Source organism: Eretmochelys imbricata, chromosome 3 (genome assembly GCF_965152235.1).
Source record: "Eretmochelys imbricata isolate rEreImb1 chromosome 3, rEreImb1.hap1, whole genome shotgun sequence".
NCBI classification, from domain to species: Eukaryota; Metazoa; Chordata; order Testudines; family Cheloniidae; genus Eretmochelys; species Eretmochelys imbricata.
Window position 1 is genome coordinate 10,720,080 of NC_135574.1, and position 70,062 is coordinate 10,790,141.

The following is a 70,062-nucleotide window of genomic DNA, read 5'->3' on the forward strand; positions in this document are numbered from 1 at the left end:
GAGCTGAGGGGGAGGAGCTGATTGGCGGGGCCCACTGAACAGCTGATCAGCGGGTGGCTAATGGGTGCTGAGCACCCTCTATTTTTTTCCCATGGCTGCTCCAGTCCTGGAGGCAACGTCACTGCTTCCATTGTGTCTGCATTAGGCTTCCTAGGGTAGCTGATCCAAGCTGAGGGACCTCTTCAGCTTTTAAAAGAGCTACCTGTCATGTTCTTCTTGCACACAGCAGGCTGCAGGTCTGCTTTTAGTAGGTCAGGCTTCTGTGTCAGATCTAGACTGACTACAGAGCTTACTTCTCAGAGAGATACACACCAGAGGTGCTCACTATAAAAGATCCTTTAGTGCTTTCCCAGGTATGGCTTGGGTTAGCATAAACACAAATTGAATCTATTTCCCCATGTTAAGTACCCTCACACCTTCTTGTCAACTGTCTGAAATGGGCCATCTTGATTATCACTACAAAAGTTTTTTTTTCTCCTGCTGATAATAGCTCATCTTAATTAATTAGCCTCTTAGAGTTGGTATGGGTACTTCCACCTTTTCATGTTCTCCGTATGTATATATATCTTCTTACTATATGTTCCATTATATGCATCCGATGAAGTGGGCTGTAGCCCACGAAAGCTTATGCTCAAATAAATTTTTGAGTCTCTAAGGTGCCACAAGTACTCCTGTTCATAAATAAGGTATGTTACATACACCACCACCTAGTGACAGGTTTCAGAGTAACAGCCGTGTTAGTCTGTATTCGCAAAAAGAAAAGGAGGACTTGTGGCACCTTAGAGACTAACCAATTTATTTGAGCATAAGCTTTTGTGAGCTACAGCTCACTTCATCGGATGCATACTGTGGAAAGTGTAGAAGATCTTAGAACAATGCTTCCTCAGCTCTCGTCCCCTAACGCCCCTACTCTACTTGTGCTATATTGATGACATCTTCATCATCTGGACCCATGGAAAAGAAGCCCTTGAGGAATTCCACCATGATTTCAACAATTTCCATCCCACCATCAACCTCAGCCTGGTCCAGTCCACACAAGAGATCCACTTCCTGGACACTACAGTGCTAATAAACGATGGTCACATAAACACCACCCTATACCGGAAACCTACTGACCGCTATTCCTACCTACATGCCTCCAGCTTTCACCCTGACCACACCACACGATCCATCATCTATAGCCAAGCTCTGCGATACAACCGCATTTGCTCCAACCCCTCAGACAGAGACAAACACCTACAAGATCTCTATCAAGCATTCTTACAACTACAATACCCACCTGCGGAAGTGAAGAAACAGATTGATAGAGCCAGAAGAGTTCCCAGAAGTCACCTACTACAGGACAGGCCTAATAAAGAAAATAACAGAACGCCACTAGCCGTCACCTTCAGCCCCCAACTAAAACCCCTCCAACGCATTATTAAGGATCTACAACCTATCCTGAAGGATGACCCAACACTCTCACAAATCCTGGGAGACAGGCCAGTCCTTGCCTACAGACAGCCCCCCAACCTGAAGCAAATACTCACCAGCAACCACATACCACACAACAGAACCACTAACCCAGGAACCTATCCTTGCAACAGAGCCCGTTACCAACTGTGCCCACATATCTATTCAGGGGACGCCATCACAGGGCCTAATAATATCAGCCACACTATCAGAGGCTCGTTCACCTGCACATCCACCAATGTGATATATGCCATCATGTGCCAGCAATGCCCCTCTGCCATGTACATTGGTCAAACTGGACAGTCTCTACGTAAAAGAATAAATGGACACAAATCAGATGTCAAGAATTATAACATTCATAAACCAGTCAGAGAACACTTCAATCTCTTTGGTCACGCGATTACAGACATGAAAGTTGCAGTTCTTCAACAAAAAAACTTCAAATCCAGACTCCAGCGAGAAACTGTTGAATTGGAATTCATTTGCAAATTGGATACAATTAACTTAGGCTTGAATAGAGACTGGGAGTGGCTAAGTCATTATGCAAGGTAACCTATTTCCCCTTGTTTTTTCCTAACCTCCCCCCGCCCCCAATGTTCTTGTTAAACCCTGGATTTGTGCTGGAAATGGCCCACCTTGATTATCATACATATTTTAAGGAGAGTGATCACTTTAGATAAGCTATTGCCAGCAGGAGAGTGGGGTGGGGGGAGGTATTTTTTCATGCTTTGTGTGTATAAAAGATCTTCTACACTTTCCACTGTATGCATCCGATGAAGTGAGCTGTAGCTCACGAAAGCTCATGCTCAAATAAATTGGTTAGTCTCTAAGGTGCCACAAGTACTCCTTTTCTTTTCACCACCTAGTGGCTGATCTGTACAATACAGTTTGGTATTCATTACACTACGTGACGGGTATGCACTGATGCTCATCATGGCTGTATTGACACTTTAGTTAGACTGGCAAAGAGAACAAGACTTCATGGGATGTGGGTCCCTGCTCTAATGTAGCTAGCTCATATCTCCCAGAGAGTCCTCCAGTTCCCTCATGTTAACTGCACGCCCTTCACTTTGAACCTCGCCTTTAGGCGCTGAGGGTTACTTCCCTTAAATTGTTCATCGTTTGCAAATGAATAAGTCCTCAAATGCTTCCTTTGACTTTTATTTTTAGGCTTCTGGAAAGAATTTATTCCTGGCATTTGGTGCCTCTCTGGAAGCATGGACCGTGGGTGGAAGCCCATCTCTAACCATCCGAGGAAAGGCTGACAACGGGGCATGCTCCCTTTCCCTTGCTCAGGAAGGACAGGAGGAGGATGTCTCTCAGCTAAGCCCCAAAGAACACAGTATGCAGAGGAAGCAGGAAACTGAACGCTCAGTGCCTGATGCCTCAGATGCAGCAGGGGACACTTGGAAATGGCTGCGCTTCCATTTTGGCTTGTTTGGCAGCATCCGGGCTAATGAGTTCTCGAGAGCTAATAAGGCAAACAAAAGAGGGGACTGGAAGGATCCTGTGCCCAGGTATTGACTGAATCCTTTGTCATGGCAAACGCCATTCTCTTTCTTCTCCCCTTGCCCGCCTCCCACCCCCAATGCCCAGTTTCTAAAGAGGCAAAAGAGGCTTCGTTATTGCTTGCTTGTTTAATGTTTCAAAATGACAGTCCTGGGCATTGCATGTGTTGGTTCCTGCAGAATGTTCCCATGAAACTGGCAGGTTTCTCAAGCTAAGAAACAATAAGACAAGCTATACTTAAATATGAATAGGATGTAATCTCCCCGGTAACCAACATCAGAAGATCTGCCCCAGGAGATGCTGACTAAATCCACATGACTGCAAATCAGGAAAGACAAGGCTCCTTTTCCCAGTCAACCCACCCCCGGTTCTCCTCCTCTGCAACATTCTAGGTATTTTTCTGGTCACTACAGTTTATTGTCCCATCTCGCTCTGAATGCAGTGTTGTGTCTGGAGTTGTAGATATGGGAAAACACAGCAGTGCTTACAAGGGGGTTCAATCCTGCCAAGTGCTGAATGCCCTCAACTCCCATTGATTTCAGAGGCTGGGGTACAAAGGCTGAGCAATTGACCCTGCTAGCAAATATATAGTGCTTTCCCCTTCTCTTCCACCATTTCTCCACCTGGTTCCTACTGTTTTCCTTGATCCCCTTCCTCCCATCTCTACACGCCCATTCGGCTAGATTGGAACATGATTGTTCTTGTAATGTTTCTGGATTGACACTGCAAAGCCAGGATTTTCTCACTCTAATTTCCATCCTGTTTATTGTAGGTTGGTTCTGCACTTCAACAGCGGTGGCTTCCTCGTCTTTTACAACTGCCAGATCCACTGGTGCACCTCTCCCGCTGTGGAACCTGCTTCTGACATCCTGTCTCCCGAGTTCCACCGGGGGCAGGCCTTGGCAGCCCTTCGCCAGCCGATGCCCATCTGCTACACCCTTCTGGACCAGAGATATTTCTCCGGTCTGGGTATGTTCCACCAGAGAGGGGAATACCCTCCAGGAATAGTGATATTTTGGCCCAGTTAGAGATGGGTCTCAGATTTATTAGCTGCAAACCCCGCATGTTAAATGTTAGCTTTAGACATGGCTTCTTATTCTTGATATTTTCTGATATCTCAGCTCTTTATGAAAACAAACCTGTTAGGACTTAATTTTCATGAGTGCCAACTTTAATGGGAGCTGTAATTGCTCAGCGCCTCTGGAAATCAGGCTCTTAAATTTCATAATCCCCCAGAGAGGTAGATGAGTATTAGTATTATCCTCTGTACAGACAGAGAATCAGAGGCAAAGCGAGGTTACCTGACTTCCCCAAAGCCACAGGGGGAGTTGGTATCATAGGCACAAAGAGAGGACAACAACTTCTTCCTCCTAGACAAGCACTCAGACCACTAAACTGTGCCTTCTATTCATGTGATCGGTTCTCACTGTTGCACCTGTGTTTACGAACTTCTCTTCTTGCCCCATGTTCCAGGGAACATCATTAAGAATGAGATCTTGTATTTGGCAAGGATCCACCCATTATCGCAAGGCTCACTCTTGACTCTCTCAGATCTTGAATCCTTGCTGGATCATGCCGTTCAGTTCAGCACAGACTGGTTGCATAAGAAGCTGGCTGGAAAAGGATTACACTACCAGATCTACCTGAAAGAAAAATGTCCTCTTGGGCATGAGGTGATGCAGGGAACTTTTGGGCCCCAAGATGGGTTTAAGAGGCTTAGCTGGTGGTGTGCTCAGTGCCAGCCTCGAGTACCTCCTGAAGGGAATGACCCCAAATCGCTTAAACACTGAGTGAACAAATATGCCAGCCTTAATGTGGATTATGAACACACTCTCCTGTTTTGCAGCACGTTGCCTTCTGGTCTTTTTGTGACATGCCGTCCGTTGTACTGAGCAGAAATCACTTATCCCGAAAGGCAAAATGTGGAGAGAAAATAGAGCTTCGTTAAAAAGAGAGGGGATGTTTTTGTGACGCTCCCAAGTCCATATTGCATTATGAAGAGAAATGAAGCAAACGGTAGTAGGTGTAAATCTCCCCCAGAAGTTAGGAGTTGTAGCCACTGAAATATTTGGCAACTTCAGATTTGCTGATGTAAAAAGTTTAATATGTTCAATTTTTCTTCTGCCAGTGAAGCTGTATAAATAACGTCAGGGTGATTGTCTTGTTTGTTTGACTATTTTACAAACCTCTGGCCAAACCAATTGGCTGGGAAGAGTAAGTCAGGGGCGGGCAAACTTTTTGGCCTGAGGACCGCATTGGGTTTCGCAAATTGTATGGGGGGCCGGTTAGGGGAGGCTGTGCCTCCCCGAACAGCCAGGCGTGACCCGGCCCCTGCTTCTCACCCCGATGCCCTCCCCCCAGGACTCCTGTCCCATCCAACCCCTCCAGAACCTCCACCCCTGACTGCCCCCCGTCGCCCCATCCAACCCCTTCTCTCATTCCTGACTGCCCCCCCAGGACCCCTGCCCCATCCAAACCCCCCTTCTCCCTGTCCCCTGACTGCCCCTGGAACCTCTGCCCTGACTGCCTCCCCCCATCCTCTGACCGCCCCAACCCCTATTCACACCCCTGCCTCCTGACCACCACCCCTGAACTCCCCTGCCCTCTATCCAACACCCCCCCACACTCCCTGCCCCCTTACCGCACTGCCTGGAGCACTGGTGGCTGGCGGCGTTGGAGCCGAGCCGCCCAGCTGGAGCCAGCCATGCACCGCACACCACAGAGCACCAGGTCAGGCCGGACCCTGCAGCTGCGCTGCCCCCAGGAGCTCGCAGCCCCGCCGCCCAGAGCATGGCGCTGGCAGCGCAGTGAGTTGAGGCTGTGGGGGAGGGGCCGGGGGCGAGCCTCCTGGGCCAGGAGCTCAGGGGCCAGGCAGGAGGGTGCCGCGGGCCGGATGTGGCCCACGGGCCGTAGTTTGCCCACCTCTGGAGTAAGTAATGGGAAGGGGAACTTTTCTCCCCTAAGCCAGGGATTCACATGCAGCCGGCTTGATGGTGCTTAAGCATTCTTATTGACCCTAACAGCTTGGCATCCGGTGTGAAATAAGGTGCTCTTGGTTCAGTTCCATGTGGACACGTGTTCACATCCCAAAACCACTGGCACTTTTATTGGCACTCTCAGCCAAGAGCCCACGGATAGAAGTGGTCCTTCCAGCACAGGGCAGAGAGGGGAAAGTTTTACTACAACTGCCTGTGCCAACTTCTGACACAGGGCTGTGGAGCTCTCGCAATTCAATGAGAAACACTTTCCTTCCAACACCAGCCTGTGCTTTTGGGAGAAAGAAATCACGATTTTGATCAGCTTTAAGATGTTACAATCCCCTCATTTGCATCGCGGCTTAGATCTGACCTACGTATGTGCTCACCAGGTGCTGACGCTGCTGCGTCAATTATTTTTAAGAGGCTGTGTCCATTCCCGAAGACTTTGACTCGGTTTATAAGAAATAATCCCGATTTCCTAACAGGTAGGCAAGACACTCCCTAAACTTGCAAACTGCATCACCTGCTAGCCTGCCTCAGGCAAAAGTTTGAATGAACAGAAGAGGCTACATTCCACCCTGGTGTAACTTGACTTCAATGGGGTAACACCAGGGCTGATCTTGGCCCACGGTCTTTACACTTTGCAACTAGACATTAATAAACTTGGCCTGGGTCAGACCAATAGGGTGGAGAGAGTGTCAGAGTCAAAGGCCTCCACTGGGAACAGGCCTCCAGCCATTCCATATTTGCTGAATGGGACTGCTGTGGCAGCACACAGGGAAAAAGGCTCTCTTTTGCTTAAACCCTGATCCAAAGCCCAGTGAATCCAACGGGTTTTGGATCAGGCCTTAGCTAGACCCTAAACGTGTACAGCTGTATGAACCAAAAGCAACAACCCAAATTGCACTGGGAAGTGACGGGGAAGCCAGTGCGGTCTGTGGAGCACTTAATGGGCCTCCTCCATCTGCCCTACCAAGTAGGCTCATTGAATTCTGCACCTGCTACAGCTTCTGAGTGTTCTTCAGAGATAGCTCCTTGTAGGACACGTCGCAGGAATGCAACCTGGAGGTCAAAATAACCTGAATAGCTGGGGCTCGATCTGCATCTGAGAAGCATGGTCCCAGTGGTCACGCTGTCCCACAGATGGAGAAAAGCACAACAGGCCACTGAAGCCACCCGGGACTCCTGGAACAAAGAAGGCTCCAAAAGTGACACTCTCTTCTATTAATAATTCATATTTAGTACAGAGCAGAAACACTGGTAAGAGGAAATGATACATGAGCAATGCAAATCTTCATGACTTAAAGTATCAGAGGGGTAGCTGTGTTAGTCTGGATCCATAAAAGCTGCTTTTTCATGACTTAAAAGTGCAACTGAACCTGAACCAGCCTGACATTGTGACCAGCAGCCGGTCACTTGTCCCTTTAGGCTTTCGCAGTGAATGCCAAATCAAAAGGGTGTTTGAAATGCCAGGCTTAGAAAGAAGCAATGGAGAAATACCTCTGGGACGAGGGTGTCAGATGATCTAATCATAGAATATCAGGGTTGGAAGGGACATCAGGAGGTCATCTAGTCTAACCTGCTGCTCAAAGCAGAACCAATCCCCAATTTTTGGCCTAGCTCCCTAAATGGCCCCCTCGAGGATTGAACTCACAACCCTGAGTTTAGCAGGCCAATGCTCAAACCACTGAGCTATCCCTCCCCCCCTTGCTATTGCAGGCAGTTGCATGGGCCCCCAACCATTGCCCTTGCGTGGCCACTAGCCATCCTCCGGGGACAGTGGGGTTGACCCCTGGGGCTGCTGCTCCGAGGAGGGGAAGAGGGCGGCGGGATCGGGACCCACGCGGGGTCGACGCAGAGCAAGGAGGGGGCTCTCCAGGGCACGCACCCGGCGATGGGTGACACAGCGGCGGTGCCAGGCCCAGGGACCGTCACAGCTGGCAGCAGCTGGGCTGGTGGTGAGTAATCCAAGCAGCTGGTCCATAGGGGCTGGATCTGGGGGGGGGAGGGGAGTGTCTGGCAGGGGACGGGCGTGGGCCTATGTCGGGCTGGGCGGGGGCAGGACGCGCTGCCGCTGGGGTGGGTTTCGCTGGGGCTGTCGGACGACCCCGGTAAGGCCGCCACCCCGCAGCCTCCCGGTCTCCGGGATGAGCCGCGGCCCCTTTAAGAAACCCGGCGCCTGCTCCTCGCCTGCTCCCCTCGCGAGGGCTGGGTGGGCGGTACCCTCCCCTCTCAGCCAATCAGAACAATTCGACATCCGTCACACCAGCCCCGGAGCCGGCCTGTTGGCCAGCGTCCTTCTGGTGCGAGAAAGGGGCGACCAATGAGCGCCCCGTCCAGCCGCGGAGCCACGAGCGCCGCACGCGGATTGGCCGGCGTCAGCGGGCGGGGGCGGGGCCGCCTCTCTCCGCGCGGCGCAAGGGAAGATGCTGCGGCCGGGCAGCTGCGGAGGGGCCGGTTGCTGGGCAGAGCGGGCGGCGGGAGCTTTCCAGTGCGCGAGGACGCCCAGCCCCGGTGAGCTCTGCAGCCATGGAGCGGGTGGGCAAGTGGCTGGGCCGCCCCCGGGAGCTCTACAACCTGCTGCGCTTTAAGATGGGCGGCGGCGCGGCGGTGATGCCCCCGCTGGACCAGGTGAGCAGGGGGCGGGGCGGGGGTGCCAGTCCCGGGTGCGGGGGGGGGGGTCTCGTCTCTCTGCTGGCCCGCGTCCCGCCCAGCCAGCGCCTCTCCCCAGCCTCTCTCTGTGTCGTACGGGCTCCGTGGGACGTGGCCCACTCACTTCCCAGCCCCCTGCCGGGCCACCTAATAACCCACCTAGGCCTCGATCCTATAATCCCCCCCTGCAAGCGGAGCGCCCTGCCCCGCTGAAATCAAGGGGGGGGGGCCTCTGTGGGTACAGGGTGCTGCCCACAGGGCTCATGGTACGCCTGGGGCTGTAACCCCAACGTTTAAAACCCAATCCTGCGCGTGATTATCTGACCTCTGGTTAACCCCAAATCGGGATTAATTGAAAGATCAGTCGTGTCCCCTGGAAAGCAGCCTGTTCTGTGCATTTGTCTCCAGCACTGATCTTCTGCAGCGCATTTTGGAAAAATCAGAATTGTGCCGCCTCTGGCGCGCACAAACGCGCCCATGTGCAGAGCCTCATTGATGTCAGTAGCCACCTACTCTTTTTGCGGGGGGGGCGGCTTAGGATGTCAGTCAAATAGCGAGAATCAGGCACTGTTTCATAATTAACTCCCTTTCTGGCCAAAACCCTGTGGGTTTTTATACTATGCCCCCTTCCTTATTCTGAAAGCTTGGTCCTGTTTCCTTTTTGATTTCCCTGGTTGCTTGATGATGTGTCTTGGCCAGTAAAAGTCTATAGAATATTATCAACTAAATGGAATGGATCTTGACACCCGACTGTGGGCCAAGACCAGGCTCTGAACTGAAGCCTGTGGCACAAAGTCTTCATTAAGGTCAGAGTGTAGGACTCAGGATCAATGAAAGAAAATGGGTGGATGGACATGAAGTTCATCAATTCCTCTTTCAGTTAGTACTTTCACATAGGCCATGAATAACTGGTAGAGGGTAACAGCCACTGAAGTCCAATCCTGCGCCTATAAAATTCAGTGGCAAAACTCCATTGACTTCAGTAGGAACAGGATTAGGTCCTTGGTCACTACTGACCAGAACTGAACCCTGGTCCTAAAGAATACAGAATTCAATGCTGTATTAATCTCATAGTTATTCTTGAAACTAGTTTTACTTAAGATCCTGATACGGCCTGTCGCCCTGTATGGATGCAGGCATCTGCCTAGGCAGAGTGACTTGCAGAACCAGTTAAGCTTAAGACATTGATTGTGGAAATGTCAAACTCACTGGTGTGGGTGTGATCAGTGTGGGTCAATGGGGCTGGCTGCAGGTAGATCTCTGTGCCTGTGGCCAGCTGTGCTGACTTAAGTGGGGTTCCACCTATGCTGATCAGCTAGCAGGATCTAGACCTTATTTGGTGTTCCCAAACTGGTGACTGGTAGCAGTTACTCTTCAGAAGGGTGGTAAGACCATAAGTGCTAATTTTAATTAAGCAATTATCTTCACATGTTTACCACTTCCTATGAGAAATTAATTTGAGGTGAGTCCTTCACCTTGGGAAAAATATCTTTAAAAATGTTCCCGCTCTTTCCAAACAAGCCTCAAGTCTTCATCCAGTTAAATCTAGGGGAGATAATGCTGAGATGAGACAGTGAATGGCCTGTCTAAATTATGTGGGGACACAGAGAATTCAGTATATAAAGGCCTACATTTGCTCAGAAAGATTCTGTATTGTAAAATTAATTACTGGTTAAGTAAAATATATTAAACTGGCACCATTATCCTAAAACATCATGAATCGGTCTGAAAATATTTCACTATTAACTATTTGTATTGCCATAGCAGCTAGGATTCCCCAGTCATGAACCAGGGCCCCATTGTGCTAGGCAGTGTACAGACAAAAGACAAAACACTGGTCCCTGCTTGCAATCTCAGTAATTTTACCCACTTTTGTTATAAATGATAAAGATTACAGTAACAGATTAAAGAGGAAAACGATTATTCTGTTTTTTGTTCCCTCCTCTTAGTTTTACTCTTTGCCTAGGACAACATTTATGTGTAGTCAGTTTCAGCATTTCCCCTTAGTGGGTGGCTTTCCACATAAGATTAGGCTACTGGAAAATGTGGGGAAAGGAATGAAAATGTGATTGTGAAACTAAAAATGAGCAGACCCCAGGGAAGTCTAGTACTTGAAATTAACTTTAACTTAAAAAAAAAATCAGCTAGATTTCAAGGTGACTGCATTCCTTTGTTAGCTATTTATGCTTCTATTTCATGAAGCCTTTACTTGCAGTAGAGCACAGAGCAGGTGCTATTGCATTTAACAGCGGTGTTGAGGTTGCAGGAGACTATGAAGGGACATGGGAGGAGCTAGTCTATAGGATTAACAGAGGAGCCGCTGGAAACCGGTTTTTCTTTAAATGCTAAGGGTGGTGGGGGTGTCGGCGAGTACCTAGAGCAGCTGTAGCTCAGGAAAGCTTATGCTCTTAATAAATTGGTTAGTCTCTAAGGTGCCACACGTCCTCCTGTTCTTTTTAGGGTACAGACTAACACGGCTGCTACTCTGAAACCTGCCACAGAGCAGCTTGGTGGTTCGTGCCTGAGCCCTTGTCTCTTAGGGGGAGTTCTCCCCAGTGTCGGGGGGGCCCGGGGCTCTCCAGGGCACGCAGGGTTAACAGAAGGAGGGCGGCTCCCAGCTGAGGCGAGGAAGGGGCAGAGGGCGGCTCTCTCCCGGTGAATACGGAAGAGGTGCGCTCGGGCGGGCTGGAGGGGCTCTCCGAGGCCCGGAGCACGGGGGTGGCTGGGTCTCAGCAGGGCGCTCGGGGCGGGGGGGTCTCGGTCTCTCCGGGCCGCGCGGGGTTAACGGGGGGCGGGGGTCTCGGTCTCTCCGGGCCGCGCGGGGTTAACAGCGGGGGGTGGGAGGAGGGGGGGTCTCGGTCTCTCCGGGCCGCGGGGGGTTAACGGGGGGAGGGGGGGTCTCGGTCTCTCCGGGCCGCGGGGGGTTAACGGGGGGAGGGGGGGTCTCGGTCTCTCCGGGCCGCGCGGGGTTAACGGGGGGTGGGGGGAGGGGGAGGGTCTCGGTCTCTCCGGGCCGCGCGGGGTTAACGGGGGGTGGGGGGAGGGGGAGGGTCTCGGTCTCTCCGGGCCGCGCGGGGTTAACGGGGGGTGGGGGGAGGGGGAGGGTCTCGGTCTCTCGGGGCCGCGCGGGGTTAACAGCGGGGGGGAGGGGGAGGGTCTCGGTCTCTCCGGGCCGCGCGGGGTTAACGGGGGGTGGGGGGAGGGGGAGGGTCTCGGTCTCTCCGGGCCGCGCGGGGTTGGTGGGGGGGTCTCGGTCTCTCCGGGCCGCGCGGGGTTAACAGTGGGGGGGGGAGGGGGAGGGTCTCGGTCTCTCCGGGCCGCGCGGGGTTAACGGGGCGGTTCCCCCCCCCCACCCGGGCGGTGCCGGGGGGGCGGGGCGGGGCTCCCGGGCCGGCCGTGGGTGTGTCGGCCGCCGCCTGCGTGGCCTAGCGAGTCCCGCGCTCCTGGTTCTGCTTGGCCCCGTCGCGGCCGCGGGCTCCGGCTGGGCAGCGGCCCGGCCCCATGGCCGCCAGCACCAAGGCCGTGGCCCTCTTCAAGCGGACCCTGGCGCTGTCTCCCCCGCGCTGCCCCGGCGGCGGCGGCGGCCAGCGCTGCTCGTCCTCGCCGCTGTCCCGGCCGGGGGGCCGGCGCCGCGGGGGCAGCCGGCTCCTGCACCAGGGCTCCCCGCCGGGGGCCTGCCCGGCCTCGCCCCGCTTCCAGCAGCCCGTGTCCCCTCTGCTCTGCCCGCAGGACGTGCTCAGCGACGGCCTCAAGACCTGCTACCGGTACCTGAACCAGACCAGCCGGAGCTTCGCCGCCGTCATCCAGGCCCTGGACGGGGAGCTGCGGTGAGTGCCCGCCGGGGGGGCTGTGGGCTCGCAGGGGCTAATTAGCCCCTGTCCCTGCAGCGGGAGCCCGCCACAGACTGGCCGGGCTAGGAGAGGGTCAGCGGGGCGACCTCGTGCCGGAGCCAGCCTTGCACAGGGGAGCAGATCCCTGGTGCGATGTGCTGGCCGGGCCCGAACTCGTGTCCATGCAGCCCTACTGCATGAGCCGCTAGCTCCCTGGCCGGCAGAGGGTTATCCACGGAGCAGGAGCCCAGCACGATCCCCTGGCTGCTGTGGCCCGGAGAGGGTTAAACATCAGCCCGTAGACCGCCCATGTGTTACTGGCTATAGGCAAGGTACGTGCTTGTTCTCACAGTCTGCTGGTAGCAGGGGGTTGTCTGAGATCTATACCTCAGCGCTTGTTACCCATCGTGATTCAGGCTCTGGATTTTGATATGATCATTGGGGATGAGGCCTGGCTGTGGAGTCCGATTCTTATCGGAACTTCTTCAGAGTGCGAGGTGGGTTGGGGTCTGCCTCTCAGTCATGCATTCGTATTCAGCACCTTCCGTGCAAATAGCTCACCAGAGCTGTTTGAAAACATACTAATTAAGTGTAAAAATCCCCTGCATTTCTCTAGTGCCTTTCACCTAATCATTGTGGAGCACTTTACAAATATCAATAGAACATCCTATGTAAGAAATACTGCAGGTGTTGTTGGTGACACAAGATATGTTTATGTTAACAGGCCTTGTCTATGATCTTGAGTGCAGATTAGTTATTATTTGTATTACCATATCACCCAGGAACCCTAGTCATGGACCATGACCCCATGTTCTAGGTGCTGTACAAACATGGAAGAAAAAGATTGTCCCTGCCCCAAAGAGTTTACAGTCTAAGTGTAGGACAAGAAGCAACAGATGGATACAGACAGGGCTTATGTTTACACAGGCGTCCATGTATTTTAATATGTAGCATTTATTTAATTGGATCCCCAAAACAGTGTACAAAGTACACCAGTAAAATGTATCCATTGTGTTCAGTAATTTTCATCCCAGGTTCTGCCTTGGTATGTCTGTGTTGTCCCTCATCCCTGTAATCACTAACTAAGCACGCTACAGTGCCCCTGTGAGGCAAGGATGTATTGCTCCTGTTTTACAGAGGTGGCATAGATTCATGGGTTCTGTGACTTTCTGGGACCTCCGTGACTTCTGCAGTGGCCAGTGTGGCTGGCCCAGCAGCTTCCTGAGCAGCTCGGGCAGCCCCTGGGCCAGACCGCAGTGACTGCTGCTGGGGCAGCCTTGAGCCACAGCGCTCCTCCCACCCCAGCAGCAGCACGAGTTTGGGTGTGGGAGGAGGCGAGGGCTCTGGGCGGTGCTTACTTTGGGGAGGGGGGCTCTCTGGAAGCAGTGACATGTCCCTTCCTAGGCAGAAGCGTGGCTAGGGGGCTCTGTGCGCTCCCTCCACCTATAGGCATCGCCCCCACAGCTCCCATTGGCCATGGTTCCCCGCCAATGGGAGCTGTGGAGTGGGGGCTTGGGGTGGGGGCAGCGCATGGAGCCCATCTGGTCACACCTCCACCTAGGGGCCTCAGGGACATGCTGGCTGCTTCTGGGAACCACACAGAGCCGGGTAGGGAGCCTGCCAGCTCCCCCAGCACCAGTGGTGTCTCAGGCCACGTGCTGCCCCCTTTCCCCCTCCCCTGTCAGAGCACTTGTGGCACCCCCTACTGCCCCCTGAGCACCTGCAGCACCCCGGGCTGCCTCAGAGCACCCAAGTTTTAGTCAGGGGTATATAGTAAAAGTTATGGACAGGTCATGGGCCATGAATTGTTGTTTACTGCCCGTGACCTGCCCATGACTTTTACTAAAAATACCCATGACTAAAACGTAGCCTTAATTATAATTTATTTACAAAAAAAAAATAATTCTCCTTTAATAAAACAAACCCAAGGTTAAGTGTAGTAGTGAACAGCTAAATGATCCACTCACTTTCCCATTACCATATAATCTTTCATTGCTCATTGTTGTCCTAGCTCATCTATGCTGTTTTGTATTTATTAGCATTTAAACATTGCCAAAGTGTTAGACGCACACTACCTAATTTGCCTTTGCAATAACTCTTTTGAAGTAGTTATTATCCTAACTTTACAGATATGGATTTTTTATAATCCTAGGGCTGGAACCTGCATTCCTCGCTCCCAAAACTTCCTCTGAAGGCACAAAGATTTATGAGTTTTGAGCATAGCAGAGAGATGATTTCTTGAGCAAAACTACACAGCAAGCCAGAGCAGAGACAGGATTCAAATTCAGGAGCTGTATTGAATCATCCATTTTTCGCAGAACTCTCATAGATTCCAGTGCTTAAAAACACACTGGGAATATGGCCCCTTGAATGCATAGATCCTGGCTCCAGGATCAGTCTACTATTCCAGTCTTTTCAGACTTTTTCTGCTTGAGCCCCCCAGATCATCCATGATTTCTTGCTTTGATCCTAATACTTGGTTACTACGCAGTGGGAGGAAAGAGAAGCTGCTGCAGCAGAGGGACAGCTGAAAGAGAAGGGAACAGAGAAAAGAGTTTATCCTTCCCCTCACAAAGTCTTATTTCCCCTGGGTCCTAGTGGCTGCTGGGTTTTAGTAACTTTTACCACTATTCTGGCAAGCCCTCCCAAGACTTGTTGCAAATTTGGATCTCTCAGTACAGCAATGGATTGTGCTGCTCTTGGCACTTTGGATCAGTATTACATTAGTCTGTTACTGTATCATTAACATGCATAGTTTCATGACAGCTCTGCTTTTCATTTCCACCACCCCAGCAAAAAGAAAAAGGCCCTCTCCCCACCCCCAAAACAACAACAACTTGGTTTGAAAGAGGAACTACTCTGGTGTCTGAAGAAACGGTTGCACATTGCAAGTCACTTAGTTGTCTGCCTGATGGCGCTAAGATTCCACTTGTAAGCACGTAAAACCCGCAGTGTAAAGATTCAAGGCACTTTCCTTTGTGATTCGTGCTGAGGCGAACGATAGATTTGCAGTGGAATGATCAGCCTCAGTCACATGAAAATACTCACATGATGTGTGGGTATCAAAGATACTTACATGGCCTCCCTTACTGTTGTATCTGAGCGGCTCACGACCTTCAGCGTAGTTATCCTTAAAACACCTGTGTGAGGTAGGACAGTGCTGTCATCCCCATTTAGTAGTCTCTCTGTGCTTCAGCTCCCTAAGTAACTGGCCCAAGGTCACACAGGAAGCCTGTGGCAGATCAGAGAATTGAACCCAGGTCTCCCATGGTCCAGGCTGGCACTCTAGATACTGGACTGTCGTTCATTTCTAGCATCTGAATGCCTAGCTCAGGCATATCGGGGGGCCAAGGAATTTCCAGCATCTGTAGCGGGTCCTTTCTTGATTCTCCGTCTAGGCACATGTAGTATCTAAGTATGTTTGAGTTATATCTTCAGTGGTTGCCACTAAATTGATTAAAAAGGTATCCACTTTTTAATGATGACCACTGGTACTAGGATAGCTACTACAAAGACAGATTATGGTATGAAATTACATTTTGCCTCATGGTTTTTTTTTAGTTGTAAATGTCCTTCTGGTAGATTTGGGCCTGAATCAGAGCTCTGGTTCTGACATGCCCAAATGCTGGGGGTATTTGAAATATTGACGTGAATTTTATGGTTTGAGCCTATCTCTGATTTGTATGCAGAACTAGAAATACTTTCCAGGGTGCAGAATTGGAAAGACCTTTGTTTAATTTTCAAATGTCTCTCACAAAAGCCACATGATTATTTTTAACTACTCGCCTGTGTCATAAGGAGTCCTGCTTGATAGGAAATCCTTCCTTCCTTCCCTCCATAGTCATGCTGTGTGCATATTCTATCTGGTTCTCCGAGCTCTGGACACAGTAGAAGATGATATGACCATCAGCTTAGAAACCAAGGTCCCAATGTTGCATGACTTCCACTCCTATCTGTATCAGCCGGACTGGAGATACATGGAGAGCAAGGAGAAGGACAAGCAGGTGCTTGAGGACTTCACAACGGTGAGCCATTAGATTTCTTGTTTCAATCTATGAAATATAATGTGCTGATAATATAGGTATCCACTTTAAACCTCTTTGCATCTTGATACATAGAATTGTTAGACTGGATCAGACCCAAAGTCCACCTGGTAACCTGACTTCAACAGTGGCCAGTACCAGATGCTGTATTTGGCACTGGTGCGACCACTCCTGATATACTGTGTCCAGTTCTGGTGCCTACAATTCAAGAAGGATGTTGCTAAATTGGAGAGGGTGCAGAGAAGAGCCATGATAATGATTAAAGGACTAGAAAACATACCTTATAGTAATAGACTCAAGAAGCTCAATCTATATCCATCTTAACAGAGAGAAAGCAAAAGAGTAATTTGATTACAGCCTATAAGTACCTGCTTGGGGAATAAAACTTTGTTAATGGGCTTGTCAACCTAACAGGCAGCGGTATAACAAGATCCAATGGCTGGAAGTCAACGCTAGACAAAGTCAGACTAGAAATAAGGTGTACATTTTTAATAGTGAGGTTAATTGGAACCAATTTAACCAAAGGTAGTGGTGGATTCTCCATCACTGGCAGTTCTTAAATCTAGGTTTGATGTTTTTCTAAAAGATCTGCTCTGGTTCAAACAGGAAGCTGTTCAGGGAAGTCCAATGGCCAGTGTTATGCAGGCCAGACTAGATGATCACAGTGGTCCCTTTTGGCATTATAATCTATGAATCTGTTTCAGAGGAATGTGCGGGAACGTTGCATTAAGCAGATGTGGGATAATCTGTGCCCAGGAGGCAACCCAACATGATCTTTAACAGCTAGAGATTGATTCAAGTCTCAAAGCAAAAGGTTTACTATCCCAGTCTCAAATTTTTTATCATTAGCAGTAACAGCGGATGTGGAACTCAATAGAATTTCCATTACTGGTCTTACTGGCAGAGCTCAAAACATGGAAAACTGTCTCTATAAAGTAGGATATTTCATGAACAGTATTAGCATTGTGTATGATACACTGTGATGCTCTCCTGATCAGTACTGATATAAATGGCTTTTGCCATCTATGCCAAAACACCTGGTTTGATGGTTCTTAACTCTGGTTGTACATTGGCTGTTGACGTATCACTGGGTTTGCTGTTATTCTGTATTGCTCAATAGATGAGAAAGGGATGTGGAAAACCAACTCATTTGTAATCTAAACTGTCCCAGAATTTCAGGCACTTCTCAGTTTTGACATTGAGGGCTGCATTTTAAAGAACAGAGGCCTAAGATCTTACGCATTCACTCACCTGCATTTGTGTATGTTTCACTGCAGTTCTGTGCCCTACTAGGTGTTCAGAGGGCTACTCACTTGCGTATGAGACTGCATGCACAATTGGGAACACTGAATGTTGATAAACTTTGCATGTATGCAAATGAGGCACCACTCTCGGAAAACTTGGCTCTAAATATTATATGTTCCCTCGGGTTTTGAAAAAGCAGATCAGCTTCACAGAGCGGAATGGCAGACTTGCAAACTCTTGTTTTCCATGTCAGAAGAGTTCAGGTGTGTCCTGGGATTGATAGGTCCTGCCCACTGGAGGAAAGGGGGATGATGGCAGGAGGTCAGAGAGCAAGTTGCTCAGTTAATGGAGGGAGTAATGTGGGTGATGGCTTTGGAGGATCTGTTCCTTTCTTACAAGGGGCTTAAGCTAAATAGAATGACCTCGTTATCAAAGAGAAGGTTGGGAGGTGACTTGATCACAGTCAGTAAGTACCTGTAGAGAGAAGATACCTGATACTGTGGAGGGCAATCTAGCAAACAAAGGCATAACAAGAACCAACTACTAAAAGGGAAAGCTAGACAAATGTAGACCGGAAATAAGATGCACACTTCTAACAGTGGGGGGAATTAACCTTTGGAACAAATTAACCCGTGGACTCTGTTACTCTGTGGTGGACTCTGTTACTTGAAGTCTCTACATCGAGATAGGATGTCTTGTGATCTTGTTCAACCAAGAGTTACTGGGCTTGATGTGGAATTCCTGAGTGAAATCCTTGGGCCTGTGCTACACGGGAGGTCAGATGAGATGATCATAGTGGTCCCCCCACAAGCCTCAGAATTGATGAGGGCCCCAATCCTTGCTGAGCCAGCAGTTGAACCTACTAATCATTTCAGTCTAAAATGTGTAAGCACAGAGGGGAAAATGTTAGCCCCAGAATGTTTCACTATGTTACTATTTATGGCTGACAGCAAGAGGTCAGCTCTACTGTATTAACTAGTAAACACTTAGATCTTTTGCAGAAACAGTAGCTGAAATTTTTTTTGAGTGAGCATCATGCAGAATAAGTTAAAAGTAAAGGAACAGGGCAGCAGCTCTTACAAACTTTGTTTATATTCTCCATAGTTTAATATACCATTGTCAGCTTCTACTGCTTGCTTTTTCTTTTTAAGGACGAGTTTATAATTCTGATGATATGCCTGACCAGCGTCATAATAAAACCAAACCTAGGGAATGAAATGCAAAAAGCTGTGTTGTATTCAACACTAAGCCTCATAAAAACTGCAAAGTCAAGAAATGCAAAAACCAGACAAAGAGTAGATCATTTAGATGCCAAGTCACTTTGGTGCTTTTGAAATTTTCACCCAAGATCTCTTAATACGAAAGTAATCACAACTTTAAACTGATTTGCAAGAGCACACATTTACACTTCCATTGCACTGTATGCTGCTGAGGCATTCAGATGCCAGGTGGTGAAAGGGCTGTACAAATAGAGCTGTAGCTCTAGGTTCCTGAGCTATTTACCAGTAATTTAACAAAAAGCTTTGTGCATAACTGAAATGTAATTTAATAAACTAACTTTTATATTTTATTGGTGTCTATTAACTCCACCCTCCCTCTTCTTATTTCTGTTGGTGTAAAATTCTTCTTCTCCCTGCTCTGCCACCCAAACACCAGCTGGGAATGTGCATGGGAACAAGATGCATGCTTCACACTGGAGTAGTTGCCCTCTAGATGCAGCATTATTTCAGTGCTCCAGCTGAGAGCCCTGCTGGGATTTGGCGAGCAACCAGTGCTGGGGACCAGGCTGGGATTCACTCGCTGAATGGGGCTGTTCTCTAGTAGATTTTAGGTTAGCGTTCCAAGGAGTGCACTTAACCTGTGGCATAATAATTCTCACAAGAACAGGAGCAGTACAGTTTCTGAAAAAATTTAGGTAACTGATAGGATTTGTAAATATTTTGAATTTTAATTGAAGGTTGGATTCTACTTCCATTAAAATCAGAGTGTGAGGGAGGTGATGTTTTTAGGTGGGGTGAGTTGTTGCGGATTTTATGGTAACTTGATATTAAGGCTCAGATTTTCATATGAGCCTTTGAGTAGTTCAGTGCCCAAATCCCATTGAATTTCAGTGTGATTTGAGCACCTAACTCCCCTCTGATAATCCCAGCCCAAAAGAATATTTGGGAAGTCCAGTGATAGCATGGATGCCTTCTGGCCATTCACAGCAAACAGCTGCTTGTCGGAGAATTGCTCCAGTGTTCAGAAATGTTACTACAGTACGAAAGAGTTTAATATGTACACTTGGGATACAAGCAACTTGTTAATTTAGAAGATCTGTCCTCGTAAGTGGTATTTACGGGGGCTACATTGTTCCATGAAGTATCTTTGTTTGCTGCATTCATGTAACTGGCCTGCTCTTCTAACACATCCACTCCTGTTCAACCTATATTACAATACAACTTTGATATAGAAGGTCTCAGAAACGGCTGAATAACAGTCTCAGACAGTTACATGGCACTGTTCATCAGTATATCTCACAACACTTTACAAAGGAGATCGGAATCATCATCCCCATTTTACAGACTGGGAAACTGAGGCATGGAAGGAAGTGACTTGCTGAGGTCACCCAACAGGCCAGTGGCAGAGTTGGGAATAGAGTCCAGGTTTCCTCTGTCCCAGCCCAGTGTTCTTTCTGTCCACAGTTGAGTTCCTCTGAGCTCCTTTAATCTCTCAATTTATTTATCTTAAAGAGAATGCTACGAGGCTGCCTATAATTACCCACACAGGGAGGAGAGGTCTGATGCTGGAGTACTCTTTAATGTAGCAAAGGAAGAAATAAATGAAATGGCTGGAAGTGGATGTCACCAAAGTTCAAACTGGAAATAAGATGCACATTATTAACGGTGAGGATAGATTGCCCAGTGATAGAGTGATTCTCCGTCATTTGGAGCCTTTAAATCAAGACTGGGCTCTAAAACAGGTGTCCTAGTTCAACCAGTAATGGTTGCGCTGGCAGCAGGAAATGCTGGTTGGAATTGTCTGGCCTGTGTTGTACAGGACACTGGCCTAGAGGATCATAATGGTCCCTTCTGGCCTTTAAACTGTGAAATATTGCACATGCTGAAGTCTGGGAGAGCTGGGCCTTGGGGAGCCCATAGAGAACAGAGCTGCAATAAAACCCTGGAAATCATTCTAGCAGCTGTTCACTTGGTGGAACTCTTTCATAAAGTTACACTTGATGTACAGAGTTTGTTTTGTAACTCCTTCATGCCCCAGCTCACAAGTGATGCTGTCCAAGGCCGTATCGCCTTCAAGAAATTACATACTGCATTTGAGCTGTGGCCAGAGATCATAGGAATTTTTGTTTCTGCACATGCTGAATTTGTGTTTACTGCTGAGTGGCTTGAATCTGCTCCCATTGAAGCCAGTGGGAATTTTGCCAGCCCCTTCAGTGGGAGCAGGATTAGACCCCAGTAGCCTATAACCTTTCCCCCTCTTCTCTTCTTCCCCTCCCCCCCCCCCCCATTCCTAGTCTGTTGACAAATGCCACTTTCAGCACAATGTATATTTCTTTGTGGTTTCTGCTGTAGATCTCCTTGGAGTTCAGAAACCTGGCAGAGGTGTATCGAGATGTGATTGCAGATATTTGTCACAAGATGGGAGCCGGAATGGCAGAGTTCTTGGAAAAGAAGGTTGACACCCAGCATGAGTGGGATAAGGTAAGCGAGCATTGAGAGCGCATCCTCTCCAGTACGTAAAAGGTTGTTACAAGGAGAAGGGAGAAAAATTGTTGTTCTTAACCTCTGAGGTTAGGACAAGAAGCAATGGGCTTAAATTGCAGCAAGGGAGATTTAGATTGGACATTAGGAAATACTTCCTAACTGTCAGGGTGGTTAAGCACTGGCATAAGTTGCCAAGGGACGTTGTGGAATCTCCCATCATTGGAGATTTTTAAGAGCAGGTTAGACAAACACCTGTCAGGAATCGTCAAGATAATACTTAGTCCTGCCATGAGGGCAGGGGACTGGACTAGATGACCTCTCAAGGTCCCTTCCAGTCCTATGATTCTATGCTCAGGGCAATGCGCACAACCCCTGCTGGAGGTCTGGCATTCTTCATTTGCTGCTTCATCATGATGATGATGATTGATTACAATTTCTTATTGTAATGCTCATCCTGGCCATACATAGGTACCCAAGATGAGTAAAGGACAAAGTGTTAACTCTGAGTCTTGCTGTTTGGTGGGCAGCCTGCTTCCATGTGAATGTAAAGATTTATCTGAGCGGCGAGATCCCTGCGTACATTTCCCAAGGCATTGATTAGCTATTTTTGTCACTGACCTTGTGGATGACAGTGGCTGTGTGCATTATTGATAGGTAAAGCATAGTACAGCTGTAGTGCAGAAATTTAAGGTGGGCCATCTTACTCCCTGCCCACTTAACTCCTTGACTAAGAAGAACACAAAGTACTCTGTCCCCTGCTTTAGCTGCCAGGCTATTCATTGAAATGCAAGTACGCACGATAAAGCCTTGATGCTGGTTTTGGGTGGTTTTCTTAGAACGTGCACTGTATAAAATGGGCCACATGAGCATCTGCTCTCATTTGGGTCTTTCATCTGGGTGATGGAAGTCTGGTGCCAGTAACAGCTGTGAATGACACACTTGCCATTTTTCCTGGGTGAAGCAATGGTCCGGTGGTAGAATCCACACTGTAGAAGCATATTTTTGGTATGCGGATGTTGGCTGTTGAGCACTGGCATGAAGACACATGGCAGAGAGCCCTCGCTCAGTGTCGCTCTGTATTCAAAGCCCAAACCCAAATACCACTGACACATCCATCAAAATGGGTTTGATATGCAGCAAGTTGAACTGCATGGGAACTGTCTTGCGAAAGTCTCCCTAAAGACACAAACAGGCACGTTAAATAACCTACAGGAGTAATTTTGATGTAGCCACATGGACTAGGGGAGAGACGTTTCACAACTCATTTTGTTCTTTCCAAACCTTGCAGTATTGTCACTATGTTGCTGGGCTGGTGGGGATTGGCCTTTCCCGTCTGTTCTCTGCATCAGAGCTAGAAGACCCTGTCGTAGGACAGGACACAGAGCTTGCAAATTCCATGGGCCTCTTTCTTCAGAAAACCAACATCATTCGTGATTATCTGGAGGACCAGCTGGAGGGAAGAGAATTCTGGCCCAGAGAGGTAAAGGGAAACCAGCACTTTTCAGATGAGAACTTCAGCTAGATACGGTTTATTAGGAAGTGTTAGAGTGGTGATGCAGACTCCTATTCCTTTCTGATGAGCTCTGGAGCAACTGTTTCTGCTTTGATACTGAGTTAGTCAGGACTACTTGTTAGGAGACTCATTTCGCAGAATTTATCTTTTTTTTTTTTGGTTCTTTTTCAGATGTCGGTTTCTGGTGTGTGTGTGTCCGTCCCCAATGAAGTTGCACAAATCTGTCTGTAGAGAGTTAGGCAAAACTCTTCTGTCAGAGAGATCTTACAGTGGTATAGCTGAAAGGTCAATTGTCAGCATGCCTGTTCCATGGATAAAATCTGTTCAGCAGAGTGTCTGTGACAGCAGAGGTTTTTCCAGACAATCTTGGATGCAGTTGCTCTGCTCCATGCACCTGCCCTGTTCGCAGGATGGGACAGGGTTCCTGTAATCTAAGAAGAGTTGGCCCAACTCAGATTGAGAGACCATCTTTATAACATGGGGACTCTTCTGCACCAGCCCCAGTCCAGCAAAGCATTTACACACACACGTAACTGTAAGCACGTGAGTAGTCCCAATGAGGTCAGTGCAGTTACTCATGCTTTAAAGTGTGTGTAAGTGCTGTTCTGAATCAGAGGCAGGGACGCTTAACTTCAGAGCTACCAGCTGGGTCCAGTTCTTCTCAGGAGAATGGGATCCATGTCTGTCCAAAACTTCACCATTGAGTAAGACTTCCTTCTAGCAGTTGGTCTCTCTCTTTCCCAGTGTGCCTTATCAAAAGGGTTGCTGTAATGGGACTGAATGGAATAGTAGGTCAGAGTGAACTGTGTGTTAAGGGTCTTGCTTCTGACTGTAACAAAGTCTGATTACAAGAATTAGGTGCAGTAAAATAAGATCTTTGTATTTGACAGTTCGATATGGGCCCCCTTATGAACATGAATGTCTGAAAAGTGTTAACTGCTGAGTGGTGTTCCTATGTACTGTTGGCATTCCTAGGTTTGGAGCAGGTATGCCAAGAAGCTGTCGGATCTCACCAAGCCAGAGCACATTGACATGGCCGTCCAGTGTATGAATGAACTGATCACAAATGCATTGCACCATGTCCCCGATGTTCTCACCTACTTATCTAGACTGAAAAACCAAAGTGTCTTCAACTTCTGTGCTATTCCACAGGTAGGTTAATGTTTCCAAATGTTTGAACCAGATATTTTCATTGCCTTTCCCCCCCTCCCACATTAACCCCTTTGGGGCTGGATGTCTTCTCCGGTCCAGACACAGTATTTAATACTACCCCTATTTTTTTTCTCTCCGATATTAAATACATTCAACATGGAGATCGCCAAACATTTTGAGTTGTTGCCTCATCTTGAGAGATTGGGTCTTTCCCCAGAAGAATGACTACTTTCAGATATACATGTTATTCTCACTAACGTCAGTGGGGCCTGTGAGTACAGAATAAATGCTGCTTGTCATTTCTCCCCAGGTGATGGCCATCGCCACTCTGGCGGCCTGTTACAATAACAAACAGGTGTTTAGGGGGGTGGTGAAGATTCGGAAAGGACAAGCTGTCACTTTAATGATGGATGCCACAAACATACAAGCTGTCAAGGCTATAATGTACCAGTATGTGGAAGAGGTAGGTTTGGTGTCTTGCTTTGAAAGACTCATATTCAGATGTAGCTGTTCCCTTTTAATCCTCAGTGTTCTGCTGTTTAAGGCTAAGCTGGGGTTTCCACTCTATCCCCCGATTCAGCAGTTTAGCAACTGCCATTTTGCTTTAGCTAAAATTGTTGAAGATGTTCTAGGAACAAGGACATCAGCATGAAAAAGCTTGAAGTAGTAAAGTCTGGAACATGGCTTTTTTCTTCTTCTCTGATGCTGTAAATCCTTATAGTCCAAAGTGTATTCTCCAGACGTATAGCACTTCCCCAATTTATTATAAAAGCCACTCTTCTGTTTTCAGGGGATATAATTACAGCTGTTGCAGAAGTGAAAGCCACAGCTGAGATGACAGACTAACTGCCAGTATAAACCTCTGCCCTCACTTATAATTTTCAGATTTTATATGGGATCAATGAGTAGGCAGAAGATAGTGAAAGGAAAGGTAAGGGAGGGGTTACAAAAATAGGCTAGCTCCCCAATCTTGCCAAGCCATTGATGTGGCTGTGCAGCGCATGAATGAACCGATCACAATCGCTGTATGCCATGTCCCTGGTGTCCTCACATACTTATCTAGACTGAAAAACCACAGTGTCTGTTGTACAAGCCAAGCAGCCTTTTCCGGTGCCTGGAGTTACCTTTTGTTGTGCAGCTCAATAGAGAATAGGTTGGAATAAAGCTTTCTGTGGCTTTCCCCTGCTGGATGGAAATGGGGGTGTAGGAAGGGCTGGTACAAGCCTGACAAAATCAGCTGGGTTTTTTAATAGCCCCTTCTCTGCTGGGGAATCTCTTTAAACAATCCCTTTGTTAGTATTTACATTTGGGGACTTTGGGGTAGAATCCTGCCTCAGTTACAGTCCAGGGCAAAACTCCCTTCTAGGGCCCAGATTTCACCCTTTGTCGTCCTCCATACGAAGGCTGAAACTGAGAATTCTGTTTAAACGTGATTCTTGGAAGAAGCTGCTTAGGGTGGTGTCACATCCACCCCAGGCAGGGTCAGCTACGGTCGTGTCTATGGCTGCTGCTGACAGCTTTCGATCATGTTTTCCCTGCATTGTGTGGATAGGACTCTTGTTGAAGAACAGTATTGTCAGTCCATGCCAGGGAGTACCTTGGTGTTCTGTCAGTCAGTTACCTGTCTAATAGACCTTGCTAGCAAGGTGCAAATACTGTTCCAAATCCTTGAGTCAGACAGCTCTTAGTGGCTGTACACATTCCTCGTAGCCTAACCTGACCTAACCATGGGAATAACATGTCTTATGACAACATGTTTAGGTCCTGTCGTCTTTGGGATTTGGAGCAGCTAGCAAGGGTTTCAAAGCAAAAACCATTTTAATGTTTGTTTACTTAGATTCTATATAGGGCCTTACCAAATTCATGGTCCATTTTGGTCAGTTTCACAGCCAGAGGGTTTTAAAATTGGTCAATTTCATGATTTCAGATGTTTACATTTGAAATTTCAGTGTTGTAACTGCAGGGGTCCTGACCCAAAAAGGGATTGTGGGGGGTCCCAAAGCTGTTTTGGATGGGGGGAAAGGGGAGACAGAAGAGGGAGGTTGCAGGATTGCCACCCTCACTTCTGTGCTGCTTTCAGAGCTGGGCTCTGAAGTCAGCAGTCGCTGGGCTTCCTGCAGCTGGAGGAGGCTTGTGGAGGTGGGTCCGATCTCCCCAATGCTCCTGGGAGTGCCCCAGCCAGGGGCTCCTAGCCACTAATCATGGCCAGTGGTGGATTAACGCACAGGCCTACGGGCCCGTGCCCAGGGCCATTTGAAAAAAGGATGCCCCGAACCCTGTCAGGAGCCATGTGGGGGGAGGGGGGGTAGCTGAAGCCCCGAGCATCAGCAGGAATCGAGGGGACTGAAGCTCCATGCCTTGATGCCTGGGCAGGAGCTGCGAGGGCATGGAAGCCCTGAGCCCAGGTGCTTCAAGCCCCAGGTGGAGCTGTGATGACAGAACCCCGGAGCCTGGGCACACGCTGCGGGGGACAGAAGCCCTGAGCTCAGATGCCTGGAGCCCAAGCAAGAGTTGCAGGGGGTGGGAAGCACTGACCCTGAGCATCCTGGTCCCCGGCAGGAGCGGCAGGGGGTGGAAGTGTACCACCCTCACTTCTGTGCTGCCTGTGGAAGTGGGTCTGATCTCCCCCTGATAATGGCCATGCAAGGGAAGGACAAGTTCTGTCCCTCCCCAGCCTGGCTGGACTAGCAGATTTTGGGGAATCTGATTTTCATGGGGAGAGGTTTATTTCGCAGTCCATGACATGTTTTTCATGTGAAATTGGTAGGGCCCTATTTATGTAATAGACTCCTGTACAAGGCTGTAAGTGCCCTAACAATCACCATTACAACAAAATCACATCAGGATTAATAAACATTTAACTAAGTTCTGGCTAATGTGGCTTGAACTGACAGACTGACCCCTGGGGGCATATCCTCTAAACTCAGTTCAGTTAGCACAGTGCTCAGGTAAAATATTCCCTCTTAGCTCCCAGTTTCCCTGACTGGAGAGAAGTTAGTGCGGTTCTGATCCCCCGTTGGTTTAAAAGATGGGTGAATTGCTGGTAATGAGTGTTGTTCTGTTTTGGAATATGCCTAGCACCTCCTCCACAGAAGCCATATATTGTCATAGGAATTGTGTGTGTGGTTTTCAGGGTTACTCCCTAACCTTGTGTGGGTTTCTCTCTCTGCAGATCTATCAGAAGGTCCCAAGCACAGACCCTTCTTCTAACAAGACCCAGCAGATCATCATCTCAATCCGGACAATGAGTTTGCCCAATGGCGTCGAGGTATCCCGTAACCATTACTCCCCCATATACCTCTCGTGCGCCATGCTTCTGGCAGCGCTGAGCTGGCAGTATCTGAGAGCGATGTCGAAGGCATCAGAGGAGTATGTACAAGCCAGCGAGAACTGAGGGTTGGTGGGGAGAGCGAAGGTCAGTGGATGGATAAGGTTGGGAACAGGTTCTTGTCTCTTCCCTGTTGGATCTGCTGCCCTGCGGGATGCCAGACTGGTGTGGACCCTTAAAGCTGTGAATGGAATGGCAAATCTGAAGGTGTTGGTTGGCCTGCAGTATTGTGTGTTGCAGCCACTAGCTAGCAGCTGGATTTGGCTGTTTTCACTGTTTGGATGAACAGGTTACAAGTAAGACTGGTTGAGTCTCACTTTTCCTCTTTGTGGGAGACTGTTTTACCTGAATTCTGGCCAGGATATTTTTTAATTGCCTCTGTCACTTGTGATTTTGACACCTCCCTCCAGTAAAAAGTTGCATGACGTGAGCCTTTGCGTTCTCCCTCGTCTGCCCTGGGTGTGTTCTTACCTCAGTACCTTCATTGCTCAGCAACTGAATGTTTCCAGCAAGTCAGCTATCTTGGAAGCCACCATTCCCTCACATGGATGAAATCTTCAACTCACTGGGGCAACGTCTGACTGTTTTCTGACCGTTTCTCTAAATAGCTGAGGATCTTACAGGACAGAGATGAGTGCGTAAGTTCTGGGCCTCCCCATCCTTGTACTAAAGAATTGTGAAGAGATACTAGCCTTAAATATTAGAGCTATTGCAATAACTTGGATGTAGCTTTCTGGTGAGATTGTTTTGTACAGTTTAAAGAGCTCAGAGGCTGAAAGCAGCTCTGTCTTCCGAAAGCTGAGTAGATGGCAGTACATGCAAAGCTTATTTCTCTGCAAAAGTTAAGGTGCAGGACGTGTGGGGGCAGGCTGAAGGGCTCAGAGGTGGGTAATGACTGCTAAGTCTGGTAGGATACAGCTGTACTGCTTGTGAGTAACACGCCATCCAGTGGGTGTCTTGGGATATAAAAGGTAGCTCCTGATCCATCCCGTGAGGATGGTTTTCATCAAACCATGCAGTGAGGATCCCCTTCCTGGGCAAAGGAGGTGCACTGCAGTAAGGGAATAGTAAGGGAACAGCTGTAGCAGTGAGCGTGGGAGACGGAAAAGCTGCCAGCTGAGCTGTAGGGGAGCCAAGGAGGCAGGTCTTGAGTCAGCAAACCTTCCTGACCTGGCGAGAAGAAGGGGAATGTTGGAGTCTTTCTCCCCTGGTGTCTCTCCTGTCTTTGTGCCCCACCCAGGCTGACAGTATGGCCTAGAGAAGCACAGGTACCTCTTTGGACTGGTCACTAATTGGCTCTGGAAGGAAGGTGGTTGCATAGCTGCTGCTCATGCATTCAAACTCCCTTTGGAAACAGGACTCTCTAATCACATACCATTATTTTCTGTGGCTGGAGCAGTGTTCCTTTCACCCATGGCCTCTTGGGGGTGCAGGGGTACAGCCTGCTCTGCCTTCCCTGTGGGACTGTCAGCAACAATGCTGGTTTGACACCTTCTGGCTGTGCCCTTTGGGACGCTGGCTGTTCAGATGAAGTAGTCCACAGTGTGAGTATTATCTGCTAGTTGTCCATTGCTTCCAGCTCCTGTAAAACTCAGTGTCTGTGCTGGAGACAAGAATGGAAATGCTTCAGCTTAAGACTTTTATGAGCTGCTTTCAGCTGCACGGGTGGAGTTCCAGGGACAGCAGCTCTGAACATAGCCTTGTCCTGCCGATTTCAGCAGGTGGCAGTCTTCATAGATCTGTCTTGAAGAACAACCTTCATGAAGGAAACAGACACTTCTCTCTGGACTCAAGAACACGCTCCCACCAGCTCTGAAACCTGCCGTCATCGTAGGAAGAGCCTTTAAAAGTTGAAGTAGTAGGGCTGGCACCAGGAAGTCTGCTTAAAAGCCGTTGGGTTAGCTGTGTTCACTTTCTGTTCAGAGGGGACGGGTGTCTGCAATACTCCTAACCCTCTTTCCCCCCTCGGTCTTTAAGCTAGCACAGCTCATGTTTTAAAGCAGTGTCTTTGAATAGAGGTGAGTATGTTTGAGGACAGGTGCTTGCTGCTGCTCTAACTCACCCCCCTGTTACATTGTGTACTACTGTGCTGTCCTTGCTGTGAGCAACTCCCCAGCTTTTCATGAACATCTAGTGGAGCATGGCCCTGGAGGAGAGGGCTGAGGAGCTATTATCAGTGCTGTTACAGGAAGCAACTCTCTCCCTGTTAAACCTTCTGTTCCCCAAAGCAACCTCCATGTGGCTGCTTTTAAACAGCAGTAGCATCTGGTGTTGTAGATGTGCACCCATGGTGGGAAAGGTGACTTAGTCTAGTCACTTGATGTTTAGGAGTTGGGATCTCTGCTGGGAAATGTCTTGTGGTTGGGTGTAAGACCACTACAGCACTATTACAAGGCAAGCTCTACTCCCTGGTTATCTGTGTACATACTTAGCTAATTAAATGTTGATGCAAATATTGTTTTGCTCTTTATGTAGAGAGGTCTGGGCTTCAGTTCTCAGCTTCCCTTAACAATAAATTTCTTTGCCTAGAAGTCCTTGGGTACCATTATTCAGCTGGCTAATGATGACATGTTGTGAAATCTTATTTGACAGGTGGGAAGAAGCTACTCTACATGGGAAAGCTTTGCATAACAGATCAGTCTTCCTGTGTGAACATTTCTACATTTAAAGCAAAAGCAGCACAATAAATTACATGCCTGATGGTGGTAGACTCAGGGATCTTAAGCTAGTTAGGTTACAAAATGTTAAGCAGTGACTTAATCAGTAGGCATAAAGGGAATGTCTGCAATGAGTTCTTCAGTCTAGTAGACCAAGATGCAATGGCTGGAAGCTGAAGCTAGATAAAATTATGCCTTGAGGCTGGTCTGAGTTTAACAGTGAGGGTAATTAATCATTGAAACAGCTTACTTAAGGATGGGATGGATTCTCTCTTGCTGCAACTTTTAAATCAACAAGTTGATGTTTTTCTGAAAGACTAATTCAAGCAGGAAGTATGTGGAAGTCTTATGGCCAGGATGCTTTAAAAACACTGGAGCTGCCTCCAACATCCTGCTGAGCTAACTTGATTGAGAAGCTGAGGCTGAGGCTGTTTGTTCACTGTGCTTGTTAAAACCATGAGGCAGCTGCTGGGCTAGTGAAACAAGTTGTGCACGGATAGGGGCTGCTGTCATAAATCACTTCCCCACTGATTGCCCCAGGTCAAGCATTTAAAGATGTAGAGAGGTATCTGTTAAGGGGGCTTAGTGCCAGAAGTGTTTGAGGTACATTTGAGGTATGGAAGGATGAGGCAATGCTTAGCACAGGAGCCTGGGGTTGTCTCTCACTTCAGTTCCCTGCTGCACTACAGGCTCTTGAACAGTGAGGGTTTAACCACCCAATCAGCTGGTGCCTAACCCTAAATTCCTGCTGGTGGCAGCTCAAAGCTCCCTCAGTCCCTGGTGCCTAGTGCCTCATTTCCTATAGGCTAGTTCGGTCCTGCCCCACCTCAGCACACTGGCTGGGATAAATCCAGTTGGCTTACTTAACTCTGACCAGGCACTGGTGGGGGAATCCTGGCTGCTTAATTCAAGACTGAATTCCACAGGGCAAGCAGGAGTTGGTATTGCAGTCTAAATCCCCTTGGCAAAGCTAGCCCCTAGTCTGTGGGCCTCCACTCTCCCTCTGTAAAAGGGGGAGAGTGGTACTCCCTACTCTAGAGGGGTGTTGTGAGGACAAACATTGAACATGGGAGGTGCTCAGTATAGTACTAGGGGCCACAAGTACCTTACAGCTTCCACAGGGTAGGAGAACCCCCTTGTGAGAGGCATCACCTACCTGCAGAGATGAAATCAGACCTTGGTGCCTGTTAAGCCCATTGTGGACTCTCTCCTGTTACTACTTCCAAGAACACACTACAAGAGCTTGGAGAAATCTTTTATTGGCACAATTGTTCCATTCAGCTACACTGAAGCCATGTTAATATTGGATAAGTGATTACAACAGAAGTTAAGAGTCCCCATTTAAACAAAATGCAAGTCTCCTACACCACAGGTGATGCAGTGTTACTCACTGCAGGAGCCAGGCATCTCTCCAGTAAGCAACATCCTATTCCAGCTTGTTACACTGACAGCAGTTAACTGAGTTAGTGCCATCACCTCCCACAAATGGTTCTTCCTACATATGTCTCCTTTTCCCCACCTATCTTCAGCTAAAATGTTTGCAGTAAGAGGATTCCCTATTTAAAAACACTCAACTAATGAAGGTGGTTGTGTGCAAAAAAGCTAGATCAGTCATCTCCAGCTGCATGTGTGCTAAGTGAGCTAAGTAAATTACAGCTTGCTCACACCAACCAGTAGCACCATGGGGGTGTGATTTCTAAAGCATTTTAACATGTGCATTAATTGGTCTATGTAGACCCTGCTGGTGCATGCTCTAGGTTCCCCTGTGCACTTTAACCTAGTTCCATTTCTATGTTAGTACACTTTAGAAGTCTAGCCCCTGTAGTGTGCATTCCCCTACCCAGCCTAAATTCAAATCTGCAGTCACTAAAGCACCCTAGGAGAAAATCCCCATTGCAGAGGCTGCATGCTGCCCAAAGTCTGCTTTCAACTAATCTGCTGACCTGCCCTCTGAGATAAGCAGCTGCCTGGAAGAGAGGACACAATCCTGCCCAATTTATTTTATCTGTAAGCCCCAGACTGGCCTTCATCTGAACACCAGTCACTTTAGTTCAGTTATGTGTTCTTAGCATCCATGGGCCACTGTAACAGGCTGCTTGATCACATCCCATCACCCCCCAGACCCAAGACCCCCAAGCTGTAATAAATGGTTGAGGAGCCAAGTGGTTTACACAAAAATAAAAAAACTAAACAGCAGCAGAGGAAGATATTTATGAAAAGCTTAAGATGGCAAAGAGCCTTGTTCTACTCCATCTAGAGCCAATATTGTGCCATTAAGAGGCTCCTCCACTCAGGAAACAAGGTTAGCAAATAAACCTAGGTATGAGTTTTCAAAAGTGCATGTGCAATGTCCACTACGTACAGACAAGGGTTTGCACATACCCACTTCTGAGAAGCTAGGCCTCTGGGCACGCTGCAGTGCAGAAGTCAAACTTGGGGACAGCAGCCAGCAAGGCTGCTGCAGTAGCATGCATCACATCAGAGATGGAAGAGACCCCCTAGGTCATCCAGTCCGGCCTCCCTGACCCTGCATGTACTTTGGCCTGTCCTGTTGCATTTCCAAAATGAAGTGATTGCTTCACCCATGCTTGGATGACAGGGTTCACTGAATTAGGCAGGTAAAGGCCAGAGTGTCTCAGTCACCCTCATACTGTGGTGAGAGATTAGCAATGTCACTACTAGCGCCATCCTTTGAGAAGGGAATGCTTGTGGGGGCCGATGCCACACAAACTGGCTTGGGAGCGGAGAGCTCCAGCAGAGAAGGCAGCTAGCACATGAATACAGAAGCCACCTCCTTCATCCCCACCACACAACTAAACAAGATAAAAGGCTTTAATATGTAGCTTCAACCATAGTCTCAAGAGTGCAGGCTCTGTGCCCAGCCTGCGCCTGGTTATAAGAATCAGAGGTGTGATTTGATCTCTTCAGCTGCACCCAAGCCAGGGAGTTAGATCCTCTTCCAGTACAGTTCTGTTTTGGGGATGCCAGCCACTATCTCGGATTCGATTCCACAGTGGTCCTGCCCTCGGAGGATTTTAAAGAAACCTGGAGAGGTTTTAAAGAGAGTCACTAATCCCACATGGGAGAGAAAAAAGTCACTTACAACCTGGGGCATTCTTACTTTCCAGACTGGCATCAAACTCTCCCTGGGGCATGACTCCTTGAGTTCCTTCGAGGAAGGAGAGGCCCAGGCACCCCTCTAGACTAGTTAGATGATATATGCTTAGTTACTGCACTTCTGCTGAGACTCCCTGTTACACCTAATTACAACATCTGTGTAAATACTCACAGGTCAGCTCCCCACACAGGTGAGGTCCTTTTATTACACTTTGAGGGCCATAGAGTGCCTCAACCAATGGATTTATCCCCTCCCCACCCCTGGAGGGAGCTCTGACAGAGGGAACTGAGGTACAGGGTAGAGAATGACTTGGCCCCGGATCACACATGGCGTCTGGCTAAGCCAGGAACTGAACCCATGTCTCCTGCCCCCCTGCCCAGTGAACCATCCCACCACACCACCTTCCCCTCCCCAGCAGAGTTGCTTCTGCCACTGTGTTTCCTCTCTGGTGTCACACAATTAAGGGCATGAAGGCTACTGATAAACTACTTCCCTCATCTCACTTCCTGGTCTGAAGCCATGGGGCAGGTAAGGCTCACCAAAACCCAAACCCAGGGGATTTCCCATGGGTCCCAAATGCCACTGGCACTGAGAGTAACTTCCTAGCTGACCCTGGGCAAGTCCCTTTCGCTCTCAGTTCCCCCTCAGAGTGGAGGGGAAGGCTTCATGTTTCAAAGGGGTGTTGTGAGGACAGATGGGAGATGCTCTGAGTACCAGGGTGAGGAAAGCCGTAGGAAAGCCTACAAAGGCAGGCTCAGTCAGCATCAGGAGGGCCCTGCTGGAGAAACCCCACCACCCATATCCTACAGAGAGTCATACAACCAGATGTGCAATGGGCATTTCATGGGCGGTGGTGTCTAAGCTCACTGACTGCAGGGTTTAGCTCTACCAGGCTAGGTCAGTACGTTCCTGCTGAACAAACAGAATCTGGCTATTCCTACCCAGCCAAGAGAGGGTCTTCTCAACTCCTGCTTCCTAAGAGAGCACCAGTTATATCAGGATTTAAAGATAGGGAGATTAACTCTGTAGAAAGAAAAACAAATCCACAATTCTGGTCTGCCCCAAAGTACATCCTGGCTGCTTACCATTGTCACCCCAGTCAGTGTTCCAGGAGTTCGCAGCCAGCCAGTAGGGCGTTTGATTTTCTACGCCCCAGCCAAGGATTCTGATAGCATGGCCACCAACCTCTCCCCCAGAGACATGCTGGTAAACACCTGCAGGGGGCGAGAGGAAACGAGGAGACACTAGACCCCACGGCCAGTCAAGGGCCCCAGTTTTCCAACCGTGGACTCCACTTAGGGGGACTTAAACTAATGAAAGGACATCAATTCTATTAATGCTTTAAAATTTGGCTAAACTTCTGTCTGAGTTTCCCCAGTACACGATAAACTACAATGAGGGGGGTCAGGCACGTACCCAAACATAACCGCATCTGCCTTACTGGGTATGAAGCTTTACGCTTGCCCAGCATGGTTATTTTGAAGGCCGAGAGAGGCTGCTTGTGATCAGTCTGACATTCCTTCTAACCCAACCCAGAGAGCGTCCCCCTGGCTCCTGGCCAGTAACTTGTGGTAGGGCAATGCCCACCCCCTCGGTCATGGTCTGTGAAGCATCTGCTCAGCTAACACGCCACAGCCTAGTTGTCATGCTTACCTGACTTGTACATGAGGAAGTCCTCGTACACGGCAAACGCTCCCTCTACTGGGCCGTTCTTGTAGATCTCGGCCATTATCTCCTTCTCACTGGAAGGGACGTTGTACGACGTAGCTCCTGCGGAGCAGAAGCAGATACAGCTCAGCAGAAGTTGTGGGCACCTACGTCAACCCACCCAGACTCAGTGCAAGCTGCAGTGGTTAGCCTCCAGTATCTTCACTGGGAGCCAGTCTGCTCTGAGGTCCATGCAGGACTCTGCCATGGAGGTGGGAGTGTACTCCTGAGCACTGGAGGATGTGAAATTAGAAGCCACTAATTGACTTGGCTCCCAGTCAAAAAACAAAACAAAAAGATGACAATAGTCAGTCAAGCTGGTTGAGCCACACTTCACTACCCCTCATGGCAGGGGACGAGTTTCCTCCATCTTACAGATTTAACTTTCCTACGTAATCAATGAAAGCTGCAGTCAGCTATAGCAGGAGAAGGCTCATCATGCAGCATCATGTCACCCGATTTGCCAGTGCAGTTTACAGACACTTATGAGATGTTGGATATTTGGCTTTTTTGCAGGGATGCAGCTAGACAGAGCCTCCTGCAAGACCTAGAGTGCCCAGCACAAGTGAGAGCAGAGTGTGCCTCAGTTTCACCATCTGGCGAAGCCCCAGTACAGGAAACCCATGGAGAGTTCAGGGAACTTCCAATATGGGGTTCACTCTGGCACGAAGGACTCTAACCTCAGCTGACAAGCAACAAACCCTTTCTGTGTTTTAATTCAGAAGGGGAAGGAGGATTCAAGGCAAGAGCTCCTTGGGAACGTGCATAGTCCAGGAACAGAGACCCCCCCAGAGCCAGTGGAAGTTCTGCCAGAGCGCCCACCGTGCTGGTTTCTACACCTGCACAGCACCATGGCTAGGGCACGACAAGGGCTTGGGCCTGCGGACACCAGAGGCAGAGCTCGGGGGCGCAGAGCCCATGCACTCTGAATGGCTCGCCTGTGAAGGGACACGATAGAGGGCTCCCATGCGGTGCCTCTTCTCTCAGCAGGGGCATGTTTTTACTGTGGTTCTAAGCACAGTCACCCGTCCACCCGCAGCCAGAGGGTCTCACGCTGGACTGGGGGCACTGGCTGGTGGCCCCCAGGGCACTGGCTGGTGGCCCCCAGGGCACTGGCTGGTGGCCCCCAGGGCACTGGCTGGTGGCCCCCAGGGCACTGGCTGGTGGCCCCCAGGGCACTGGCTGGTGGCCCCCAGGGCACTGGCTGGTGGCCCCCAGGGCACTGGCTCTCCTCGTTTCTAATGCAGCACATTAAAAAGCAACAGCTCAAAATACACTGGACACCCAAGTGCTGTGGTGGCCAGAGGGACATTCCACCCCGCGCAGGAAGGCCGGTGGGTGAGACACACACTTTCCATTAAGATATGAACCATGCTAGGGGCCCCGAGTACCCCTGTTCACGTAATGCTCACAGCTATGAGCCAAGGCCATGGTGTTGACCGCCGGCGCAGGCAGGCCATTAGGCCATTTTCAGAATCTAAAGGCAAGAGACGTGCACGGGTCTAGTGTAGACCGGGGCAAGTGGCTTCCTCTTACCGAAGTGCTTGTCATTCTCATATGAAGGCGAGTAGCCTGCTTCACAGTGTTTGTCGCACCTGGGGGTGTCCCCTTGCTCCCCAGTGCACGGGGGGCGTGACCCATTGACGTGGTGCTCGCATGGAGGGATGGAATATGGTCTGCAGCCTGTTGGGTTAGACAGAAGAGGTCATACAGCTTCTCCTGCACCAGCCTCTTTCGAACAGAGGCTGCTCTCCCAGAGTGCTGCAGGGCCCCACGGACTCCACCACCCCACAGCCCCTTGCCCCAACACGCTCAAATCCTTAAGTGATGCAGTGATATCTTCCAGAGTCGGCCTGAAACAGCTCCTTCTGCAGACACATAACCTACCCATTCATCTCAGGGAGTTCTCTGAAACCTAACGATAAACTAAGTCACATCTCCAATACCTCCACTGCTGATGGATAGAAATGAACAGCCAGCAAATGCACTCAGCCCATATCCTCAAACAACCCCCTTCATGCTTCCCTAGGGCCAAGCGTCCCCACCCCAGTTACTAGCGCTTCCATCCCCTCTCCCCGATGTTTAACTGTGTTGTCAGTACGAGCGTCTGCAGCATCAAACTTGACAAAAATATTAGTATGACAATGGACATATTAGCTTTCGTAACTCAAATGTTTAACACTCCTGCAGAGATCCCAGCCTGCTGCAGAATCCAGGGACTGTAGGAATTTAGGTCCAGTTTACCATGGGGGCCTGGCAATTATGCACCACAAACCTTCCAGTGCACAGGGAAGAGAATGACATATGGTGACTTGCCTGAGCTACCATAAGAGAAATGTCTGTTAAAGCCAAACCTTGCATCCCCACATTCCTTACATCAGAGCCATTCGTCATCTATAAAAGACGAACTAGTCGCTGGTCCCCAGTAAGACAGATCTGAAGCTGCCCGGCAGTCGTTTATGAATGCTGTGGCTGTGTTGTAAGGATGCTTACCATGTGCATACATACGGCGCGATTGTCTGATAACGCGAAGAGGAAGGAAGAGTGGGTGTCTGGGTGTACGTAGATCTTTCCCAGGACGCTTTAAAAACACAACACTAGAGCCGCCTCCAACATCCTGCCGAGCTCTAACTGGCAGCAGGGCCAAGCTCAGGACAGGGAGAGAGCAAGCCTCTGGCTGCATTTAAAAGTCAGTCTCCCAAGGGCAGAAGGAGCGCCAAGTTGAACCCAGACCTCGAGGGGTCAGGAGGGGTGGGAGTAAGCCCAACAGGTCTAGGTGAGACAGACACCTTCTGGTTTAAAAACCTCTTCTCTCCTATGCTTGTTTCAGTAGCTACACAAACAAAATTTGGCTGGTTTGGGTCACTGGGCTCACCATTGGTCACAAAGGGAAAGGGCTGCTGGGGTAAGCGGGGGTCACGCACAGGGGACGGCAGCCCAGGACCCTGTCTAGGAGCAGGAAGATTGTGGGATTCTACCCCAAGGAAGGAGACGGCCTAAGGCCTCATACTGGTTTCAGGGTGTGTGGGTGGGTGCATGCAGACCAGAGAAGGGGTCAGAGGTGCAGCTAGCCCTGTAACCGTGACACCCACATAGTCCAACTCCCTCGGTTAGCATTGACAGCCTGCATGGCTTCTGGCTTACCTATGTGGGAGTCATAGAGCCCGCCAGACACCAGGCCTTTCTCAGTCCAGTACCCCCACGCTCCAGAAGGATAGCCGCCATTACACCTGCAAGAACCACCACGGGCATGTCAGTCACAAATCCCAGGCCCAGCCATTAGCTCAGCTTCCACATTGGTCTTTGGGTGAAGGGGTCTGGCACAGCCAGAGGGCCGCTTTTGACACAAGCCAGTTCATCTAGTAACACTTGAGCACACGCACTAGAGAATTAAGATGCTCGGAGTATGGAAGCGGATCGTTGATGGTCAGGCTCCCACTACAATAGAACTGTTACAGCTTGGAGCAGCCAGGTGGGGGAGAGGCTTATTCCTAGCTGGTTTGCCTCTCTAGATCTCAGTGCTTAAAGGAGGGTTGCAGGGTAGCAATACATAGTTCCTCTTTACAGATGGGGAAACTGAGGCACAGAGTGGTGAAGGGACTTGCTCATGGTCCCGCAGCAGGCTAATGGAAGAGCTGAGGACAGAGCCTAGGTCTCCCAAATCCCAGTCAATACTCTGGCCATTAGGACGCACTGCCTCCTCTTTGGTTACAAGCAATATTTGCTGCCTACGTCCTTTTCATCAGCGGCTTTACAGGCCTCTGCCCCCAAGGAACACTGTGCCCACTCGACTGAAGGATAACTGGAACCAGGTGTGCCCAAAGCCATACAGCCAGTAGCAGCAGAAAGAGAACCCAGGAGTCCTGACTCCCAAGCTCCTGGTCTAAAAGGCAGGGCCTGCTCTGCACCCGCCAAGTGTAACTTTTCAGTTTGTGCATGACGTGAGACAGGGAAATACAGCAACACTGGGGTTAGCACAGGGTCCAGATGGTCACAGACCCCGATCCTGCAGACAGACACTTACGCACTTGCTTAACTCAAAGAACATGAGTGGTCCCAGTGCAGCAAAAGAGTCCACACATGCTTGCAGTTAAGACCAGGCATAATCTGCTTGCAGGTCAAAGCTTTACACTAACTCGCTCTCATGCGGGCTCTTCTACCAACCAGTCAAAGGGGAAGCTAATCTGACACCCTGGAGTTCTACTCCTGCATGATTTAGTATTTCTGCCAACGTTCCAGTTTGGAGAGAAGCCACAGAAAAAAGTGTGGCCATCACACTGAAGCTTCCAGTCCCAACTCAAAAGGGAGAGTATAAACTCATTCCATTTCTGTCAAAGCCTCAGTTTAGGGAGATGGCCTGGAGGTTGCGAGTTAGATCTAGGACTTTACACAGCTGTAAGATCTTCAATGACCAGCATGAAGATGGATCAAAATGATGGGAGTCTTCCCCCCACCCCCCAATACCATTTGTTTCCCGTCGAACCCAGAGAGATGCCAGAAGAGCATTACCAAAGGTCCTTGGCAGCAGAGCGTGTAGGAACCCCCACCACAGAGCGGAGAACACAAGGTCACCCTTTTACACCCTAGGCACTACACAAAATATTAATATTTATTGATCCTAGACTGGAAAGTCAGGGGGAGGTCAGTGCAGTACACAGTCTGGCTCACTGGTCTATATTCTGGGCTGGCACAAAGGTCCTGCTAGCCATTTCTTTGAAGCATGAGAATTGCTCACCCCATCCCACACTCGAAGCCACAACAAGACAGCAGATCTTCTGCCGAGATTTCCACATTGATCTTGCTGTTGGTGTGCACGCAGACTCTGTCCGAAATGGCCTCCACCGCACCAAACGCCTACAAAACACAGAGGGAAGAGCATCATGCACCCTCCAAGGGAAGGGGAGGACCTGGGAGGTTTGCTACCAAGGAGACACATGACTGGACCACGCACTAAGGTGGCTCCAGTCCCAAGGGAATTTGTTCTGACTGTGTGGGCCGGAGGGTCGTGTGGGCAAGGCTGCACCTATTGGACTGATGGACATTTCAGCCAGTCTGCAAATAGAGCCCTGTGTCTTTAGAGAGCCAAGGGCAGGTGGCTGTTAAGTTCTAATAGCAGCAATGTTTCCCACCTCGCCAGGTGTACCCCGGATCACTGCGCAGGGCTCCTCTAAGATGGAGTTTTTATGAGTGCATGTCCCAGTCCAGTGTTTGGAGACAGAGATGCTACCGCAGCCCATGGAGGCTTGGATTCTCTTGGAAGATAAGGCAGCATAGACCACACACACTCACCTCTCACTACACAGACTGTCAGGCCCCCTCCTCCTTTTGTGAGGCATGATACCTTGCACCACAGTGGTTATGCCATGTGTTGAGACAGCTTCTCTGCAGTTTAATGGCAAACCCGCACATCCCCGGAGTAATTCTGAGCAGCACATTCTGTGCACGCCGAGCTAATTAAGCCACCAGGAACAACGGCAGTGAAGCTGCAGACGCATAGGCGGTGGCACGAGCTAGCCCTGCCTGCCCAGGACTCTGGGTACATCCTTGAGTGGCATGCTACAGCTTTATGGCTATTGTTACTGGAGCTTGCTTTGATCTAGCTCGTTCAGGTACATCTGCATGGCTGCAGCCACAGCGGATTGCTCCCTGTTAGCAGTATGATCCTCTTACCCAACAAGAGCCACAGGAGCCCTGGTCTCTGATCTCGTTAATGGTTGGACAATTTGGCCACTGGTCCCGGGAGTCAAAGCTGTCCGGCAAGTTCATCTCTCCAGCAAACTCGGCCCTGTAATGGAAGGCAGCCATCCAAGTTACATGAAGGATTCATGTTGTGAGACCAAGTTAACAGAAATTGACATTTCTACACTGACTCGCTTTAGAAGAGACCCAAGACAAATGTCTCAAGGTTGAGCAGTTAGATACCCCATGACTAGGTGGGCTCAGGGTATAGTAGACCCCACCGCACTGCTCTGGGCCCAGAACAGAGGTATGGTGCAGGGGGAAGAGGAGGATATGAAGCGTTGTAGGGGTTTCCTCGCCTGGAAACACCTCTCCTCTCCCACCCTTCAAAAGAGCCCCATGTGTTACACTCTACAGTACGGCAGAGCCCTGTTTATCCGCTCTAGATGGGAACAGGGCCAGATCTGATCATCAAAAACAGATAATCCAGAGAATGGGAAGTGCAAGGCTGCAGCACCCTCTCGTGGTCACAGGAGAGATGGCCCACTTCTGGACCTGCGTGCGCTGGTTGTTTGCGGAGAGCTGGATAAACGGGGTTTTACTGTAGTTCTAGTCACAGATTAAGGCCAGAAGGGTGCACTGCAGTTCTCATCTGGCCTCCTGCAAAATAAGGCTGGAAAATTCTATCATGCGATTCCTGCATCCAGCCCATAACTTCCAGCTGAGCTAGACGGACATTGGCTGTGTAAATACAAGCAGGGTTTGGAAAGCGCAGGACTGGGTGTCAGGTCTAGGTTCCATTCCCAGCACTTCCAAACTTCCGGTAGGATGCTGGATGAGTCACTTTCCCCCAACCCCATGTCTATAAGATACCGGGTGGTGTCTGGGAGCACAGCACAGACCTTCGGATGAAGGAGCTATCGAAGCACACTGCATTATTAAGAGACAGGTGGGGGAAAGGTGTGGAGGCTTGGACAAGGTGGTCCTAAGTTGGTCCCAAGTTTGAGTTGCACAAAGCCTCAAAAAAAAAACCCCAAAAAAACGCCAAGTGCTGGCAATTCACAAGTGAGCATTAGCCAAGTTCTGGAGGGAGTTCTGTTCAGTACCCCAGCAAGGGATCTCCACAACACTAGGCTCCTGTACAGGGAAAGGCTGGCAGAGGTACGGTGGAGGGGGAAAGAAGGATATGAAGCGTTGTAGGGGTTTCCTAGCTTGGAAACACCTCTCCTCTCCCACCCTTCGAAGGAGCCCCATGTGTTACACCCCACAGCACTCACCTCACCGGCAGTTTGGGCCCGTGCAGGAATGTACCACACAGTTTCTTCACATAACTCATGTCGGTATTGTGGAAATTGTGCCCAGCCTGGGGGGGGGGGGGAGGGGAGGGGGGAGAGAAGAGAGAGAACACTGAACCTCAATACCAGCAATGACCATCACCTGGCCTGTTCCAAGGAGAAACACCCAAGCATTTTCAGGGGCAACGCCTGCCCCTTAGAGCCTCCCTCTGCCAATTCTTGTGGGTTTTAGTCACAATTGCCAAGTTTCTGAAGTGTCCTCCTGCTCTTGCCAGTGAAAGACAGACCCCAAAACTAGACACCATGGCACCCGGACAGAAAGAAATGAGTCTCTGATCTACCCAAGGTACTTCTCTAGCCTCACTGCAGCTGAGCACCTCAGTCTTCAGTGTATTTCAACACTCCATGGAAATAGGGAAGTGCTACCCCCCATTCTACAGATGGGCTAAGAGACTAAGGCCCAGATCCTCGAGGGTACTTAGCTGGGGAGGGGCTAAGTCTGCAGCTGAGAACAACATTGAATCCAGGCCCCGCAAGCCTGAGGGGAGTGCCCTAACCACTGGATCACCCTTCCCCTCTCTCCCTCCTTTTAGTTGTCTCACACGCAGGCTGTAATGTGAGCTAGGGGCGCGACTCCCGGCTCCGGTACACATCTGCTGCCGATTATCACACCGTAGCTGCGCCAAGTACAAACCCGCCTGAATACCAAGGACAAAGTGACCAGGCTACTCTGATCTGTATACTCGTGCTAGTCTCCTCAAGCGAGTGCGAGTACGTGTACGTAAGCTGGGCCTTCCCTGGGGGGGTGTGGGGCCCAGGACATAGGTGCAGAGTTTCTGAACTGCTGGGGGGGGGAGGGCCCTGCCCCCTCCCCACCCCCCAAGGCCCCACTCCACTTCTTCCCACCCCTGCCTCTTCCCCCCTCGCACTTCCTGACCCTGTGAAACATCTGATCCGCAGCAGGTTGCAGGTGCTGAGAGGGAGGGGGAAGCACTGATTGGCAGGGCATGCCAGCAGGCAGGAGGCGCTGTGGGGAGGGGGAGGCTCTGGTAAGGGGGCTCCTCCCCCCGCACCTGTCCGCCGCTCACCTCCTCAGCCCGCTCGCCCAGCCGCCTCATCACGATTTTAATCGTAGCGCAGGGCCTGGAGCAGTTGCCCTGATTCGCCATACCCTAGGGACGGCTCTGCTGGGAGTCACACCCCTAGCTCATCATGGAGACAGAGCTAAAGCCTGACTGGTAACACAAGCAGGTAAGATTCAGACACACAAGTGATCATCAGTTGGGTCCCTTTCATTCTGCTACTACGCATTTGTCCTTCTATACTGGTAGATCAGGACGCAGCATGACCTGCCAACGTGAAATGAGAGCAACGCTAGCCTATTGTCCAGGTAAACACAGCCACCTGTGCCCAGCACTCCAGCAAGGAGGGATACCACTCACTGCCCGCGGAGCTTTGGGTTTCAACACGCTCTGCCTGCCATGGTAAGTCTTGCCTGATGGTTACTCCTCAGCGGGGTTTCCCCAGCACTCCAGGATAGGTCAGACAGCTTGCCCAGCTCTCTCGTTACGGCTGCTGTGTTTCGCAGGGGGTCTTTTCCTTGCAAAGCCCCCTCTCTCCAGCAGTTGTCTTCCCATCCATTCATTACTCCCAGTTAGAATCAATTAGCATCTCGAATATGCTGCACTGCTCACTCTTATCTTAACGGCCTTTTCATCAGGGTCAATGGCAGTCATATACAGCCATTGTGTAGGAGAGATAGCTCAGTGGTTTGAGCATTGGCCTGCTAAACCCAGGCTTGGGAGTTCAATCCTTGAGGGGGCCATTTAGGGATCTGCGGCAAAAATTGGGGATTGGTCCTGCTTTGAGCAGGGGGTTGGACTAGATGACCTCCTGAGGTCCCTTCCAACCCAAATACTCTACGATTGGATTGGTAAATTGGGAACATGCCTCATTCAGTACCATTTTACTGAGTGTTTAATAGCCCACTGGCTACAGCAGGTCTCATACAACCAACCGTCATGCATGGAGACACCCATTTTGCATTTCAAGGCTGGGCTAGCCAGGATTCCTCCAAAGGAGGAAAAGTCCTCTTCGCTGACAGCTCTATCAGCAGCAACCACCATCTCCTTCATTCCCAAACATGCTTTGGCCTGGTCGACATAGCTACGGTGCTCAGAGGTGTGAAAAATCCACCCTTCCTGAGCGCCAAAGCTATGGGGCTAGGTCAGCAGATACAGCTAGGTCCTGTCTACTAGCTACCATCGCTTGGAGAGTGGTGTTTCTATAGTGACGGAAAACCCAGTTCCCTTGCTATAGATGGTGTCTGCACTACAGGGCTATGCTACAGTGCCCAAACTAGGCTGCGACAGTCCCTGTAGCATAGGCATGGCCTTCCACATGAGGCTGAACCCATAGCCGGTATCGTTACTGGGAGTATGGAGGCTACATGAGCCTCATGGACAGTAGCAGCTCAGTCGGTGGGTAAGAGCCATTGTGAGCTATGGGTTATTGTCCTAGCATACACGGACCTTCAGCCTTCACGGTTGCATGTAGGTATTTTATGCTGGCAGTAAGCGATTTTGATCCAAGCTATGGGAAATGGTGCGGCAGCATACAAGAAATACGAATGACAGGCTACCCGGTGTGCATAAAGCAACATCCAGGCTGGGTTAACAGGATGCAGATTTACATCTAATCATTATACCTAGCTCTTAGATAGCGCTTTTCACCCGTGGGTCTCAAAGCACTTCACACAGAAGGTCAGTATCATTTCCCCAGCTGTACAATGGAAATAATGAAGGCAGATAAGTGAAGTGACTTCCCCAAGATCACCCAGTGGGAGAGCTGGGAATAGAACCCAAGTCTCTTGGGTCCCCTACTCCAGTGCTCTATCCTCCCAAAAGCCAATGGATTTCAGGACAGCGACCAAGAGTAGTTACCATCTGCCATCACACACATCTTTGGCTGCGACTGCATCAAATCTTGTCAGCCAAGAATACAGAGGCCGGGTCAGCGTCTGGCTGGCTGACTTTCACAGATGACCCAGATGCTGCAGGCAGTGGGGCTGGCAGTTCAGCAAGCCAGTGCCCTAACATGGCAAAAGGAGGCGCTGTGCTGCTCCCAGGATGAGAATTCTCAAGCTGCACCCACATGCTTAAAGCCCCCCTTGCCCTTTCCCAAATATACATCCGACCTGGATGAATTCCAGGTGTGCTTTTAACATCCTGTTTACATAACTGGCACTGCCAGCAGGATGCTCATTATAGGATAGTCACTTCCTGCTAACTTTGCTGTGGGGCTGACAGTTCAGAGTTTCTTATACAGTTTGAAAAGTGCTTTGAGATCTTCTGCAAGAAGAGGTGCTATGTGAAAACATACATTAATGGCTGCTTAGTGACCTATGCAAGAGGATTTCAGATCCCAGTGAACAGCTGCCAGCAAAATCCAGACATGGCAGGCAACTTTAGGAGAGGCAAAGTTTGCCTAGACACAGCTATCCAGGCTGTGCAAGGTGGTCCTTCTGAGTCAGGGCTGGAACACACTTATGGGGCAGGAATCGCATCCATCCATCCAGTCACTACCAGTGCACAGGACCACTGCTCTCCATCAGCAACCTGGCCACCAGCATCGAGCGCACAGGAGGAAAGCACCGCTACTCACCTGCCATGTAGTGTTGAGTTTGTTGATGTAGTTGACCAAATCGTGTGAGAGGGGAGCAAAGTAGGGGATGCTGCGGGCACTCACGAGGGTCACGAGGATACACAGGGCAGACACAGACTGCCACATCTTGGTCACAGAGCAGTACTCTTCACCTGGAAACAGATCCACACGTCAATCCATGCACTGCATCTGCCTACATGCACAGCTAACCCCTTCCTAACTGGTGTTCTTCCTGGCAAGGACTTGTAGAAACAGATGCCAGCTATTGTTAGGCAGAGCCTGTCACGTGATTATAAGCAGGGTAATGACACACACTGCAAGTGAGCAGAGAAGGATATTGTAGGGAGGGGGCTGTGCTGCTTTGTTAGACTCACAGTACTGCACTGGTTGCCAAAAGGATCGCATGCAGAGACCTCCAGAATTGCACCAATCCATTCCTCTTCCCTGCCAACAACTTAAATAAAACTCGGTGCAAAGCTATTCATTTGTGTTATATAATGCCAAAGGATCTTCGTGAAAGGTCCGTCCTCCTGTTTTCAAGGCAAATTAGTTTACGAGAACTACCCCCCCACACACACCCCCGAACTTCAATCCCAAAGTGCTCATGGCAAATCAGTAGGTGGCACTCTCCCCTTTGAATCAGTGCCCAAGCAGGATGGGTAAGAGGCACTGTACTGCTGGAGATGGCCTTTGAGTCCTGACATTCTGTCATTATGGCCCTGCCCACCCTAGGGAATTTTAGCAGCAGCAGGAATCTTTTGCTAAAACCCCTAGCGCAGGCAGGGCTCACAGGCCTTCTCATGAGAGATGGGGGGTCAACCTCTGTGTGTCTTGGGACTAAGAGCTGGGTCTTTTAGCATGGGCAACAGAAGCTCATGCTTTAAGACTACCAATCCAGAGGCACAGCGTTACACAAACCTCATGTTGTGGATGGAGCAGACAAAAGGTAAAATTTTCAAGTTTTGCTTTTGAAGATTTAGTTACATTCATGCAACTTTTCCAAAACAGAGAAGACCCCAGAAGCGCCACGGCTTGGGCCGTGGGTTTAAATGGCTTAAACAGAACAAAAATATTCTCCATTGCTAAGAGGAAGAGTACAATGAAGACACAAGTGACCTGTACCTTCTCTTTATGGCTTTTTGGTACAACAGGACTTCTGCAAAGCCCCATTCTGAACTCCATCCCAGAGCAGTTAGTGGCTATTGATTCAGTTATGCTTGAGGTCCTAAGAGAATGCATACCAACTGCTCCCCCATGCATCCACCCTTCAGGATGGGAAAGGGAGCCAAAGGTGTCAAACCACAGCCCTGCACAGACGACAATCAGAAAGCTCTTTGGGGCAAAGACTAAGCGTAAGGGTGCGTCTACACTGCAATCACATCCCCACAGTTAGCCCGTGTCAGCTGACTTGGACTCATGGGGCTCAGGCTTTGAGGCTGTTTACCTGCCATGTAGACATTTGGGATCAGGTTGCAGCTCGTTTGGACCCTCCCACCTCACAGGGTCCCCAGCCGCAAGCCCAAACGTCTACACTGGCATTCAACAGCCCCTGAGCCCGAGCCAGTTGGCCTGGGCCAGCTGCAAGTTTTTAATAGCGGCCTGCCAAGTACCCAGTGCCAGTAGCTTTAGCAGTGCTGATGGAGTCCTTTATGCAGAGATCAATTCAACTGAAGGGCGCTCACTGACCACCAGCTACCTCCTCCCACTCAGAGCTAAGTTTCCAGAGCACATCTCTGAGTGATCTTTACTGCTAACGTCATTCTGGCCATTTCCAGAGTTTACATGTACTTTTTTCTTTGAGAGGGGAAACCACAAGAACTCCCCTGGAAGAAAAGTTTCTGACCTTGTAAATGTTATTTATTTTTAACCTAACCCTTCTTATATCAGCACTTTCAGTGGGACGCAACTTGAAATCCAGACTCTGTTTCACCGAGAAGTTAGTAGTTTCAGACACTGCCCCCAGATCCCCTTCTAGTTTATGGTTTTTAGTCACAGTTTCCTGTATGGTTAAGGTTTCTCTCCCCTCTTGCTGTGTGAGAAGACCTACACAAATACAGGAAACTGACTAACATGGCTGGAGGGGGATGGATTGTGAAACTGACAATACACAAAACACTGTCAAATGCACAAATACTGACAAGAGAAAAAAAGATTCTGTTTTCCTCTAGTCACACTTGGGAGTTACTTGGAGGAATATTTCAAACACAAGTGTGATTTTTAAACTGTAAACATCCTCTAATTACCCATGGCAACCTGATAAACATAGGCTAGCCTTACTGGTCCTACCCAATGCCCAGAAAGGAGTCATTCATATTACTGAGCAATCCTCATCCTCCCCTTTTAGATTATGCTGCAGGGGAGGGAAGTGCAGGAATTCTATACCCAACCATAGCTCCCAGTAGCCATTAAAGGTGCAACACTTGCTTAATTACATCCCCTTGCACCTCCCAGAAAGCCTCCTTATACAAAGAGTCAAGCCACTGATAGTTACAGTTGGATACTTTGGCCAAATCTTTCATAGATTTCTTAGACGCTATTTCCCAAACAATAAACTTCTATTAACTTAGATCCAGGGTCACCCAACTACAGAGCCCACTGATGCCAACTATAACGAGCACAATGCCTCATCTACACTGCACTTTTCAGATCCCCTTCTCTACTTCATCTGCCTCTTCCTTCCACCACTCCAGCCCACAGAGGTAGAGTTGGCCATTGTATAACAACCATACTATCCCTTAGCTATTGCATTCAGCATCACTCGCTAGTGAGAGACACAGGGCTCATTTCTACCCACCTCCACTCACAGTTGGGCAAGAGGGTTCAGAAGGCACCGAGAAGAAGCTGCCTCACATGCTAGATCAGCTGCCACTGCCAACAGAATGGATAAGCATTTCACTGCTTTTATTTTAGCAGAAACATTCAGCAAGCCAGCAATGTCATTAGGTTTCAGAGTCAACAGCTGGGCAGAAAACAGGCATGCTAAGGGCTCAATTCACTAATACCCTGTGCCTCAAGTAATCATTTATGTCAGTGGAAAGCAAGCGTAACTCACTATCAAGTCGTTCTACACTCACTCACCACTGATGTAAGTGGCTAGGCCACACAGGGGAATGCTGAATCAGACCTCGAGCGGCTGCAGAGCCAAGTGAGCCACCACTGCACTGAGTCAAATCCCAATGGCTTTTTTCCACAGCCACAAGGGCTAGAATCTTAAATATAATATTAAATTCTGCAGAACTGTAGTCTTCTATGATGGGTCAGATGAAAACATCCAGCAGACTGCTCTAGATCAGAGAGAATGTGTTTAACAGTCTTCTTGGGAGGCAGCGTTTAGACAGGCTACCGTTTCAGATGTAGGCTACCAGACGATACTTCAGTTCTGGTGCTGCAGGATTTAGCACCATCCTACGGAAGAACTGCTGGCCCAGGCAAACTTTTGCCAAATTCTTAGTTGGGGCATCCATCTGATGAAGTGGGTTTTAGCTCACGAAAGCTTATGCTCCAATAAATTTGTTAGTCTCTAAGGTGCCACTAGTACTCCTCGTTCTTTTAGTTGAGAGAGGCACTGTCTGAGGGCCAGATTTTCCCAGGGCTCAGACAGCATAACTTGGACCAGAGTTTCAAGAGCTCCACTCCCACTTTAGGCACTTAAATAAAGTGGCCACATTTTCAAGTGCCGATCATCCACCATCTCCCAAGGGTGCAGAGCTCTTTGGAAAAATCTGGCCCCAAGAGCCCTAAGCATATGTGTTAGCCTAAAACTCGGTTCTAATCTAATATTCCCTCTGCAGTCTTGAGCAGGTCACTGAACTGCCACTGTAAGAGGAGGATGCATGTACTTTCCTACCTCAGAAAGATCAGAATACGTAACTGGCATTTGTCCGGCATTTAAGATATAAAAGCACTTTGTAAATTGCAGGGTTTTGTTTTTAGACAGTGGGGCAACTAGTGGGACTCAAAGACAGCTCTACAGAGTTTCAGTATTAGTTGACAGCACTTTGTTTGTACAAAATCGGAGACAGAGAAGGTTGTGAATTCATATCAGATTCCGCAATCTGAGACACTGAGGTAGAGACCGTTGCTCTCCAGTGAGCCAGAACCAAATTGAAAACAAATACACGCTCTCTGCATTTAAGTTCGGTCCGCAGCCAGAGAGATGTATAGCTTTTAAGCAGCCTGATTCTTCTATTGTATTTGTTCAGCAAAGCAATTCAGTACTTAAAAAAAACCACAACATGTAACGAGACCGCCCCAGTGTATCAGTGAGTGAGTCTGGCAGAACAAGCTGCTGCTAAGTTTCTCACAAGAATCAAAAAGCGGAATGTTTGCTGACATCTTCCTGCCTGCTTTCGACCCGCTAGCCTGGGGCATAAAGATTCTGAAGAGGCTTTAAGTCTGGTTCAAGGTGAGAGGCAAAGCAGCAAACAGGACTCAGCTAAGCACCAGTTTGTGCCCAGTTCCCCCACCCTGGGCGCAGCTGGATTACACACTGAAGTGACTGGCTAGTATTCTGTTGTGCTCCCACCACTTCCTCTTCTCTCCACACAGTTTTCTTTTTTAGTTGCACTTGATCAGTCCCTCTTTAATCAGCTGGTATCACACTCTGAAGAGTAGGAAATTCAGAGCCTGGAAGGGTTTCTCCCTTAGATGAAGGATTGCTGGTGTCCCAAGCACAGTGCTATTGAGGCTTGCCCTATACAATGATCAGGACTAGACTGTTCTACAAATACTTACCGTATATACCAGTTCGTTAGCCCGTTTGTTTATAAGCCGACTCCCCAAGATGAATAGGTAAAAATGGCAAAAACTGAATAGCCCTTTCATAAGCTGACCCTGTATTTCAGGGGTCGGCAAACTTTGGCTCCCGGCCCGTCAGGGTAAGCCTCTGGCAGGCTGGGAGGTTTCGTTTACCTGGGAGCGTCCGTAGGCATGGAGCCCCGCAGCTCCCACTGGCCACAGTTTGCTGTTCCCAGCCAATGGGAGCTGCGGGAAGCGGCGCAGGCCAAGGGACTTGCTGGCTTCCACTTCCTGCAGCTCCCATTGGCTGGGAACAGCAAACTGTGGCCAGTGGGAGCTGCGGGGCTCCGTGCCTGCAGATGCTCCAGGTAAACAAAACGTCCCGGCCCGCTAGCAGCTTACCCTGACGGGCCGGGAGCCAAAGTTTGCCGACCTCTGATCTACAACAACAATGTATTAGATATTCAATTCAATAGAAATAGTCAACTTTTGGTGTAGACCCATTGATAAGCCATACCCCACTCTTTGATGCTTCACTTTTTTTACCAAAAAAATTCACCTTATGAACAAGTATACTTCTTGGCATGGTTGCAGTGTGTTATCTCCATATTTACAGATAGGGAAAATGAGGTACAGAGCAGGTAAGTAACTTCAACAGACTCCAATGCAGACAGGGTCCAGTCAAACAGAAAAGTTAAAACCCCAACAGAGAACCTTCTGCACTAGAATCAGTCCTATAATTGACTGAACCATCTTTAATCAAGCCGAGCACCTCTGCAGAGGTCATGCTTTGTACAAGTAAACAGCTAAAGTAGGCTGCAGCCAACCTTTAAGCAGTTTGCGGATGCTCCTAGCTCAGGCCAAATGCAAGTGGAAGCAGAATCCACATGAGGTTTTACAAACACAAGTCTCATGGCAGCATTGGATTTTTGCTGCAAGTTTCTTTGTAACAAAACAGTGTTAGAAGAAAGTGATTGACGGGCTGTTCAATCACTTGCAAGTCTCTGTGCAACTGCATATGTCCCAGCTCTTGACCCACAAGAGCAACACATGGGGAGGGTGGGGGGGAAGAGAGCATGGAGAGTGCTTATGTCACATTTGAAAATGAGGGTGAAACATCTAAATCATATTTGAAAATGGGATTTAGGCTCCCAAGGGCTGGTCTACGCTATGTGGGGAGGGGAGGGCAGGGGGAGAGAAATCGACCTAAGTTAAGCAACTTCAGCTGTGTGAACAACGCAGCTGAAGTCAGAGTAGCAGCCCTGTTAGTCTGTATTCGCAAAAAGGAGTACTTGTGGCACCTTAGAGACTAACCAATTTATTTGAGCATAAGCTTTCGTGAGCTACAGCTCACTTCATCGGATGCAGTATTCCTTAGTAGTACTCCTTTTCTTGTAGCTGAAGTTGACGTACTTCGATCTACTTACCACGACGTCTTCACTGCGGTGAGTCGGCGGGAGACGCTCTCCCATCGATTCCCCTTGCGCTTCTCATTGAGGTGGAGTACCGTAGTCGACACTAGCGCAATCGATTTATCGCGACTATACTAGACATGATAAATCGACCCCTGCTGGATCGATCACTGCCCATCCACCTGGCCGGTAGTGTAGACAAGCCCTATGTCTTGGTGCTTCTGAACAGTGTACCCATGGTCTTAAGATGGCAAGCTCTACAGGAGATGCTCCCTGCTTTACTATATAGCATCTAGCACAATGCTCTCTGCTTTACTAGCTCTGTGAATTCCTATAATATGAATATAGGAGAGTTCCTCCATAGATTTAAACTGTCTAGCTCATCTGATAGCACAGGTAACCTTTACAATGGAGAACAATACCCTGATGTCTGATTCTGCAAGGGAGTCAAAATATAATGCGGAGTTGAGAATTTCACCACTTGGCTTGAAGGGGGCAAAGTGATAATCTCACATTAAGACACAATTAGGGCCCAGTGGGATCCAGAGATTTAAAAAACCCAGGAACTCTGCAGACTCTGGGGAAGTTCCCCCAGCTCTCTCATCCTTGGTCACAAGTTTAATGTGAGCCAGAAGCCTCCAAAGGGGTTATTTCACTTCCAGCTGTGTTAAGGACGCTTCAGACATGTGATCAATGGTTTCATTTCATGTCATACCATCCAATTTGAAATCCAGAAGCCTCTAGGAAGCTGGTCTCTTGAAAACGGGAACAGATACTTGGACTCAAACTAGCCTTCAGCTCATGGGACTAGCCCTGTAGTGCTTCCCACCCACCTAACCATATTTCAACTATTTCCCCAACTGACAAGCAGATTTGGAAGGTGCAGACAGATCCATGTCTATTTCCCTTAACTAGCCAGTGGAAATGAGAGATCCAACGCAGGCAGCATGTTGTGCTGGTGCGATTTAGAGGACTGAAGAATGCATCTGTCCCTCCCCTACTGCTGTACCACTCTGATGAGACATACCTCTACCTCCCACTACAAGACCCAGTCAAAAATGAACCCAGTTCTCATCTGGAGCGGTTATCACAGCAGCACTAGATGCTGGGGTTTTAGCAACTATACACTCACAAGCCAATAGCCAGAAAGCCTTTCCACATCATAGAGTGGGAGCGGTTGGAGGAGAAACTGGACACCATGGCTCCCAGGTTCTCTCTCTGCCTCTGACCTGGTGAAGTCACCTCAGTGCTTCAGTTTACCCATCTGTAAGCGGCCGCAATAGTCTACCTCACAAGGGCTTAATACTCATAAAACACTTTTATATCCTTGAGCAAGAGGTGGAGACAAATCATTTCAATGTCTGAGCTGTAATAAACCAGAAAGGTTGGTCTACGATTGTATGTACACAATAACTTGAAAATAAAGTCTGGCATCTCCCTGTAACTATTTCATTTACTGCAGATACACAACCCTGAACTTTGTCCCTCAGTTAAGGCTGTTGCATTAGCTGCTAATGTTTTGTATATGACACTTAACTGCCAGCTTAACTTGATAAGTCATACGTTATAAAGCAGCTACCAGACTCGATGTATTGTATCTATTACTGCATTATCACCAAAGGTTAACTGTTTTAAACACATATCAGCCATATCTCCCCATTATTCTTTGTGAAACACAATCTGTTATGGAGGCTAGAAAGTTAGCAAAATACTCTATGCTTGCAAAACTGGATGCCACTCAAGATCTTGTCTAAACAGAGTAAGACTGATGTTAAAAAGCTGCTTCTCTTTAAAATTAACCCTTGTGAACGAAATCAAGCTCTGTAGGAACCAAATTAAAACCCAGATTCTTACCCAAGACCTAGATTCCAGTAGAACAGACTGGAAAGCTTACAGAAGAATTGCTATTAAAGACTCATGCAACAACTCACGGCTACTTGAAGCAATGTGCTTTAGGTAAGAATGGGGACTGGCCCTTTCCAGTCTGTTGATTACTGACATCTTGGGGGCAGCTTAAGAAAACCTGAATACTGAAGCATGTGACTCTAGAAATTCCACCCTGCTGCAGCATTTAGGTTAGTTCTGGTTAACAGCGGTTTATGAGACTATCTTCAGGCTATAGCCAGGGTCCCAGATGCTTGGTGACACTGGAAGTCCGCCTACCTTCCCTGCTCCCCCTCAAGAATTAACTAGTTTCAAAGCCAGTTCAGCTAAACTGGTTTCATCAGCAGTTGGAGCCTTGGCCTAGAAGAGGCTTCCATTGGGTCTGAACAGTTTCCCTAGAACCAGTTACAAAATCATTAGCTGACCCAGTTCTTAGGCTGCATCTACACTGCAGATTGCTGCAGATACAGCCAAGTCAAGCAGGTGTGATCCTTGACAGCCACAGCTGGGCTAGCAAAAGCCCCCAGTGTTAGACACAGCTATACCAGTACATCCGTGTCCACTCCAGAAGCAGGTCGCCAGTAATGCTATACCAGTATTCCTATATCAGTGAAGCACTAACATGATTTAGCTTTAAAAAACCAACTGGCATTTTTGGCAAAGTTAGCCTGGAGTAGCCCAGTCTCATGCGTTCAACAGCACTTCAGGCCAAAGCTGTGCAATAAGTTCCTCATGTTTTGGGTGCACCAGTCCTCAGATATACTGCAGTACTGATTTGCTCTCCATAGTCCGTTTGGGACTGCATGAGGCAGAGGAAGACAGTCCCTGCCCCAAGGATCCTTCTTAGCAGCTCCTATGTTAGGCAATCAATTCTGAAATGCCTTCACAATCTAAAAACATACCACGCATTCAGGGGTTAACACTCCCTTTCCTCAGGCCTTGTCTACATTAGAGGATAGCTGGATTAGCGCCACAGGGGGGGTAACCTGTGTGTTGCAACACATCTACATGCACTAGGGGGTCTGCACCCGGGTAATTATACCAGTGACTGAAGCTTTCATATGGACATTGCCTCAAATTATCCAGCCGGATTCCTGCTGAAGGGTGGGACCAACATCAGGAGCAGATAAACTGTACGGGAGCTACCCTCGGGCACGTCCCATTGGCTGCAGAAAGCTTGTGTCTGATCGTTCTTCGAGAATAAGGCAGCAGCCACCGTTTTTATCCTGTACACAGATGGGAGCAATGCAAAAGCTATGGGCGTGTAAAGGTAATGAACCACAGTGTGTGTGTTTGGGGGTGGGGAGTAGGGGGAGGAGGGTGGCGGGAAGGAAGGAGAGGGAGGAGCTGTCCCTGTGCGGCTCCCCTGCTGAGTGAAACTCTCAAAACCAAGGTGACAAAACATCCAGCATGAGGTTAAAAACAGGCAGGTCAGAAAAGGTGAACAGCCAAACTAGGAGAAAGAAACATCTCCAAGAGTGGCGGTCTCCAAACTGGGATCGGATTTTACTGCACTGGACTGGAAAGTGGACTTCAGACCTTCTGTACAACCAGCACTGATATTTACCAATGGGGGAGGCAGCCAATTCAATCAGGGAGGTAGATTTGGATAAGGGGCAAGGAGCACAAGATAAAGTGACCACAAACAAGAGGGGACTTCAGTCTGGAGCAGCACCCTCCTCAGCAAGCACAGAGCCCCACCATGCAGAATCAGGGCCCATGTTCAGCAGTCACAGGAATCACCTGACTCAGTACTCATTACAAAAGGACAACCCTACATTATAGTTCTAACACCAGTTGGTTGTATTTATAAGTAAGGAGTTTGGCCAGTGTCAACTGCTGGTGTTCACAAAACTCATCAGATAATACCGGCCTCAAGGAGCTACATCTATTAGTAAAAAACACTTTTGCAGGTAACTGCTAAAGATTTTCAGGACTAGCACTAGAGGTGATTCATTGCTAGAGCTTCACAGTGGAAGTTCTTCCTCCTCCTCCTCCCGGTTTTGTATTTAGTTTCTTTATTGATCTTCCCACCATCCTGCTGCCAAAACACAATATTCGTAACAGATGGCCCTAACTTAAGTCCATTTATTAAAAACACCACAGATTCCGCTCTTTGCAGTTCCTCTTCCGCAAACTTAGAGGGATCAAACCCCCTCCCTGCCTCAGCCACACCTTATTCACATGGCCCCGGTCCCCATCAGAGTGCCTTACAAACACTAGTTAACCTTCACAATCACCCTGTAAGCTAGGGAAGTATTATGCCCATTTTAGTAGTGGGGCACAGAGGCTAAGATCCCTAAAGGTGTTGAGATGTCTAACTCCCATTGAAGTCAATGGCAGTTAGATGCCTAAATACCTTTGAAGATATTGGCCAGAGATTAAGGGCTTGATCTTCCGAGGTGCTCAACACCTCAAGTTCCTACTGAACTCAATAAGAGTGGTGGCTGCTCAGTAATTCTGGAAAGCAGGCTCAAATTGACATGCCCACGGTCACTCCAGAAGCTCCCAGCAGAAAAAAGGGATTAAACCCACATCTGCAAAATTCCAGTTCAGTGCCTTAACCACAAGAGCATCTTTCCTCCCTGTGTACTGACTGTTTATCCATCCACTACATTAGGGGTCTCAACCACGTGGCCCGCCACAGGCACCGACTCCACCGGCAGCCAAGCTCCCCTCCCGCTCCTCCGCCTACCTCCCAGTGCTCAGGACTTTCTGGGGGCCGGGGGGGGGGGTGGGCGGGGGGAGGTGTGAAGGAGCGGGGACAAGGCTTAGGGGAGAAGGTGGAGAAGAGGTGGGGCTGGGGCAGGGATTTGGGGAAGGGGTTGGAACGGGGGCAGGGCAGGGGCGGGGCTTCATGAGGGGATGGAGTGGGGGCAGGGCCGGAGGCAGAGGGGGGCTTTAACTGAAGTAATTCTAAAAGTAAATGCGTGCTTTGTCATTTGAGTGAGGTGCATTACTGAGTGTTTATATTTTATTAAAGCCCCTCTTTGCATTACAGTTTTAAAAAAGTTAATACTTTGACTTTTAATAGCATACTCTCTTACTCTTCGTTTTTCTCATTTTTGACTATCCTTTCGTACCGCTGTATGTAAAGGTTTCAGTGATGTGGCCCTCGGGCCAATATACTAGTGCTCATGTGGCCCTCATGGTGATCTGAGTTTGAGATCCCTGCACTACACCATAGATATTACCACCAATACCACAGGGTGCAAAATTTCTGCAAAACCCCAGCATTAGCAGAGATCTTACTGAGGCCCAGAATTGTAGCTGCATAGCAACTGTACACTCCTCATCCCCTCCAGACAAGGATCAAGATACTTAAATTCTGCAGTTCGCGGGTCGAATCTACAGAATCTCTCTTTTTGCTGACAGCTGCACCTAAAGAAAAAAAGATGCAACAGGCCAACACAGAATTCACAAGGGGAATGGTCTCCCCATAAGCAAGATCACTCATTTGGGGCTCCCTAGAAGCCCTGACTTGTTCACACATCCTCAGAGGTACCCGGTTACATGTTCACTGCCACCGATCAAGCCTGCAGCTAGAAAGTCACCTCCTGTAAACAACACAACATGGACCTTGGCTATGCCTCAGCACACAGAAGGCAGTTCAGCTGCCAGCAAAGGGAAATGGCTGTCACTGTCAGATGCAAGCTCTGGAGCAGAGGGGCTACCCCAGGTCCGCAGTCACTACCCGTCCACCAGCAGGAATCTGGACTCACAGATCAGAAGCCGGAAGGGGAAGAGGCAGTAGCAGACGCGGTGTGTTCATGGGGTACAATGTCCATTTGCTAATACAGACACCTCTGAGAGCCTAGACCTGTGCCCTTGCGGGGAAGATTAAACAGGGCAAGAAAATCCCCTGCTTTATATTTCCTGGCACTTCAAGATGGTTGCACAATTTGAGCCAACTCCCTCCAGTCTCCTTGCTTCCCTTACCCACCCGGGAAAGGACAGTCCCCTGCTTGGGGACAGGGGAGAGCCCTTACCCATCCCCCTGCACCTTCCAAACATGTTCCTCCCTGCTCCCAGCCCCCAACAGCTCTCTGTGGCATGGGACAACAGCCAACCATCCCTCCCTCCACATCCCCCAGCACCCCCCATCCTGCATGCCTGGCTGCCCAGAGACTTCCCCTCGCCACCACCACCACCCAGAAATCCTATCCACAGCCTGCATGGGAATCCCTGCAAAACCTCCCTCAATGAGCTGCCCCGGCTCCTACCCCCCCGTGCCAAACTGCCCCCTCCCCCAGGCATCTTGCCCCAGCTCTCCCTCCCCCAGCCCCATACAAACTGTCCCCTCCCCCATCCATCCTGCCCCAGCTCTTCCCCCCCAGGCCCCATACAAACTGCCCCCTCTCCCATCCATCCTGCCCCAGCTCTTCCCCCCCAGGCCCCAGACAAACTGCCCCCTCCCCCATCCATCCTGCCCCAGCTCTTCCCCCCCAGGCCCCAGACAAACTGCCCCCTCCCCCATCCATCCTGCCCCAGCTCTTCCCCCCCAGGCCCCAGACAAACTGCCCCCTCCCCCATCCATCCTGCCCCAGCTCTTCCCCCGCAGCCCCAGACAAACTGCCCCCTCCCCCATCCATCCTGCCCCAGCTCTTCCCCCCCAGGCCCCATACAAACTGCCCCCTCCCCCATCCATCCTGCCCCAGCTCTTCCCCCCCAGGCCCCATACAAACTGCCCCCTCCCCCATCCATCCTGCCCCAGCTCTTCTCCCACAGCCCCAGACAAACTGCCCCTTCCCCCATCCATCCTGCCCCAGCTCTTCCCCCCCAGGCCCCAGACAAACTGCCCCCTCCCCCATCCATCCTGCCCCAGCTCTTCCCCCCCAGGCCCCAGACAAACTGCCCCCTCCCCCATCCATCCTGCCCCAGCTCTTCCCCCCCAGGCCCCAGACAAACTGCCCCCTCCCCCATCCATCCTGCCCCAGCTCTTCCCCCGCAGCCCCAGACAAACTGCCCCCTCCCCCATCCATCCTGCCCCAGCTCTTCCCCCCCAGGCCCCATACAAACTGCCCCCTCCCCCATCCATCCTGCCCCAGCTCTTCTCCCCCAGGCCCCAGACAAACTGCCCCCTCCCCCATCCATCCTGCCCCAGCTCTTCTCCCGCAGCCCCAGACAAACTGCCCCTTCCCCCATCCATCCTGCCCCAGCTCTTCCCCCCCAGGCCCCAGACAAACTGCCCCCTCCCTCACCCGTCCTGCCCCAGCTCTTCTCCTCCAGCCCCAGACAAACTGCCCCCTCCCTCACCCGTCCTGCCCCAGCTCTTCTCCTCCAGCCCCAGACAAACTGCCCCCTCCCTCACCCGTCCTGCCCCAGCTCTTCTCCCGCAGCCCCAGACAAACTGCCCCCTCCCCCATCCATCCTGCCCCAGCTCTTCCCCCCCAGGCCCCAGACAAACTGCCCCCTCCCCCATCCATCCTGCCCCAGCTCTTCCCCCCCAGGCCCCAGACAAACTGCCCCCTCCCCCATCCATCCTGCCCCAGCTCTTCCCCCCCAGGCCCCAGACAAACTGCCCCCTCCCTCACCCGTCCTGCCCCAGCTCTTCTCCTCCAGCCCCAGACAAACTGCCCCCTCCCCCCCCGTCCTGCCCCAGCTCTCCCTCTCCCCGGCACAGCGGCCGCCCCACACTTACCCGAGGAACCCCTCGCTCCGCCGGCCCCTGCGCGCAAGCGCCGCACCCCCGCGGCGCCTCCCTCTTTATCTGCCGGCGGCCCCCGCCCGGCGCTGACTCACCCCACGTGGCTCCCCCGAGGCGGCCCGCAACAGCAGCGCCTGACCCTGCTCACGCGTCACGTGACTGCGCCCGCGGGGGGGGGGGGGCCGCGCGCGTCATGTGACTGCGTTGGGCGGCCACCCTGTGACGGCACTCTCCCGCCCCTCGCCGCGGCGCGTGCCGCCCTGGGGCTGGGGGGAGCGGGCAGGCAAGCTCAGCTAGGCCTTTCCCGGGTGCCACCCCGGCCTGGCATCTAGGGGATCCTGCACCCCTGCTGGTAGCACAGCCCCAGCTCCCAGCGTCCCTTCTGGGGCCCGCAAAGCCCCCCCCCCTTTCTCCGGGCATTGCAAAGATGCACCCCTGCCGAGCCGCCCCCCTTCTCCGGGCATTGCAAGGCTGCACCCCTGCCGAGCCGCCCCCCTCCCCTGCCAGGCACTGCGAGGGTGCATCCCTGCCGAGCCGCCCCCCTTCTCCGGGCATTGCAAGGCTGCACCCCTGCCGAGCCGCCCCCCTCCCCTGCCAGGCACTGCGAGGGTGCATCCCTGCCGAGCCGCCCCCCTTCTCCGGGCATTGCAAGGCTGCACCCCTGCCGAGCCGCCCCCCTCCCCTGCCAGGCACTGCGAGGGTGCATCCCTGCAGAGCCGCCCCCCTTCTCCAGGCATTGCAAGGCTGCACCCCTGCCGAGCCGCCCCCCTCCCCTGCCAGGCATTGCGAGGGTGCATCCCTGCCGAGCCGCCCCCCTTCTCCGGGCATTGCAAGGCTGCACCGCTGCCGAGCCGCCCCCCTCCCCTGCCAGGCACTGCGAGGGTGCATCCCTGCAGAGCCGCCCCCCTTCTCCGGGCATTGCAAGGATGCACCCCTGCCGAGCCGCCCCCCTCCCCTACCAGGCACTGCGAGGGTGCATCCCTGCCGAGCCGCCCCCCTTCTCCGGGCATTGCAAGGATGCATCCCTACAGAGCCCCACCCCCCGCCAGGCATTGCAAGGATGCATCCCTGCCGAGCCGTGCCCCCTTCCACTGCCAGGCATTGCAAGGATGCATCTCTGCAAAAAGACAGGTTTCAGAGTAACAGCCGTGTTAGTCTGTATTCACAAAAAGAAAAGGAGGACTTGTGGCACCTTAGAGACTAACCAATTTATTTGAGCATAAGCTTTCGTGAGCTACAGCTCACTTCATCGGATGCATACTGTGGAAACTGCAGAAAACATTATATACACAGAGACCATGAAACAATACCTCCTCCCACCCCTTTCTTGCTGGTAATAGCTTATCTAAAGTGATCACTCTCCTTACAATGTGTATGATAATCAAGGTGGGCCATTTCCAGCACAAATCCAGGTTTTCTTCCCCCTCCTCCTTTTTTTTTTTTTTTTTTTCAAAAACCACACACACACTCACTCTCCTGCTGGTAATAGCTTATGGTACTGCAATATTGTAACTTCTGCTCACAGTTTGCCATTCCTTACACTTGTCCATATTTTAACTCAAACTCCATTTTAAAATGCTCACTCCATTTTGTAAAAGCTTGCTGCAACCTTCATTTTTGCAAATCCCTGCTGTAATCTTATTAGTTTAGTTTAGATGTGTGAATGAGGTTTGTATGGATGATGGAATCAGCCTCCAGCCCCGGCCTGTCCTTTTGAAATAAAGTGTAAACACCCAACAGCTGAAGATGCAGACAACAGCCCTGACAAAGTAAGAGGAGTCCACCCTCAAAAGAAAAGAACAAAAGTACAATTGAAGAAACATCAAAGCCAGGTCCTAGCTGAAAGTCATGTCTGCAATTGACGGGTGATCAGTCACACCGAACCCAGAGGCAGCGTGACACAGCAAGACCGATAGACTCTGGATTCAAACTCAACCCTACAAAAAGGATGGGGGAGATGGAAGACTTTGGAGGGTAACGTTATGGTGTCAACATGGAAGGGCATCGGTGCATGCCCAACAGAGACCCAGCTTTTCCTTGTGCCCGGCTTTCCTGGCCAGTTAGCTGCCACAAGCTACGAACCCAGGCCACAAACTCAAGCAGCTGTACAACATTTGATGTGTGTGTGTGTGTGTGTATACATAGGTATTAAATATTAGTTCTTGGTCATAAATCAAATTGTGTTATAATAAACGTGACATCTTGTCTTGTCCCCTGAAACGATCCTGTGTGGTTTTGTCTGCATAACACCTGGATCCTAGAGGGCTGTGCGGGGTGGGGGAGTGAGGAGCAACCTCAGGGCTCCCTTCATCCAGGTCACTTTCCCCACCTAGGCTATGTAAGGGGAGGGCAGGACCGGAGAGCAGCAGCTCCTGATGCTCACCTCACAGCACAGCCCAGGTGGGGAAAGGGACCTGGATGCAGGGAGCCCTGGCGTTGCTCCTTGCTTCTGCCCTCACAGCCCCATACAGGGACGTGGAGGAACATTGGGGAAGGGGGGGAAAACAAGCAGTATCTATGCATCACTGCTCGTGCTCTGCCCCAGGCAGGGAGAAGCAGGGAGAAATCTGCCCCCCCCCCGGCGCTGGAAGCAGTTTCTCACACAACTGGCAGCATACACCTCTGCGCTGCTGCATGGTGCCCCCTGATCACGGCACCCTGGGCGGTCGTCCAGGTGGCCCACCCCTGAGGCCGCTCAATGTGTAGGATGCGGTATTAGGGGTTGGCACGGATACTCAAATGGATTTAGGCACCTAAATACTTTGGAGGATCTGGGCCTGTGCTTGTCTCTTTCACCAACAGAAGCTGGGCCAATAAAAAATATTACCTCGCCCCCCCCCTTGTCTCTCTAAGCAAGGATGTCACTTTTGAAACTAACATTTTTAACTCAACTTGTTTTAGTTATTAAAAAAGGTAATTATGTGTGTAGGTACATGTGTTAGAAACACCCAGAAAAGAAAAGCAATCTATACATGTAAAACAATGAAAGTCGGTCTTCTAAATGTATATATCTCACTTTAAAATTCTACACACGCCAGGCAGAATGCAGGGTCTGATGAAGTGGGAGTAAAGGGGCCCATGAAGAAAACCAGCTAGACGATTGCTTATCTGGTGTGGACAAAGCAACAGGAATCCTGCCAGATACAAAACTCAGTAACAGCTGTTTGCTCATAACTGATATTTACCTCGAATGTTTGTTTTCACTCACAGTCTTGTTTATAAGTATTTGTAATTGTGTTATATTAATGGTGTGGTTTTTAAAGTGTTACTATTATTAATTTTTGGCTTGGCAGGGAAGAGGGGGTAATGGGGACTCTGCCTTTAAGCACAGGAAAATTGAGGGGGTGTAGGAGGCAAGAATGTATCAGCATATGTACAGTACAGTGATCATAGCATAACCGGCAAAGTTGGGGCCAGAGGAGTGGAAGACATAATGGAGCATACAGACCTAGAAAAAGTTGGGGGGAGGTTAGCTGCTCAGCAGCAAATGATGTCCTGGCCTTTGAGGGCTGACCTTCCCAGAGACAGAGTCTAGACAGGACACTGTGAAGCTCTTGTTGCTATGCACAGCCAGTTTGAATAGACATGGAATAAAGCAGAGCTCTTGCAAGTATCTTAAGCACTGTACAGTAACTCCCCACTTAATGTCCTCTCACTTAACATTGTTTCGATCTTACATCCCTGCTCCGTTACAGAACATGCTCGTTTAAAGTTGTGCAATGCTCTGTTATAACGTCATTTGGGGGCCTGCTTTGTCCATGGTTGGCAGCCCCTCTATCAGCTCCCCTACGCCGCCCGCCATCGCCTCCAGCCCGCCAGCGGACCCCACGGATCGGCACCTTCCCCCTGCTCCCCCCGCCTCCTGCCCACGGCAATCAGCTGGTTTGCGGTGTTCAGGAGGCGGGCGGGGGAGGGGAAGGAGCGAGGACGTGGTGCGCAAGGTCCCCCTCCCCCCCCGCCTCCTGAACGCCGCAAACCAGCTGATTGCCGTGGGCAGGAGGCGGGGGGAGCAGGGGGAAGGCGCCAATCCGTGGGCTCCGCTGGTGGGTGGGAGGCGCTGGGGGGGGCGTAGGAGAGCTGATGGGGGGCTGCCAGCCTGTTTAATACCTATATTAAATTGCTTGTTTAAAATTGTTTACAATGAATATAATGCCTTTTGTCTGGCAAAAAAAAATTTCCCTGGACTCTAACCCCCCCATTTACATTAATTCTTATGGGGAAATTGGATTCGCTTCACATCGTTTCGCTTAAGGTCTCATTTTTCAGGAACAGAATGACAACGTTAAGTGCGGAGTTCCCGTATAATGGCTGACCACCACCACTGGCGTCACTGGTCTCGCAGGTCAGAACACCTGGGCTCTCTTCCCAGCTGAGCTGCTATATAATTGTGGACAAGTCGTGCAGGTCAAAAGTGGGCACTGGTTCAGGATGCCTCAGCTTTGAGACCTCTGGGTTTGCTTTTAAGAACCACTGAGCATCCCAATCTCCAGCTGAAGTCAGGGGGAGCTGTGGGGGCTCAGTGCCTCTGAACTGCAGCCCCCACATATTTTCAACTTGGACAGCCACACGCAGTGACTCTTTTGAAGTGTTGGATTTTGGTGTTGAAACAGGGGCGTCCAAACGCAGCAGAACCATGACATTTTGGCCTTAGCCTTTCGGTGCCGCAGTTACCCCCTCTTTAAAGTTGGGACAGTAATACTCCCATTCCTCACCGGGATCTTGGGAGGCTGAATTTCTTCATGTCTGTGAGGTGCTCAGATACAACAGTGATGAGTGCTGTAGAAAACAGAGGGACCTCCTGGAGCCCATCGGAAACAAGTCTCCTTAACGCACAACACTGATTCATCTCCACGGCAGGACCATTCTGTGCACTGAACGAGGTGTGTGGACCCCTCTGCTGTGCACTAGAAGTTCCCTTAGTGCACTTTGCGCTGCCTGCTTTGAAACGGGAGCAGATCAAAGCGCACCAGGGAACTTCCAGTGTGCAGCAGGCTAGTGTGAGATGGACACCCCAGCTTGCCAGGCACTAACTGTTCATCTAGACAAGCCACAAAGCCTCATGATCCTGCAATTTGTACGGCACCGGCAGACCCCCTCTTCCTGGGCAGAACCCTGCTGATTTCAGTGGGGTTCTGGGTGGGTCCACGTAGCTGCCTGTGTAGACAGGTTGCAGGATCAGGGCTTATCGTGGGACTTGCTGACACATTAAATGCAAGAACTTGATCCCAAGGCAAAAATGCAGTGATTACCGCAGCCCCAAAGCAGTGGGCTAACGCAGCTCAGCACCGAAGGAAGAGCAGACTAGTGGCTCGGGTACAAGCCTGAGACTTGGAAAACCCAGATTCAATTCCCTGCTCTACCATGAGCTCCCACCGTGATTTGGGTATGTCTACACTGCAGTTGGGAGGGGAGTGACTGCAGCATGTAGACATATTCCCTAGCAAGCTTGGACATTAGTAGCAATGAAGCTGCTTAAGGACAGGCTACATGAGCCCACCCAGGAAGATCTGTGCTTCACTAGGGTGTGGCAAGAATTAACACATTAAGTGATTGTGCAGCATTCAAATACTATGGCAATGTGGGCTACACAAGTACCTTAGACAGGTCATAATCTGTCTCTCATTTATCTGCATCTTGCAAAACTGTCACGGACATTTTCCAGCCTTGGCGAAACACCTCCCTGTCTAGTCCCATGCTGATTAACGCCAACATTAACAGTAATGATCATTTAAACACCTGCCAACACAAAATGTCCTCGCCATGGGCAACGGAAAAGGAGAATTTTGCAAGCCTGTTAATCTGTCTGATGATCCAGCACTATAATAACTTCACAGGGGCCTAGTTATCCCAGTGCAGTGCTGGGAAATCCCGAGTTCAAGTCCTGCCTCTGATGCTGACTTTGGCCAAGTCACCCTGCCTCAGTTTCTCTGTCTGTGAAATGAGGGAAATACCTTCTTGAGGGAATTGATTAGGAAAACTCTATATAAGCGCTAAGTATTATTACTAGAGCCCATGCTGCCCCTGTACCTTTAAGAAACTAGCCAATGATGTAATATTTCCTACGGGACAATGGCAAAAGCCTCAGAATTTAGGCTTGCCCAGTAACAGCCACCGTATTATTGACTAACTAACCCCTGCTGTCCAGTCAGAAAATCAGCTTCTCTGCACAAGCTGAGCAACAGGTAGAAAGTGGAAGCTACAAAATCCAGCTAGGATTTGGGGTTGGTTGTTTTGCTTTGTTGCAGAAAAGAGAAAGCATGCTGAGCAAGCAGGCAGGAGAGGGACAGAGACGCTTCCCGTCTGAGGAGAGACCTGAGAAGAAGAATCTGAGCTGTGTCTATCACTGTAGTAGACAGGTGCCAAGTGGGACCCCCTCTTGGGGAAATTTGGGGACCCCTTCATAATTCAGGAAGCTGATCAGCTGCCTTTGTCCCTGATTTGCTGCGTACAGGGAACTGGCTGGGCAGCTCTCTGGTGACACTCACATGATTCAGGGAAGTTGGCTATTTTATGAGAAGACGAATGAGGAACCGATGACCGAAGCAAGAATCTGCTCCAACAAGCATGGACGTGAAAAGAGCAGCTAAGCGTTTGGCTCCGGCTTCAGATCAGCAGAAGGGCAGGGAGGGCAAAGCTCTGGTGGTCAAAAATACCAGTCGTGTATTGTGGTGACGTTCACCATGGCATCACCAACTTTTCCTCTGTTTTAATACAAGCGCCAGCTCCGGGGCGGGAAGGGGGCACAGGAGGAAAGCACTCAGTGACGCGCTAACCTTGTTACTCTAGTGGCCTCTGTACTGCATGGTCTCCTGGGATCTCCTCTTGGGGCTGCTCACAGCAGCGACTTCCCTGCATCATCTCAGCCCAGAGCTCTCCGATATCCTCAGCAACAGAAGGCACCACTTCACTCTCCACCAGCCGCTGGGCTCAGCCCGAGATCAGCATGCATTCGCCAGGCCCTCCTTACCGCACGCGGCAGAGCCCGAGCCCCTTGTCTCTGATGGTCTCTACAGGCGAGGGCAGATTGTACCTGTACAAAGTGGTGCTACCTAGGGCAGAAGGTGGCACAAGGTCCCCCTGCATTCTTCTGTTAGAAGGCAAGGTTTGCCCCCTGAAGAAGAAAGTGAGGGTCTGGCCCACAAGCCCTGTAGATAGCCTGAGATATCTCGGGGATCCACAGGGCCAGCTGTGTGGAGGCTCTGTGCTTCCACAGTAGCTCTGGCCTCCTTTGGCTCCCACTCCATTACCTCAAAGAGGGGTTCATCGGGAGATCTGAAAGTGCTCTCCAAAGGAGGGCAGCTGCATTATTCCCATTTTACAGATGGGGAAACTGAGGCACAGAGCAGTGATGTGGCTTGCCCCACATCACCCAGCAGGCTAGTGGCCGAGCTGGGAATAGAACCAGGTCTCTTGAGTTCCAGGCCAGTGTCCTGTCCACTAGCCCACACAGCCTCTACTCAGTAGGTACAAGGGGGTGCTGGAAATGATACCGCCTCTGGAAACTGAGGCCCATTTCTAATTACTATTATAATTACCCTCATGCACTTCAGACAGTCTGTGCAGCTATGAAATCACAGTCTCTCTTTTCCTACCAGCTCTTTCTGTGTGCACAGGCAGCTTCCATTTTGTCCTTCCAGTCACTGCAGCCCTGTCACAGAGGAGACACACCCCTTGTGCCCGCTCCTGGAGATTTACTTTTGTTCTTCCTTTCCTGGCTGTTTTCCTGACTCTGAAATAAAAGGAAATCAAACTGAAAGCAGATGCTTTGCTCTGTGTGGGTGGAAAAACACAACAGTTGGCAATGCAAATTCTTTATAGGAATAACATTCAAGGTCACGCTCCTGCAGTCTGATCTGCTCAGATAAACCGCTACACCTGTGCGGAGCATCACCAAAGTCCATGGGTTTCCATGCAGGTACAAATGTGGATCAGTTGTGGAATCAGGGCCTCAGTTTGCTTCAGTTAGGCTCTTTTCCATCCATGATGGTATTTTCTCTCTTTTCCACAAAAGCTCTTTTTAGTACCTGTCATAAATATAAAGGGAAGGGTAAACCCCTTTGAAATCCCTCCTGGCCAGGGGAAAGCTCCTCTCACCTGTAAAGGGTTAAGAAACTAAAGGTAACCTCGCTGGCACCTGACCAAAATGACCAATGAGGAGACAAGATACTTTCAAAAGCTGGGAGGAGGGAGAGAAACAAAGGGTCTGTGTGTCTGTCTATATGCTGGTTTCTGCCGGGGATAGACCAGGAATGGAGTCTTAGAACTTTTAGTAAGTAATCTAGCTAGGTATGTGTTAGATTATGATTTCTTTAAATGGCTGAGAAAAGAATTGTGCTGAATAGAATAACTATTTCTGTCTGTGTATCTTTTTTGTAACTTAAGGTTTTGCCTAGAGGGGTTCTCTATGTTTTTGAATCTAATTACCCTGTAAGATATCTACCATCCTGATTTTACAGGGGGAATTTCTTTATTTCTTTTTACTTCTATTTTTATTAAAAGTCTTCTTGTAAGAAAACTGAATGCTTTTTCATTGTTCTTAAGATCCAAGGGTCTGGGTCTGTAGTCACCTAGGCAAATTGGTGAGGTTTTTTACCAAACCTTGTCCAGGAAGTGGGGTGCAAGGTTTTGGGAAGTATTTTGGGGGGAAAGACGTGTCCAAACAGCTCTTCCCCAGTAACCAGTATTAGTTTGGTGGTGGTAGAGGCCAATCCAAGGACAACGGGTGGAATATTTTGTACCTTGGGGAAGTTTTGACCTAGGCTGGTAAAGATAAGCTTAGGAGGTTTTTCATGCAGGTCCCCACATCTGTATCCTAGAGTTCAGAGTGGGGGAGGAACCTTGACGGTACCTTTGCATCATTCATTGTACCAGATGGGGGATCTTTTTGGTCCATCCAATCTAATTTTCCTTGCAGGCTACTCCCCTTCTCTGGAGCATCTCAGACTTAGAGCCAATGCAATCAGCCACTCCACGTCTGAGCTGTACAAAAGTCCATGAGCCAAATTCTTTTCTCAGCTCAGCTGGTGCAACCTCAAGGACAGGAGAAGGGCTGCGTCCGTGCAGCTGCGAGCAACATTTGGCCCCCTCTGGTTTGAAAAATAACTTCAAAGCCTCAAAGTCCAAACGTTATTTTCTCCTCCGGGGCAGAAACCTTTCAGCCCTTTCTTGCTTTTGTAGTATTGACAAGGGCCATCTCCACAGCACTGTCCAAAGTTGCTTGGCGGTTATTGGTACAACTTCACTCTGGAGCAGATGCCCAAGAAATAACTTAAGGGCAGATTTTGCCACCCTTCAGATGTAGTCTGTGCCTAATGTGTGTGTGGAGGGGTGGGTGGGGGGAGGTGTTACAAGGGGTCGCACAGAATAATCAACTCAGTCCTTATAGCAAGAATTCCACTGTCAGCAGAAGAAAGGGAAAGCAAATGTGTTCTGTGACTGAACCAAATTAGACAGGCTAATGGTGCGGTCTTATTGTCACTGTTTGACATATTTAATCAGTCCATCCAAGACCTGGCTGATCCATAGCTGAAAGAACGACAGGTGGCAAGCACTGAACCCACGTTCCACTGAATATGAAACCCTGTTCCATATAGGCACAGATTGGAAATAGCTTCTGGAAGGTAAATTCCCTCATTTCTCATTCCCTGGGAAATTAAAAGCAAAAAATGTACGTTATAAGTTTCTGCTCTCTCTATGCAGTCGTGTGTGTGAAACAGGTGGATGTTTGTTATGTGCCTTCACACGCTGTGATGTCAACTTTACAGGCTGACCCTGTAATGCCAACAGACTCCAGTTGCCGGGATCGAACCTGGGACCTCTCTGGAGCTTAGTATATGAGCTTCTACTGCATGAGCTAAAAGCCAACTTGCTGTTAGCTAAGGCTGTAGAGCAGACTTATTAATTGCTCGCTGAATGGTCTTGGTGCCCCTAGATGGGACAGAGCACCACACCCAGAAGGTCTGTGGGTTACAGCCGCACAGAGGAAGCTTCCTGTTCCAGGTCAGATGCAGTGAGAGACACCACGAGCGCCATCCATGCCCTTATCTGCAAGGATCCTCTCCTGAAGTCCTTCGTGTGCTTGCTCAGAGCTAGATCCATCAATGGGAGCCTGTCATTTTTCTTCAGCGGGCATTGGATCAGGCCTTCTGATACGGCACTGACAGCACAATGTAAATACAAGGACAGGCAGCCAGGTTAGCTGGATTCTCAGGGCTTGGCTTGGCTTAGTGAGCATTGTGGCCAGCGGAGACCGGCTTCAAGTTACTTCTAAGTACAAGTTGCCTGGGCAATGGAACTGACGTCCCTAAGCCGGGAAATGGAGCGCCCTGTCTGTTTCCAAACGGGGACGCCTTCTTTCTTCCAGTGCTACGAAGTGCAGTGATCCAGGGAGCATGTTGTTAACTTAACAGACAGCACGTGTCTCAGGTTGGGCAGGATAGGAGCGAACAGATCAGCTGAGCCTGGCCATACACTCCAAAGGGGTCTCTGCCATATATTCTCAAAGGGGCTCCCCAGTCTTCTGTAGGGGACCTCGGCTTTTCAAAGGGACCCACAAATTATCCAGCGGCGACCATGCATCGCTCAGTGGAGACCCTGCGTCTTGAGACTCCATCAACCAGTGGGTGTGGGGCCCTGCAGATGTAGTCAGTCTGGACCATGCTCCACTTTCCTCCCTCCCTGAGACCTGCTCTCCCTGGCGGCCTTCCTTCCACTGCTCGATGTGCTCTGAGCTCCCTTACTGTACTGTTTTTGCTCCCACCTTCTCTTCTCGGACACCAGCTCTTGCCATGGTCACCAGTGATCTCCACCTGGCCAAACTCCGGGGCTCGTCGGATGGCCCCTTCTTCCTCTGATCTC

The 70,062-nt window shown here is 49.9% G+C and overlaps 3 protein-coding genes across 5 annotated transcripts in view; 2 read left to right on the forward strand and 1 right to left on the reverse strand.

The window, feature by feature from the left end:
* The window catches only part of NEIL2 (nei like DNA glycosylase 2), an 11,789-nt gene extending 7,038 nt beyond the window's left edge, over positions 1–4,751 (forward strand). Inside the window, exons 3-5 of the mRNA XM_077811510.1 lie at positions 2,623–2,969; positions 3,734–3,930; positions 4,435–4,751. Coding sequence (XP_077667636.1) covers positions 2,623–2,969; positions 3,734–3,930; positions 4,435–4,751 — 861 coding nt within the window. The remainder of the gene's footprint in view (positions 1–2,622; positions 2,970–3,733; positions 3,931–4,434) is intronic.
* A 3,642-nt stretch (positions 4,752–8,393) lies between these two features.
* Positions 8,394–27,836, forward strand: LOC144262515 (squalene synthase-like). Of its 2 annotated transcripts, XM_077812377.1 has the most exons (8): positions 8,394–8,570; positions 12,321–12,418; positions 16,263–16,446; positions 21,282–21,410; positions 22,702–22,893; positions 23,902–24,078; positions 24,389–24,541; positions 27,251–27,836. In XM_077812377.1, exons 1-8 carry the CDS (start codon positions 8,469–8,471, stop codon positions 27,470–27,472), a joined length of 1,257 nt encoding a protein of 418 aa, XP_077668503.1. In that variant the 5' UTR covers positions 8,394–8,468; the 3' UTR covers positions 27,473–27,836. The 2 variants fall into 2 exon arrangements, with proteins under 2 accessions (XP_077668503.1, XP_077668502.1); XM_077812376.1 differs by lacking the exon at positions 8,394–8,570 and having other exon boundaries at positions 12,010–12,418.
* A 3,470-nt stretch (positions 27,837–31,306) lies between these two features.
* Positions 31,307–59,340, reverse strand: CTSB (cathepsin B). 2 transcript variants are annotated; one of them, XM_077812378.1, is made up of 10 exons: positions 59,200–59,340; positions 45,526–45,677; positions 41,845–41,930; positions 40,559–40,673; positions 39,624–39,742; positions 38,033–38,118; positions 36,425–36,571; positions 34,835–34,951; positions 34,267–34,395; positions 31,307–33,108 (listed from the first exon to the last, which is right to left on the reverse strand). In XM_077812378.1, exons 2-10 carry the CDS (start codon positions 45,649–45,651, stop codon positions 33,011–33,013), a joined length of 1,023 nt encoding a protein of 340 aa, XP_077668504.1. In that variant the 5' UTR covers positions 45,652–45,677; positions 59,200–59,340; the 3' UTR covers positions 31,307–33,010. The 2 variants fall into 2 exon arrangements, with proteins under 2 accessions (XP_077668504.1, XP_077668505.1); XM_077812379.1 differs by lacking the exon at positions 59,200–59,340 and adding an exon at positions 48,320–48,336.
* Positions 59,341–70,062: the final 10,722 nt, after the last annotated feature.

What these genes read in the sequence shown, in the direction of transcription:
- LOC144262515 (XM_077812376.1), top strand. Translation starts at nt 12,093, where the DNA reads ATGGCCGCCAGCACCAAGGCCGTGGCCCTCTTCAAGCGGACCCTGGCG. An exon ending in ACTTCTGTGCTATTCCACAG is followed by an intron (nt 24,079 to 24,388) that starts GTAGGTTAATGT and finishes ATTTCTCCCCAG; the next exon opens with GTGATGGCCATCGCCACTCT. An exon ending in TGTACCAGTATGTGGAAGAG is followed by an intron (nt 24,542 to 27,250) that starts GTAGGTTTGGTG and finishes CTCTCTCTGCAG; the next exon opens with ATCTATCAGAAGGTCCCAAG.
- CTSB (XM_077812378.1), bottom strand. Translation starts at nt 45,651, where the DNA reads ATGTGGCAGTCTGTGTCTGCCCTGTGTATCCTCGTGACCCTCGTGAGT. An exon ending in AACTCAACACTACATGGCAG is followed by an intron (nt 41,931 to 45,525) that starts GTGAGTAGCGGT and finishes CCCCCCCCCCAG; the next exon opens with GCTGGGCACAATTTCCACAA. An exon ending in GCTCTATGACTCCCACATAG is followed by an intron (nt 36,572 to 38,032) that starts GTAAGCCAGAAG and finishes CTAACCCAACAG; the next exon opens with GCTGCAGACCATATTCCATC.